At 41.5% G+C, this 72,089-nt stretch overlaps 1 protein-coding gene across 1 annotated transcript; it reads right to left on the bottom strand.

Annotated features, from left to right (window-relative positions):
* Window positions 1–22,118: 22,118 nt before the first annotated feature.
* Window positions 22,119–44,125, bottom strand: BTNL8 (butyrophilin like 8). Its single transcript, XM_070518182.1, is given in 6 exon segments — window positions 22,119–22,444; window positions 25,138–25,162; window positions 25,221–25,261; window positions 25,684–25,902; window positions 36,517–36,661; window positions 44,009–44,125. Coding segments are annotated over 6 exon segments (873 nt in total).
* Between the last annotated feature and the right edge of the window lie 27,964 nt (window positions 44,126–72,089).

Here is a 72,089-nt window from a genome sequence, read left to right as displayed (position 1 = left end):
AAGATTAGCCCTGAGCTAACATCTGCTGCCAGTCCTCCTTTTTTTTTTTTTCGCTGAGGAAGACTGGCCCTGAGCTAACATCCATGCCCATCTTCCTCTACTTTATATGTGGGACGCCTACCACAGCATGGCTTGCCAAGAGGTGCCAAGTCCACACCCGGGATCCGAACTGGCGAATCCCAGGCCGCCAAAGCAGAATGTGCAAACTTAAGCGCTGCACCACTAGGCCGGCCCCATGTAATTTTCTTTTTTGTATTGTCCTTGTCTGGTTTTGGTATCAGGATAATGTTGGCTTCATAGAATGAGTTAGGAGTCTTCCCCTCCTCTTCAATTTTTTGGAAGAGTTTGACAAGAATAGGTATTGTCATCTTTGAATATTCAGTAGAATTCACCAGGGTAGCCATCTGGTCCTGGACTTTTCTATTTTGGGAGACTTTCGATTGCTATTTCAATCCCCTTACTGGTGATTGGTCTATTCAAATTGTGTGTTTCTTCTTGATTCAGTTTTGGAAGGTTGTATGATTCTAAGAAGTATTTATTTCTTCTGGATTATCCCATTTGTTGAAATATAGGTTTTTGTAGTATTGTCTTAGCATCTTTTGTATTTCTGAGGTGTCTGTTGTACTTTCTCCTCTTTCATTTCTGATTTTATTTATTTGTACCTTCTTTCTTTTTTTCTTGGTGAGTCTAGCTAAAGGCTTGTCAATTTTGTTTATCTTTTCAAGAAAGCAGCTTTTCGTTTCATTGATTTTTTTCTATTGTTTTTGTAGTCTCTATTTCATTTATTTCTGCTCTGATTTTTATTATTTTCTCCCTTCTACTGATTTTGTGCTTTGTTTGCTCTTCTTTTTCCAGTTCCTTTAGGTGCACTGTTAAATTGTTTATTTGGGATTTTTGTTGTTTGTTGAGGTAGGCCTTTACTACTATAAACTTCCTTCTTAGAACCACTTTTGCTGTATCCCATAGATTTTGGCATGTCTTATTTTCATTTTCATTTGTCTCCAGGTATTTTTTGATTTCTCCTTTGATTTCTTCATTGACCCAATCATTGTTCAGTAGCATTTTGTTTAATCTCTACATATTTGTGGCTATTTTGACTTTCTTCTTGCAGTTGATTTCTAGTTTCATACCATTGTGGTCAGAAAAGATGCATGGCATTATTTCAGTCTTCTTAAATTTGTTTAGCCTTGTTTTGTGGCTTAATATGTGATCAATCCTGGAAAATAATCCATGTCCATTTGAAAAGAGTCTGTATTCTGTGGTTTTTGGATGGAATGTTCTGTATATATCTTCTAAGTACATCTGATCTAATAGGTTGTTTAAGGCCAGTGTTTCCTTATTATCTTCTCTTGGGATGATCTATCTATTGGTGTAAGTGGAGTCTTGAAGTCCCCTACTATTATTGTGTTACTATTTCTCCTTTTATTTCTGTTAATAATTGCTTTATACTTTAGTCGCTCCTAGCTTGGGTGCATAGATATTTACAAGTGTTATATCCTCTTGTTGGATTGTTCCCTTTATCATTATGTAGTGCCCTTCTTTGTCTTTTGTTACAGTTTTTGTTTTAAAGTCTATTTTGTCTGATAGAAGTATTGCTACTCCAGCTTTCTTTTCACTGCCATTTGCATGGAGTATCTTTTCCATCCCTTCACTTGCAATTTGTGAGTGTCTTTAGGTCTGGAGTGTCTCTCTTGTATGCAGCATATATATAGGTCTTGTTTTTTATCCAACTGGCCACTCTATGCCTTTTGATTGGAGCATTTAGTCCATTGACATTTAAAGTAGCTATTGATAAGAATGTACTTACTGCCATTTTGTTACTTTTTTTCTGAGTGTTTAGTAGTTCTTCTCTCTTCCTTTCTTCTTCTCTTGCTCTCTTCCCTTGTGGTTTTAGGGCTTTCTTTAGTATTGTGTTGGGGTTCCTTTCTCTTGATTATTTGTATTTATTAGAGGTTTCTGGTTTCCCGTTACCATGAGGTTGATATATAATAACCTACATATATAGCAATCTATATTAAGTTAATGGTCTCTTTAGTTTGACCTTTTGATAAAACCTCTATTCTTTTACTTCCTTCCTCCCACATTTTATGTTTTTGATATCATATCTAACTTCTTTTTTTGTGCATGTGTATCTATTACCCTCTTATCATGGAAAAAGATAATTTTAGTTCTTTTGTCTTTTTACCTTCATATCTTCATAGGTGATTGATCTGCTAGATTTATGGTATATTTGCCTTTACCAGTCATTTTATTGCTTTTTATTTTGGTAATCTTTTAATTCCTATTCGTGGTCTTCTCTTTCCCACTTAAATAAGTCCCTTTAGCATTTCTTGTAAGGTTGGTTTCTTGGTGATAATCTACAGTTTTGCTTGTCTAGAACACTCTTTATCTCTCCTTCCATTCTGAATGACAACCTTGCTGGGTAGAGTATTCTTGGCTGTAGGTTTTTTCCTTTCAGCACTTTAAATATATTGTGCCACTCTCTTCTAGCCTGTAAAGCTTCTGCTGAGAAGACAGCTGATGATAGCCTTATGCGGTTTCCTTTGTACCTCACTTGTTGCCTTTCTATTGTAGCTTTTCAGATTCTCTCTTTATCTTTAATTTTTTTCTTTTTTTTTTTTGGTGAGGAAGTTTGGCCCTGAGCTAACATCTGTTCCAATCTTCCTCTACTTTGTATGTGGGATGTTGCCATAGCATGGCTTGATGAGTGGTGTGTAGGTCCATGCCAAGGATCCATAAGGGCAAACCCCAGGCCACCAAAGCAGGGCACATGAACTTAACCACCGTGCCACCAGGCTGGCCCCATATCTTTAATCCTTGCCATTTTAATTATAATCTGTCTTGTCTTGGGCCTCTTTGGGTTTATCTTGTTTGGTGCTCTCTGTGCTTCCTGTACTTGGATGTGTTTCCTTCCTTAGGTTAGGAAAGCTTTCAGCTATTATTTCTTCAAATAGGTTCTCCAGCCCTTTGTCTCTCTCTTCCCCTTCTGGGACATCTATAATACAGATGTTAGTGTGCTTGATATTGTCCCAGAGGTCCTTTAGACTGTCCTTCTTTTTAATTCTTTTTTCTTTTATCTGTTCAGCTTGGGTGATTTTCCCTAGTCTTTTGTCCAGCTCACTGATCCATTCTTCTGTATCATCTACTCTGCTGTTGAGTGCCTCTAGTGAAGTTTTCATTTCCTATATTGTATTCTTCATTTTTGATTGGTTTCCAATTCTTTGTTGACATTCTCTCTGAGTTCATCCATTCTTCTCCCAAGATCAGTGAGCATCCTTATGATATTTTGTTTGAACTCTTTGTCTGGTAGATTATTTCTGTTTCATTTAGTTCTTTTTCTGAAGTTTTGTCCTGTTCCCTTGCTTGGAATGTATTCCTTTGTCTCCTCATTTTGCCTCTTTCTCTGCACTTATATCTATGTATTAGGTATATCAGCTACATCTCCCAACCTTGGAGAGGTGGCCTTATGTAAGAGATGCCTTATGAGGCCCAGTAGTGTGCTTCGCTCTCATCACCAGTTCCAAATGTTCCAAGAGTGTCCCCTGTGTGGGCTATATGTGTCTTTCTGTTGTGGCAGAGTTGTTCTTGCTGCAGGTGCCCAGGGAGACTAGGCTGGCCTAGTTGTTTTAGGCTTTGGAAGGTGGAGTTGATCCCCTCTGTGGCTGTTTGAGAAGCATAAGTCTCCTGCAGCTGACAAGCCCCACTGCTCACAGTTTCACACACCTCACCAACACGGTCCTGCCGCATGCACACTCCCCAACCCACTGAAGCAGACCTAGTCGCCCCACTGCAGAGGCCCCCACACACTCCACCCACTACTCGTGCACAGCCTGACCTGAAGCGGTGGGCCCTCTCACCCACTGAAGAGGTTCCAGGCACCCTGCCTATTCAGGCCCACAAGGGGTTGTTGGTTGGACTGGTCCCTAGGGTGGACTGCCTACCCTTGCTGAACTGGATAAAATCAGTGCTGTAATGAGTGGGGCACAGCCCTGGGCTAACAGGCCAGGGGAAGAACTCCAACAGCGTCTTCCAGCATTTGTGTCAGCACACCTGTACTAGATTACAATAATGGCTGCTGCCAATGTCTCCATCCCTGGGGAGGTCTCACTTCTCACCGAGATGCACCCAGAGCCTACCAGGTGAGTCACTCTTCACCAAAGGACTGTGCACCTTTCTGGTGATTTTAGGTTGCTTTCTGAAATGGGTGGATTTGTGCATGGACCCTTTAAGAGCAGGGTTTTTCCTTATTTCTGATAGCTTTTCTGGGGGTACTCCCAGTTGTTGTTAATAGCCAGCAAAGCCAGGTATTATGACACTTGTCTTGGTTGTGCTGAGTCCAAAGGATGCTTATATAGCAGTAATGCTCCCCCACTCAGAGGCCCCACTCCTCCAGGGAAGGCTGTGTACCTCAGGCTTGCTCCTGGCCAGCCATGAAGCACCACAGCTTGTGAAGGCGGCTTTTTTCCTCTTCAGAAAGGAATTTCTGCCTCTTCCACTTCAGTCAGCACTGTCCCTTGTGGGGGTTCTTTTTATCCAGTTTTCAATTCTTTCTTAGGGGTAATTGTTCCAAGAGTAGTTGTAAATTTTTTGTGTCAGGTGGGAGGAGGTGAGTTCAGAGTCTCCCTATGCTGCCATCTTGACACTGAGTTTCTCCATTTGATTTAAACAGCCAAATTGGCTAATGGCTTCCTTATTGACCAGCACAGCGCTAGAAGTTGCTTCAGACAGTCCTCACAATGCCTCCAGAAGACTCCAGTCTCCAGATTAAAGGTTGTGGTTTTGACTGGCCTGCTACCCATGGCGGGGGAAGCCTGGATTTTCCCTTTAGACAGAAAGGGGAAATATTCATGTCCAAGTTGTGAGGCTTTGCTCAGGGAAAGGTAGTGTGTGGAGGAGGGATCATTGAGAAGCCACCTAAATAATCTTACTCCAAGCGATTTTTAATTTAGATGATGGCTTTTCCTCCATGAGCCTTGTTACACTACAGGCACCTTTTGTTTGGCCTTGTGTCTACACACCCACAACTGCCTTTTCTAACACCTGTCTCTGATATCTACAAATCAGAAGAGAGTATCTAGACCTGTGCTTTCCAATATGGCAGCCACTATTCACATATGGCTATTAAGCACATGACATGTGGCTAGTCTGAACTGAGATGGGCTGTATATGTAAAATCTACATTGTATATCTAAGACTTAGTAGGAAAAGGGAATGTAAAATAGCAATAAATTTTTATGTTGATACATGCTGAAATGATAATATTTTGGCTCTATTGGGTTAAATAAAATTTATCACTAAAATCAATTTCGCCTGTTCCTTCTTATTTTAAATGTTTTTACCAGAAAGTCAGAAATCACATCCATGGCTCACACTACATTTTCCCTGGACAGCCCTACTCTGGAAGGCCAATAGGTGGGCCAGGACATTGTCCTGAGTTTGCTCTTGCTTCAGGGCTCATCTGCCCCCTTGAGGTGATTCAAGTACAGATTAATGTTGAACTATGCCCACAAGGACTTAATTCCAACTCCACTTTTAGTTGTTGAATGTGATCACAAATTATTAAAATAAAAGTCCCACTATAGCTTAATATCAAGCTCATTATGTAACATTTGGGAAAAGAAAGGAAAACTAATCACTTTTAATCCTGTCACCTAGTGACGACCACTGTTAACGTCTTAGTAAACTTCCTCTCTTTTCTATTGCCAATATACAGATGGTTTTTAAGTGCTTGTAATCATATGATATCTGCAATTTTTGTATAGTGCTTTTACAAATAGTAATATACATTATCACTTTTCATGTTGCTTCTCTTTGTGATATTCCATTGAGCTATAATCTCCTTAATTCTTCTGTTGTCAATCATTGAGTTTCTTTCCAATTAAGGATTTTGAAAAAAATAGAATCAATGCTATAAAAAATAGTAGCACTCAAAAACTTTTTACGTTGCTTCCTTAGAATAGTTGTCAAGAAAAGTCAAAAAACATTGGAAGCAATCAGAGTAGAGAACCAGACAAGGATGTAATTCATCACTACCATTATTTCCCACTGTAGCTGGATGAGGAAAAAGAAAGCAGAATATAAACACTGGAAAGCAGGGGCATAATTATCCTATTTGTATATAAAAAGATTTTGTTTCTGGAAAGCCCCAGAGATTCAGCTAAAAAATTAGAATAATAAGAGAATTATGTACAGAGTGTGGTTTCAAAATTAACATATAGAAACCAATAGTTTCCTTATGTACACACCACAATTAGAATAATAGAAGGAAAGATTATATTTACAATTGAGACAAGCAAAAGACCAAACACCCAGGAATTAAGAAGATGCATGCAAGACCTAGATGGAGGAAAGTTACAATGCTCTGGGAGTCACAAAAGATGAACTAAACTTATGGAAAGATTCTTTCCATAAGATGCACCATTTCCATGAATGGAAAGACTCAATATCAGAATGATGTCACACTCTGTAAGTTAATCTATAACTGTAATGATCCCAATAATAAATAGCAACAGAATCTTCTTTGGCCACACACAGTTGATTCTGAAGTTCATGTGGGAAAACAGGCTCTTGACTGTTTCCAGCTAGACAATGCCTGCAAAAATACAAGTGATGGGGGACACTATTAGAGTATATTAATAAGTAAGCAGGTGTAATTCTGAGACATGAAGTCTAAAATAGACCTAAATAGTTATGGATATTTAGTATCTGATAAAGGTAGCATTTCAAATCAGTGGGGAAAAGTTGGTGTAGGGATTAATAAAAATAAGGTTGCATTCAAACCTTAGACCTTATACCAGAATAAACTCCAGATGTATCAAAGACACACTAACCATCCATAACAGTGTTAGAAAAAAAACAACACCAGAGATTTCTTTGATCATATTGGAGTGGGTAAGGTTTCTTTTTCTTCTATAGCACAAAATTCAGAAACCCCAAAAGTAAAGAATAATTACTTAAATACATAAAACTTTTGTGTGGCAAAACCATAAGAAAAGTAAAAAAATGGCTAGCTGGGAAAAAATATTTGTGTCTTAATCAGAAAGGGTAAATTTCCTGACTCACAGAGTTCCTCTGAAACTGATAAGAAAGACCCACAACCCAAAAGAAAAATGGGTTCAGAGAAAAGTACACAAATGACTCAGAGTAAAAGACGCAAAGCCAAACTGCCCAGAGACACCGTTCTTCTTTTATCAGAGTGGCAAGGATCCACAAGTCTGACTACACGGTGTGGGGAGGAGAGGAGGCGCCGGCTCCCCCTGCTGGTGGAGGTGCGGACCTCCCAGCCTCGGGAGGCAGCTGGCAGGATGGAGCAGCGTGGTTCTGCTCTAGAAATTCACCACACTGGTGTAGTCATGCACTTGTGAGATGGCTATGAAAAGGTTATTCACTGCAGCATTTTTAAGTGTAACAGATTGAAGAAAACGCTAAAAGTCCAAAGTAGGGAAGTGATTAAATAAATTATTGTACATCCACACGTATTAGTTCGCTAGGGCTGCTGTCAAAGTCCTACAGACTAGGCAGCTTAAACAACGGAAATTTACTGTCTCTCGCTTCCGGAGGCTAGAAGTCTCCAGGTGTCAGCAGGGTTGAGGGCCGTGAGAGAGAATCTGTTCCATCCTTCTGTCCTACCTTCTGGTGGTTTGATGGAAATCTTTGGAGTTCCTTGGCTTTTAGACACATCACCCCATCTCTGCCTTCATCCCCACACAGCGTTCTCCCTGTGTAGGAGCCTGTGTCCAAATTTTCTATTTTTATAAGGAAACCAGTCAGATTAGGGTCCCAACCTGCTCCAGTATAACCTCATCTTAACTAATTATGTCTCCAATTAACCTATTTCCAAATAAGGTGAGATTCTGAGGTCCTCAGGGTTAGAACTTTAACATATGGATTTTCGAGGGATACAATACAACTCATGACAACATGTGATGGACTGATATTCAGCCATAGAAAGAGGGAGATCTTTAGGAAATGGTGTGGGAAAATCTCTAAGATACAAATAAATCAATGTTGCAAGTTATAATATGCTATACTTTGCATAATAAAGGATAAAAAGAATATTACGTACTTGTGTATGTTCATAAAAATGTTCCTGAAAGTTTGCACCAGAAACCACTAACACCGGCTGTCTGTGGGTCGGTATCGAGTGCTGGAGGAGGGTGAGAAGGAGGATTTTGCAGTGCATATCGTGTTATACTCCTTGCATTTTGACCTATGAGAATGTGCTATGTATTCAAAAAATTAAATCTAAGTATAATACAACCTAAGTGGAATCAGACTGCTAAACTACTCTAAAGAAGGATGATATCAATTTTTGAGGCTCCCAGCCATAAGTACAGAGCCCTGTACATACTTGCCTCCTAGGATTGGATTTTAGCAGGTTTGTTTTTTCTCCACCTTTGCAGGCAAAGAATCATATCCAGTTGTTTAATTTCCCTCCCCGTACAGTGGTCCCTCCAGGGGCCACCTGCCCGCCTCAGATCAGGTATCATCTGCACATCTTCTGTGGAGTTTTTGTTCATTGTAGGAACATGTTCTGTATTAAAGAAATCGCCATTTGAATTTGCCATAAGTTTTACAATTCTCTTTGCTGCTTGCCTCTTAATGTCTAATTAATTTAATGTTTAATGATTTCTCTCCACACACACAAGCTTTAATGGATGTGTAAAATTTGTGTACGGCAGGTGCCACTGTTGAGCTGCAAGATACACAGAGATGAGCCTGGAGAAACCTCAGTTATCAATGGCTCTTAAGGGATAACTCACAATCCTGGGGAAAAGGTCTAGAAGGAAAACAGCAGCCCTCCTACCATTCTCATTTTTGGGCAAAAGTAGATGTGTCTTTTTTTCCAGAAGTCCTGGCTGAAATTTGCATCTGCAATGATAATCAACAATAGTGCGCACTTTTACGGTGCATACTTTGTGCCAGGTACTGTTCTAAGTGCTTTGCATATGTTGATATATTGAATCTTCTCAACAACCCTATGGCTAAGGCACTGTATATGTACCCCCATTCTACAGAGGGGGAGACAGAACAGGTAACCAACTTGCCCAAGACACACAGCTGGGCAGTTTTGAAGCTGAGGTCTTTGATATCTTAGAAATGCTCTGTCCTGAAAAGGTTTTTGGCACCTGCTGGTCCAAGCCCAGCTGCCTGGTCTCCTCCCAGAGATGCCATTCTTCTCCAGTTGTAACTCAGACCACAGGGCACCAAGACCAAGTAGGAGGCTGCTGGGATACCACCCAGGCCTCTGCCAACTTGGCAGCAGGGATTTTTTTTTAAAAAAAAAGAGAGAGAGAATTGGACTTCCTGTTGTACACATGGACTAACTCACAGTTATATAAGACCTTGGGGAAGTTGAACATCCAAGGAGCTATTCGTTTCCCTAATTTGAAGAGCCAGCTCTTGGAAAACGGCACCCTGCTCCAAGGCACTTCTCTTGAATCAGTGTTGGGCTCTGGATTTCTTATGGGACTGGGTAGCTATGTAACCTTAGACTGGTACTTAACTTCCAGGTCTCAGCTTCCTCATCTGCAAAATAGGTAATAATAGTAACTACCTCATAGGGTTGTTGTAAAAATTAAATTAGCATATGTGAATCACTTAGAACAGGGCCTGCCATATAATAAGCACTCTATCAGTATAAACTGCCATTGTTACTGTGGTCACAGTCCTTTAAGCATTGGGTCCCAAGGGGTGTGGATTGTCCCTCTCAATCCCCTGGCGAAGAGAAAGACATTGGAACAGAACCTAAGGACTTGGATTCTTTCCTCTCCCTGGGTATGGCTCTCATGTAGCCCAGAGAAGCACTCAGGGGGCAGGTCAGGAACCATCAGCGAGTGCTCTACAGAAGCCCTGGAAGACTGCACAGGGTCTGTGGGCCTTGACTGTAGCCAGTAGTAGGCTATTCTCCCAATAGTGAAGTCTTGTGAACCATGATGGCTTGGGCTAGGCTGGGCTACGGAAAATTACAGGAAAGGCTCAGGTCCATATTTGCACCTGCATGGTGGGCACTAGGGTCCCTAAAATGGAGGAGATCAGTCTGTACAAAGAACTCTAAGCTGGAGGGGACAGCAATGTAGGCAGACACACAATCTGGTCTGGCCCTGGAGAATACATGGAATACACAAAGACCCAGAGAGGGACATGAGAAAGGGCCAATGGTTAAGTCAGGATGGGCCAATCTAGCCTGCAGTAACAGATAAATGCTCAGTCCCAGTGGCTGAACACAAGAAGGTTTATTTGTTGCTCATGTAAAGTTCAATATTAGTCAGACTTCCTTCCCCCATTTTGCAGCCATTTCATCTGGAACATGCGGACTTCAGGGTTGTTACTGTAGAAGAAAAGAAGGCCAGAAGAGTTCACGGGATGTTTTTTAAGGGGCAAGCCTGGAAGTGCCTTACATCACTGACACCCACATCCCCTTGGCTGGAACCAAGTCACACACCTCCATTCTAACTGCCAAGGAGGCTGGGAAGTGGTGGGGCTTGTGGGTATTCAGTGAGCACTGATAGTCCCGCCATAGTGAGGGAGCCTCGCAAAAGTGAAGAGAGAGGCCCTGTAGCCACACTGACCTCTTGTACCACAAGCTAGCATCATCTAGTGATGTGGTCAGTGCGGCCCCATTTCTTACAGGGGCTGGCAAAACCTATATTCAGGTAAGGTAGGAATCTTTCCTTAAAGTTGAGAGGGTCCTTTCCCCTCCAAGGTCCACTTCTGTTTTCTTCTAATTTATTTTTTTAAATATTTTTGCTCTTTAATCTTTGTATTAGTTATCTGTTGCTGTAGAACAAATTACTGCCCCACGCCCTCAAAAAACTTGGTGGCTTAAAACAACAGACACTTCCTACCTCACAGTTTCTCTTGATTGGGAGTTTGAAAGCATCTTAACTGAGTGGTTCTGACTCAGAGTCTCCCAGGAGATTGTGGTCGAGACGTGGCGCGGGCTGCATCCGTGCGAAGGTGTGCCTGGGCTAGAGGATCTCCTCCCAAGACGGCTCATGCACGGGGCTGTTGGCAAGAGGCTGCATTTCCTCACCATGTGGGCCTCTCCACAGGCCCGCTTGAGTGTCCCCAGGGGCATGGCAGCAAGTGATCTGAGAGAGAGCAAGGTAGCAGCCACAGTGTTTTTATGTCCTAGTCTCTGAGTTTGCACTATGCTATTTGTCAGAAGCGAAGCTTATCTTCCCCACTGATTTGTAGTATTTTATTTTAGCATATAAATTATTACATAGAGAAGGGCTTAGTTGCATTGACCTGTCTGCTATTCTCATTTCCAAGTAGCTTTAATTATTGCAGTGGTCATAAAACTAAGCCAGACCGCAAATTTCCTAGTAGTCTAGCCTTTAGACATACGAGTGATCACAGTAGAGCAGATTAAGTGCACCAATAAAGTGGTAGCATGGTTGTGGGAGGTGAATCGTACAGGCTCCCCAAGAGAGGACGTCGACACCATCTATCCTCATGGGCAGCAGCAACCAGAGAGGTTGAGGCCCTGCCTCGGGCCAGGCATCATCATGCTGAGGGTGAGGTAAGCCAGGTGTGCATGCCTGTGTGTGCATGTGTGTGCATGTGTATGTGTGAGTGCTTTGAAGGGAGAGGTCAACATATAGGACCTGGGGCAGAGGTGGCAGGAAGAATTGCAGCTGGACCCCATCTTTTGCTAGAAATACCAAAGTCTCAGGTCCTGGGGTTTCCTTCAGCAGGTGTGGGGCACCATCTGCTGAAAGTTCTGAATCATGAAAACATCTCATCTGCACCCTCCGAGATGGCCCCGCCCCAGTCCAAGATGGCACAGCACGGGGCACTTAGGCTTCGGGGCTGCTGGAGGCACAGGCATCACCTGTGGGCGCATCCAGTGGGGAGAGTGGAAGCTTCTGATTCAGGCAGGGAGGGGACTTGCTCTGGAACTGAGCAGTTTGCCTCTGGGGTCTGGGCAGAGCCACAGAGCCACCAAGGCTGATGGTCAGTGTCAGGACCTCTGTCCTCCATCTTGAGAAGTTTCAATTTGGCCGTACCTGTGGTCCACAACAAGGCACCCTCCCCCAACCCTGAAAGACACAGAAACAGGAGGAAGGCTACCATTTGGGAATTAAAATATTAAATTTCAGGCATAATAAAGAGAATCAGTTTTGAGAAGACAAGCCAAGAAATTGTCTATACACACGTGATTGAGTTTGTAAATATCCCAAACCCCAAGATGCCAAGAGCGTGGTCTCAGAGAGGCACTCTGGAACACGGTTTCAGTGTGTGAACTGTGGCTGATACTGTTGAATGCCTCCCCAGCAGCCACTCCCATCTCCCTCCCTCCTGGCTAACAGAGCCCCGAGATTATTAAGGGCAGCAATGTGCCCAGAAGAATCAGGATTGGTGTAGGATGGTCAAGCACAGTGATTCCTATTCTCCTTTTTCAGATACTCATTTTCCCAGCTCTCCCTTGCAGCCAAAGAAGGCCAAGTGACCAATTTGGGCCACTGAGGTGTGTGAAGAAGTCTGTTGTGGACTTCGGGAAAGATACTGTTTTAAATTTAAAAAAGGAAACCAGCACAGACTAAAACGGGCTGATACTGCCTGTTCCTTCTTCTTCCCACATAAAGGTCCATGTGATGCCTGGAGCTCCTCTGGCCTTCTTGTAACCATGAAGCAGCACACAGCAGAATCTGAAGGCAACTGGTTGGTAAGGGCAGGGCAGAAGATGGAGTGTGACAGTTAATTGTATGTGGTAACTTGACTGGGCCACAGGTGCCCATATTCGGTCACACGTTATTTTGGGGACATCCGTGAGGGTGCTTCTGGGTGAGATTTGCATTTGATCTGGTAGACGCAGTAGAGCAGACTGCCCCCCCCGATTGGAATAGAACAAAAGCGCTGACCCTCCTCCAAGTAAGAGAGAATTCTTCCTGCCTGATGGCTTTCAAACTAGGACATCAGCTTTTTTTCCTGCCTTTGGACTGGAACTGAATCACTGGCTTTTTCTGGGTCTCGGGCATGCTGACTCACTGCAGACCTTGGGACTTGCTGGCCTCTATAATCGAGTGAGTCAATTCCTTATAATAAATCTCTTTCTCTCTCTAATATATATATATATATACTGGTGGTTCTGCTTCTCTGGAGAATCCTGACTAATGCATGGGGTAAGCCTGGGTCTCCATCAATGCCACTGGTCTGCTGCACCAGTCCTGACTTGCCCCTCGCCATGTTCTTAACACATGACAAAATGAAACGTTTTCATTGTTCAAGCCATTTAGTCACTCTTTCTATTACTTGCCGAAAGCATTCCTTGTCCTGGCTGATGGGCATGAACTCTCTTCCAGTTCTCAACTCCAGTGTACAAAACAATCACCCTGGGGAGATCCACCCTCCAGAAGTTGTTTTAATAGCTCTGGGTGGTACCTAAGACAATATGGGTCACAAGCTTCCTGAGGAATTCTGCTAGCCTCTGAGGAATACTGGACTGCAGAAAACACAGGCAGCAGGCATGTGAGTAAGATGGAAAACACTCATACTGAAAGAGTAGGATAAAAGCCCAATATACTGTAAATGATTTAGCTATTTAAAGAGACACAGAAAAACATTCTCCATCTTGGGGCAAAAAGGCTAGAAAGATATTCTTCAAAGTGTTGAGCAGTTGCTTCTGGGTGGAGGGATTTTGATATTTTTGTTTGTTTGCTTTTCACACCTTTTAGAAACAAAGCCCACCTTACTCTATGTGTGGTTTTGAGAGGAAAACCCACATGTACTTAAAGGAACAGCCTCCTCTTAGTCCTCCTTGCCCATCCTCAGGACCTTCTAACCCCTGATTCAGCTTCCTGGTTCCCAAAGAAAACAGAAGTGAGACGGCTGTGTGACGGCTCAGCCCGATCATGAGATGTCCCGTCGTACCTTAACAAGTGAGCCCTTGTGTTAATCTGTCAGCTGTGAGCTTGGATGACATGAGTCAGACAAGACAGACAAGACTGAGTTCTGCAGTCTAGACCTTAGCTTGTGGCAGGGCCCTGTGGCAGGGCTGGCAGACCCAGAAAGAGAAAATTACACACCAACACCCACATTAACTGTAACCAACCTCTGCTCAACACGTCCTGTGTGTCAAGTGTGGGGATTAGACTTTACAGACCACTTTATTTAATCCCCAGGACAACCCTGCAAGGTAAATGCTGCTGGCACAGAAGCCCAGAGGGGTTGGATCCGTGTGTAACTCTCATTACTAGGAACCCATCAAATGTGCAGACTCTGGTGAAAAGAAGATAAAATGTCCATGGAAATATTAAAGATACAGAAATAGAAAGTGTTGGGAGAACGAGCAGAGGTTTTCAGGGGCAACACCAGAGACTTTGCAGGTACCCGCGGGCTCGCTCGCATCCGAAAGGGAAGGAGCTCGCCCGATAGCTTCCAGAGGGTTTTCTACTCGCCTTGGACTGGTATCCAGTCCTCACAGGCGTCAGGGAGGAACACTTCCCCTCCACCCTCTTAGATTCAGTGCCTGGGGGCGTATGAATTTAACTCGCAAAATATACATTAACAGGACAGAAAGGTACCAAATTTTGTTAAAACTTTGCACGCACGGTAGTTCACAGACAAGAAGTGAAACTGAAAGAAGCGGTTACACACGCATCATACACCCTTCTTAATAAAGGACAGAAATCTCGGGTTTCAAGGCAGACGTTCCGGGGAAGCGACTAGGACACGCGCGCGGACCCGAGGGAAGCCGTCGCTCGGGAGGCGTGCTTCCGCAGACGCGGCAGGCAGCGCGCTCCCCCAGGCCGGCTCTGCCCAGACCGCGGCTCACACCGTCCCTATGCCGAGGGGCAGATGTGGGGGCGGCGGATTCCGTCCCCGTCAGAGGCTGGAAGGGCCACGCAGTGAAGGCGAAATTCTCTTCTACGTGTTGCAACCATTCAAACCATTCTTAAACTTAGGGAAAAAATATCAAAATTCCACCCGGCCCCCCAGAAAGGGCGCGGGCTCGCGCTGCAGGCGGCCTCCCGGGCCGCGCGCCCGCCCCTCCTCCGCAGCCGAGGCGGGGCAGCCCTCTCAACCCTCTTTTCCGGCCGCTCCCCGCACCCGCCGCCCGGCCCTGTACCCTGTACCCCGGTCCCCCAGACGGCCGCGGTCTCGGGCCGGGACTTTGCGCACGCGGAACCAAAGCGGAGGGGCCGCCGGGGCGCGGCGCTCGCGAGGCCCTCGACGCAGTTCCTGTTCTGCTCTGGGAGGCCTGGCGGACCTCATCTCACTGGTTCTGGATGTCCTGCTGCTCTTTGACCCGAAGTTTAGTTCAGGATGTTTCAAAGTTAAACGGGAAACCCGGGACAGCTGTGGACCGTTAGGAATGGACTGGAATTCCTGCAAAATGAGAATAAGTACTTTCTGAGCTCCTCCAGTCTTAGCGTGGAAACGTAAAAGGCTTATAGATATGTAAATCTGCTTCACCGCACAAAGTAACTAGGGTGCCTTGGAGAATGGCTGGTGGAGGAGGGAGTGAGCCTGACTGCCCGGGCTGGGCCAGAGCAAGCCGCGGCCAACCTGAGGCAGCTCCTTTTGGGCAAACTGGTTTGAGCTTAAGTGAGAATTGTAACTGCAATGGACTGAAACGCATCTAATATGTATAAATCCGCAAATTCATAATGGCACTAAGAAATACACAAAACCTCATTTGGTGCTAAGGAAACCCTCATTTTGAAAAACTGGCAAATAAAGAGGGGGAGGGGAATCAAGCCCTTGCCCTGCAGGTGAGTATGTCAACTTAAAAAGCAAGTTTGCCTGTTATTTTATCCCCAAAATGAGTTTATTTGGGACTAGCCAAAACGATTGCAATTCACTAAGCACATGCTGCAGTGAACCACAGACAAACCCAGAGCACAGAGGAGGAGTTGCTTTTACAGGGGGAGAAGGAGGGGCTGTTCTACAGCAAAGTCCGTTGGAGGAGAGTAACAAATCAGGGTGGCAACAGCTTCTCATTGGGTGAGCTCTGGCATTTCTCATTGGCTGACCTGTAGCGCTTCTCATTGGCTGAGCTGTGGCACTTCTCATTGGCTGAGCTGTGGCACTTCTCATTGGCTGAGCTGTGGCATTTCTCATTGGCTGAGCTGCAGTGTTTCTCATTGGCTGGGCTATTGCTGGGTGGAGAGAAATCTTCCTTCAGTAATAAAGTAATTGCGTTTCCTGTGAAAGATGCAAGCCTCTGTCTCTTCCTGTTTGGTGTAATTGAGGATGTGTAATGAGGGTGAAAACTCCCTGGACGGGCCTTCCCGCTCCAAATTAGTTAAGGTTTTTTAAAAATTAATTTCCACGTTTCCACATTTTTCCCTTTTGATCAACATCTTTCTATGAAAGCACTGCTGATCAACAGTCAGGGTCTCTGCACATAGTAGTCTGGTCCGTCGATACCAGGAAGGACCTTTCCTGGTTGTTGTGTCCCACGTTGGAAGGAAGCTGCATAGTGATTGTATTCTCCAGCTGCCAAGGCAACGTGTTGAGTAAAAGGAAGATTAGGAGGGAGAACTCTCAGGCATTTCTTATTGAAACTCAATCATTGTCCGAGGTTGTAAGTGTCGGAAATCGTTTCAAATTGTTGAGCTAACAATTGTTGAGCCCTTATTGGGTGTGCCATTTTTACAGAAGCTCAACAGGCAATAGGTGCAGAACTTCACAACAAGTGTACAGAGTAAGATGAACAACAACGCTGTAAACCCATTTTTCAGGATGGTTGCAAACCAGGAGCCCAGACCAGAAGGTAACCAGCTGAACAAGTCCAAAGACAGTGAATTGTCAGGTGAAACTTGTAGCCAATGTGCTTGCTCTCTAATCATAGGTAATTGGGTTTCTATTTCCCCAGAGGCATCTATCCACAGGAAGTGAATATTTATTGCAACAGGAGGTGTTCACCACTGCACAGATACCGCCTTGCTCAGCAAGTAGATAACCAAGGGCTATACCATTATGCAAAACTACCTTGGCCAGTGAGTTAAGCAACCATTACTGCGCTAAATTGCTTTGGCTGTGGAGTCGGCCAACTCTCTGAGTCACAGAGAGAGTCCTGCTTATAAGCAAGGTACTAGGCTGATTTTTCAAGCAGTTTCTTAAAGCTGTCTGATCATCTCTGAGTCCAAGTACATCTTTCTTAAATATAACATTCTAGTTGAAGCCTTGGTAATCTAGCCAGTATTTCCAATTGTGTTTTGTTACAAGGAGAACAGGCCTTCACGTAACCCATGCAAATACAAGTATTGTCATGAAAAGCATATTTAAGAGTTTCTGAATTCTGGAGGGATAAAGTAGAGAGAGAAAGATAAATTTTCAACTCTTGTTGCAAAGATACACTTTACCAAGTTGCTGTAAGTTATAGATTGCTTAAAGGAGAGAAGAAAAAGTGGTTCTTTACATCTGGAAAACAAAACATCAAAGCAATCAGCTGTCCACTTGAGTTCCAGAAATTCCCACCCAGTTCAGTGTTATGATTTTAAAGTTATCAAAACTTGTATTCCACAGTACTTGTCAAAGTCTTTTCCATGAATCTCTTCGAACATGAAACATATTTGTAAAAGCATCAGAATAAAAACAATAACTGTCTATAACTGACAAAAGACTTTTAAAAAGGCAATGGGTAAATAGAATTGACAAGAAACTTTGAGGATTTTTGTGACATACATTTTAGATAGTAACTAGAATTACAGGAATTTTATACAATTTCTAGAACACTTTTTAGTAACACTCACCCAAACAATATAACCTAAAAAAGCTTATTATGAGTTATCAACCATGCTTATCATGTAATTTGACTTACCAAATAAACCCAATTAGTGTGGCGCCTGAGACAAGAAGGAGGAGGCGGACACGAGGCTTCAGAAGCCATTTTGTTCTCCCTCAGTTTTGTAGTTGTTTTGGCTAATTTAGACAAGCCATCTTGTAGTGAGGCAATTTTAGAGCTTTATGCATATCCAGAAGCCTCAGGGTACCGATAAAAATAGACATACCATTCATTTTCTTAATTTTAGAGCCACAATTTTCCAATTTGGTTTTAAGAAAAGCTAGTTTGGGGAGATTGAAAGTTCTCCATAATGGCCATTGAAATTGCAGACTGCTTTTGGTCTGCTCAGCCCACTTAGTTACAAACGTGCATGTATGAGGTCAGAGTTCTTAAACATAAACCTGGCCAGGGCCCCTGAAGGAAGGTTTCTCTCAGAAAATTTAGATGACTAGGATTCTGTTTCTGAAATTTCCTCTGAAAACACAAGAAAGTTGTTAAAGTCCTGGCCCTGATCCCTGGAGGAATCTAGAAACAAAAGAAAAGTTGCTGGATTCCTATCCTGGATTCCAAAAGTAATCTGAAAACCTAAGAAAAACTCCTGGATTCTCAGTGAGTCCGAGCCCCACGGGGAACTGTGCTCCCTCCGGACAACAACTGAGTGCTCATCAAGGACAGAGCACGGGTTCATGGAAGACACAGTCCCTCCATTGAGAGGACAAAGCCTCTCCAGATCCCGAACAAAGTCTGAGATCTCAGGACACAAAGGGAGCAGAGCTCGAAACCCAAGAGGAGACTCACTGAACCGACAGCAGGGGGCATCTCTTGTCTGCCGTGTCCTTATCTCCAGTCTACTGATCCTCTAAGTTTGTTTTGTTAAAAAGAAACAAAAGGCCCCAAATGGAGCCGCTTATGCTAAGCCCACATCACCAAACCAGGGCTTTATACCTAACCTAATTGCAGTTTCAACCTTCCCCAGAAATGTAATCTTAAATCTGGAATTTTCTGGTCAGCATCAATGAGATAAGCTGCTATGTGGGCCCTTTTCATTCCCCAAAGGAAGGTGAGGTAATCCCTTTCTTCGTGTGCCTATAAAAGCCTTCCATTTTGCACAGGTCCTCAGAGCTCCTCTCTACTTGCTAGATGGGATGCTGACTGACTCATGAATCATTCAGTAAATCCAATTAGATCTTTAAAATTTACTTGGTTGAATTTTGGTTATTTAACAGTTTCCATGCCCTGCCCCTTTTAGGTGCACAATATGCTGTCTGTCTTCTCTGAGATCTTGAGAAGAGAGAATGGGACCCTCTGACACTCCCAAAGATGAGCCCATGAGGATCCTCCACCAGGCTGGGCCCTGTATTCCAAACGACATCTCTAGCGCCTGGGCCAGGCCTGGCACAGAACAAGTGCTCAATCAATATTCCATGGGTAATGTAGAGTATGGAAAATAAATTAGTATGAAATATATGAACAGTAATTCTCTTGGCACAAAGTGTAATATATGAACAAATCATTAGCTAACATCACCAAGATGATTCACATTACTGCATCTTTAACCTTTGCTAACGACCCTGAGGTGGGAATCCTTGCCCCTGCTTAACAGGTGAGGAGCCTAAGAGGTTGTTCCTTATAAAAGGTCATTTAGCTACGGAGAGTTGGGGCAAATTAAATCCACTGTCAGCCTTCTTCCCTCCCTATCTCAGGGTCGTGGTTGCCACATGGATGGGCCAAGCTCCCCTCACCTAGAAGCCATCACTGCTGGCTGCTGCTGCAGGCTCTGGAGCTGGAGAGAAACCTTAGCATCTTTAAGGAGACTATGAGCTGTGATTCCCTTTGGGCATCACTCCTGGAGAGGGAAGGTGAGGTCCCTTGTGGGCAGGATCTAGGTTGTCTGTGTCTGGGGGTGGGGGTCTCTGAGAACGGGCTTCTGTTTCTGATCCCTGGGGTGCTGCACAGGTGACATAGAGGCACATTTTTCACCTCTTACTTTTCACACCAAAAGTGGGGCCTCAATAAGCCTTCAAAGTGATGGGTCAGGCTACAAATGAGGGACTGGTCATTTGTACTGAAGAAGGACATGGCCCCACCTTTGTAGTCCATGAAGACCCCCACTCATTTAGGGGGGCTGCCTGAAGAAAGGCTGATTCTATGGGGATTCAATGTGAAACACGAGTGTTTTCTCCACAGTCTGAGGACCCAGTACCCATTGTTGAGAGAAAAAGTCACATTCTCTGCCCTCCTGTCCATGTTGTCCCAGCACATTCCCAAACACTGGCTTTACTGTGTCCCATGTCCTCCTCCCAGCAATGTTTCCCTGCTTGGAAATCCTGAGAAACCACTTCTTCCTTGTAAATCTCTTCTTCCAATCAGGACACCTTCTGGGGAGTATTTCTATGGGTTACAGCTTCAGATAAGAAGGGGGCTAGCCATGTCTGGGTCCAGAGTCACCTCCACGGGGGTGTGGTATGGGAGAGAGAGCATGAGTTACTGAGGAGGGACCTGGGCTGGGCCCAGAGGTCACCCCCTCCTACTGCAGACTGGCTCAGGGCAGGTCAAGTGAGGTCGCAGAGTCAGAATACCCACCAGACACTGCCCATCCCCTCTCTCATCTCCACTGCAGCCCTGGGGCCTCAACAAGGCCTGGAGATGCCTAACCGTGAGGTCATAACGCCTGTATATTGCCCCAGCCTACCACTGTCCCTCCACATAAGCCCCTGTTTGACTTTGTGAGACTAGAGTGACCTCACTATCCATCTTCCTCTCACCCTCACTTCCTGCCCAACTTCACCTCCTTCCCCTTCAGCCCAGACCCCTGGCCATAATACCCTCAATTCCCTGGATCTTTGCCTGGGACCTGGTCTTGGCTGGCACAGGCCCTGCCCTCTCCCTTCTTGATCCTATATCTGTTACTGGTGAGCTCCCTCTCCCATGTCCACCCAAGGCTCTGTCCCACTGTCACCCCCACAGCGGTTGGTACCTATATGTTTCTGAGCCTCTCTTGATTCTGAAAACAAGCAAACAGAGGAGGCAGATCAGTGCTCACATGGAGAGCAGGAGGTAGGGAAAGGGGAGACAAAGGGTGGCTGCCCTTTTTTGATGTCATGGACCCACCAGATCTGATGAAGGCCATGGGCATTCTCTACAAAATGCACCTCCCCCGGTATCTGCAGCAGTTTCAAGGTCTCCATCACAAGCTTGTCTCTGCAGAGACCCATGGCCTGCAGGTTGTAAGAATCATAAACTAGAACCTTGTAAGGAAGAGATAAATTGGGGTGGGGAGCAGCTTCTCTCACCTGCCACTCTATGCTTCTTTATCCAGTCTGACACCAAAAATACAAAAGATCTGAAATCACAGAACAGGGGCCCATAGGACAGTGTGGGACAAAGTCTCTGCGTGTGATAACACGTACCCAATTTTTCCTGGAGTGCATGACTCAAAAAAAAAAAAATCAGTGCTATATACAGCCCTGATAAAGGCATCAGGACAGAGGGAAGCTGAGGGAGATAGTCCATGGGTTCTTCCCCATCCTGGGTCCACATACCCTGAGAGAGCTCATAAAATTTACAGTTCTTCTCTTTAGGAAATGTACCAATGGGCAAGATTTGCAGACAATTTATAGGGATTTCCATCAATGCGTTTCAATGCCCATCCTAAACCCCCTATGTATGTGCAGATGAATTCATTAGTCTATGGGGAGAGGAAAACAGCTGCCTTTGTTGGCCTGCCCATGCTTCCTGTCCAGTCTAGAGTCAAGATAGTGCACAGTGGCTCAAATCATGAAGAAGAGGGACCCAGGAGAACTGTGTGGAAGTACAGAACATGACAAGACACTCAATTCTGCCCAGATTTCCCCTGAAATAGAAACACAGTATCCGGTAGTAGACACAGGAGTGTGTAAGGTACAAACACAGCTGTGGCTCTTTGCTCAGGGAGATGAGCTGTGGGTGAAGGATGGGGGCTCTTCTGAAACTCTCCTTTGCGCCCCCACCCCACCACTGTACTGTCTCTATTTGGGGTAAAACGAGAGTTCAGGAATGTTCACACTGAAGGGAGGGACTGGCATCTAGGATCTTGTGGAGGTGGAGATGGAGGTTATGTGGGAGAAGGGAAGATGAGATGGGAGAGACTGGGAGGGAAGGTGGGATCATGGCACACATTCTCAAGGGGGCAGTATCACCCCCAAGGTGGAGAAAATGGTTCTTGAGGTAAAAACTTAATGAGGCTGAATATTATTTTATCTTGTCTTCACTTTTATTTCCTCTTTCATAAAGTCTTTTTAACTACTCTGAAACTTTTTTACTGCTGTTTTGATGTGGTCTTAGAAATTTATATGAGGTCTACAGGTATTGAAAATTCTTCTTTCCCTAATTCTGGGTTCTACAGAAAGGGCCTGTGGGGCTGACATTTCCCACGGGAACCATTGTGGGTCAGCCTGGAGAGGGCGAGGACTGTGGTCCCTGTGGTCCAGGGGATGGGCCCTGGAGCAGGGGCTGGAAGAACAGACCCAGAGGTGGGAGGGAGCATCCCTGACCCCAGCCCAGTTGGGTGTGTGAATAAGCCACGGGGCCGTGCTTGTCTCTCTCACTTAGCCTGGTCTTTGGGGAAGGAAATTCTCAGACAAATGACACCAACACACAGGACAGAGCAGAGTAATCCCAGTAAAATAGATGGCAGGCGCCAGGCTGAGGGCTGGAAAAATGTCTCTGAAAAACAGTCCACAGACCCCTCAGTGATTGCTGACTAGAAAGGCAGTTTGATTCTCAGTTAAGAAGTCATCTGATATCCCAAGATTAAAAAGGTATTTTTCTATAATTTCTCCTACACGTTTAAAATGTTATGTTTCTTTGTAAGTCTTACTCTATCTGGATTTATTTTTGTATGTAAAATGAGGTAGATGTTCAATTTCATTTTCTTTTACACAGCTGTGCCAGCATTGTTTATTTGCTCCACACACTCTTGCATGCAATGTCACCTCTGTCACATCAAGTTTCTGCTCGGGTGTCGATTTTGTTTCCTGGCTCTTCATTTTGTGCCGTTGTCCACTTGTCCGTCTTGGTTCCCATAATTTTGGCTGGCTTCATCATCACAGCTCTGGGCTATGTCTTCATATATACTAACCTAAGCTTCTCAGTTTCTTGTTTTGCTGTGTCTTGGCAATTATTGGCCATTTGCTCAGCCACATAAATTTGGGATTGACTTGTCTAGTTCTAAGAAAACTCTATTGAGATTTTCAATAGTATTATATTGAACATATAGATCAATTATGGGATAAGTGATATTTTAAAAATATGGTACCTTCTTACCTGAAAGAAGTTACATCTCTGCTCTTATTTTAGTTGTTGTTAGTGTCTTTTAATAAAGTCTTATATATCTTCATAAGAGTTTGTAAAAGTTTTATTGAATTTTTTCCTAGGTTTTTTTTTTATCATTATACATGGTATGTTGGTCTTTTTGTGGCATATAGTTATGCAATTTATTTTCTTTATTAATCTTATGAACATGAATTGAAATAATTCATCTGTGAATTCCTCTAGATTTTCAGTGTATGCCATCATATACTCTGAACAAGGAGGACATTCTATTTCTTCCTTTCTAAAAGTCGTAATTCTTTTATCAGCTTCTTCCCTTGTTGCGTGGCTGGTACTTCAGCACGGTGCTGAACAGCAATATTTAAGGTTGTCATCCTTATTCACTTATTGAGTATAAATGGCACACCATTATGTATGATGTTTGATATAGGTATTTTTAGATACTTTTTAAAAATAGTTTTCCTCTATTTCTGGATTCACAAGAGTTTTAATAATGAATGGATGTTGAAATTTATCTAAGCTTTGTTTACATCTATTGAGAACATGATAATTTTTCTCCTTTGATTAGTTAAGGTAGGAATTACATTAATATAAATTCCAATGTTGACCTTGCCTTTCATTCCAGGATAAGTTCAATTTGGTCATGATGTATTAGATTTTTTTTTATATCCTTTTGGTTTGAGTTTCCAAAAATTCTGAAAAGACTTTTATAGTTTTGTTTCTGAATAAAGTTGGTCAATACTTTTCCCTTTTCAAACTGACCTTGTTTGGTTTGGCATCAAAATTATGTTAACCTAACAAAATGACTGTAATATTTCATCTCATTCTGTTTGCTGGAAGACTTGCTGTGTGACTGAAATTTCCTGTTTTCTTGAATTCTTGGTGGATTTTGTGTATAAAACAATAAAGCTCTGATGTTGTCTTTGTGGGAAGACTTTTAAATACTCATTGAATTTCTTTCAAACATATGAGAGTGTTAAAGTATTTTTTATTATCATCACTTCATTATATTGTGGTTGGAGAGTATTGTCTGAATGATGCTAATTCCACGAAACTTTCTGAAAACCATCATATGTGTCAGTGTTTGGTGAAATTTTGTAAATATTTCACATGTGCTTCAAAATAATGATTTTTGGTGACCAAGTCCTCTAGGAATATCTATTATATCAAGGTTGCTAATTCATAGAAAATATTCTATATTGTTGCTAATTTTGTCTACTTATTTAATCAGTTTTAGAACTCATAGTATTTCAACTTCTCCTTATACTTTTACTGATATTTACTTTATATATGTTGAGATATACTACTATAAGGTGCATATATATTTAAAATTTTTTATAATTTTCTAGTGAATAAACGTTTTATGTTTATGAAATAACTATCCTAATAAGGACGTTTTTCTTAAAACTTTTTTTTCCTCTGTTAACACTAATATATTTGTTATGGTGCTCCTTTGGTTAACATTTGTCTATTATGCCTTTTCACTTTTCAATTGAATTTTAATCGAATTTTCAATGAATACCTCATAGGGTTACATTTTTCTCTCATTAATTGCAGTAGTTGAGATGTTTTTAATCCAGTCTGACATTCTCTGTCTTTTAACTGACAAATTGTCTTTTTACGTTGATTCTGATTACTGACATACTTGGATTTACATTACTTGTCCTATTATTTTTCAATCTTTCCTGAAATTATTTACATATTTATTCTGTTCTGTTTCCCAGAGTAACGTTTGAGTACGTATTTAGTAGTATGTTTTCTATAAAATGAGTAAACATTTTTTTGTTTTTGTTCCTGCAGTTGGTGTTCTTCAATTTTGCATGTGTTGACTTTGGAGGGTTGCACCATGAAGACAATCATGTGGTGAAGGAAGCACTTAATTCTTTTCCTCTGGAATGTTAAACAATTCTGTTTCCACCTAATCAAATGTTTATGATTTTATTTTTTATAGCTCATTGACCTTTGAATTTCAAAACTAATCATTAAACTGAGCAATCCTACACAACGATCCTGAGACAGAGGCTCCCATCCTCCCTCTAGGTGACCCAAGCTTCCACCCCACCCGTGCCCCTCCTCCGCGCACTCACCTCCTATCCGTATCCTGGATCCCACCTCTCAACCTTAGTCGGGGAGCTGGCTGTGTTAGCGTCTACAAACATAGGTTCTTTACCCGCCACACAAGAGGGGCCAAATTAAAACTGAAACACCAGGCTATGGCAAGGGAAGAGTTTTTGTTTTGAATGATTCCAGTCAGGAGACAAGAGTGAGCCCTCAAATTTGTCTTGTTTTATCTCGTTTCCCCGAAAGAGGGGAGGCAAGGGGTTTTAAAGGTTTTTGAGGAATGGGGCTCTTGTGTGTGTGTGTGTGTGTGTGTGTGGTGGGGAGTCAGTGGCCTTGGTGGTCTGAGCTTTCCTACCAGCCTGTGTTTGGCCTTGGGAGGCTGCTTGCAGGAAGGAGGAGGGGATGATAAGGAAGACAGGTGGGCGACCTTGGCTGTCTGTCTCCATGGCAGATGGTGGATTCTGGAGCAAAGGAGCCAGGGAGCCAGCAGGGAAAGAGTGCTTTGGTTTTAACCCCATACACACTGGGTCTAATGTAGGGGAGCTGATATCAAGGCTGGCATCAGATGGAGCATGATGTGCTCCCAGCATTTTCTTGGACTGTAAAGGAGGTCTCCCCAGCAAACAGGCTGTGTCTGTCTGTATTCGCCTTTGAGTCTGAGAGCAAATCATGTCCCTGTGGACCTTTCCACTTGACTGTGCGCTGAGGGAACCAACGTGAGGACTTGCAGGGTAGATGGATGCCTCCATCAACATATCCCATGACAGAAGTGAGAGGAGCTGAGCCCAGCGCTGGGGAGAAAACAGGGAAGGAAGGAAAGCAAGCTTGTATCCAAGGCCACAAGTGTTCTCAGCCAGATTTGTGAAGCTATAGACATAACACTCCCTGCACTCCATGTCTCCTCATTCTCTCTCTTACAGGCACCTATACAGTTATACGACTGCTATAAGCCCTTCCATGGTCTTTGTTCAGTTAACATGCATTTAACAACTGCTATATACCTGGATATTCCTAAGCACTAAATATGATGTGAATAAGACAGAACCCCTTCTAATGAGGAACTTTTCAAGAGCTCAGCTGAGGTAGAGAGAGACCTGAACTTTCAGCCATCAGAGTAGCTAATTAAACAAACAATGAGCCAAAATCAAACAGTGAAGTCTTTAATCATTCACTGTCTTAGTATATGCACATGCTGCCTCCTCCCTGCTCCATTTCCTCCAATTAAATGGCATGCTAGCCTAGGGCCAAGAATATCCTTGCAGGGGTGGGGATTATGTCACTGTTGACAGAGCCCTGAATAAGACTCCAGCAGTTTCATGGACTCTGAGGTCAGGAGGAGGATGAGGGGGTAAGGCTACTTGTGGAAAATTGCAGTGCACAGAGTTAGAGTAGGGACAAGTGTCTTCAAGTTTTCCCCCTCCTCTCCCAAACTCTGCCCAAGGCCTCAGGTAAAGAGACCTAGGAATGAAGGCACCTCAGCCAGGAATGCAGATATGTGGAAGAGCATGAAGAGCCAGGGGTGCTGGAGCCTTGCCTACAGCTAACTCTCCAGAGATGACAATGAGCTGGCTGTGCACCAAGGCTGGTGTGGAAGAGCCATGAGGCCTGTCAAGTAAAGCCTTTTTGATTGCCTATGGTCAGGCCTTAAAAATCACAGGTGGGATTTTCCTCAGGAACCAGACTCTCAGAACTCACTGACTAAACAGGGAGACAACTGTAAACAAACACGTTTCCTTGTGAAAACTGCAAATATGGGAGCATGGTCAAGTTAGCACAGAGGAGAGAGTGACTGTCAGGGAAGCCACACCTTCCTGGAGGTGACATTGCACCCTGCTGTGTCAGATAAATGAAGGTTTTGTAGGTGGACAAGATGAGAAGAGGGAGAAGCATGCCAGACCGAAGGTCAGGTAGACACCATGGTGCAGAAAGAAGACATGTCATGATGTGTTTAAGGACCTACGCTATGGACTGAATGTTTTTGTCCCCGCAAACTTTGTGTGTTGAAGAACTAACCTCCAGTGTTATGATAATGGAGGTGGAGCTTCTGGTAGATAATTAGGTCATGAGAGTAGAGCCCTCATGATGGGATTATGCCCTTATGTGAAGAGATGAGAAAAAGCTCTCTTCCCCTCTCTCCACCATCTGAGGACACAGAGAGAAGGCAACTGCCTGTGAGGAGGCAGGCTCTCAGCAGAAACCGAACTGGCCAGCACCTTGATGTTGGACTTCCCAGCCTCCAGAACTGTGAGCAATAAATTTCAGTTGTTTGATCCACCCAGTCTACGACATCTTGCTATAGCAGCCCCAGCTGACTAAGATGACCGTGAGAGTTTAGTATTTCTTTTTTTTTTTTTTAAAGATTTTATTTTTTTCCTGTTTCTCCCCAAAGCCCCCCGGTACATAGTTGTATATTCTTCGTTGTGGGTCCTTCTAGTTGTGGCATGTGGGACGCTGCCTCAGCGTGGTTTGATGAGCAGTGCCATGTCCGCGCCCAGGATTCGAACCAACGAAACACTGGGCCGCCTGCAGCGGAGCGCGCGAACTTAACCACTCGGCCACGGGGCCAGCCCCAAGAGAGTTTAGTATTTCTGCACTGTGATGTGCAAGAAAGGATGTGTGTGAGATGAGGTCTGAGAAAGTGCAGAGGCAGACCATCGAGTGAATGCATTAATCCAAGGAATGTGGACCATTGCCATGTAGACTCTGAGGGCAGTGTAGCCCTGGAGGGCTATTAACTGGCTTCCAGCAGGTGAGTTATAGCCAAACTTGCATCTTAGAGAGCCTCCCAGGCAGCAACAGAGTAACCAGGAGGCAACCACTGAAGTTACTCAGGTGAGAGACGAGAAGGGTGAGAGAAGAGAAAGGGTATCAGAAAGTGAGAACCAGTAGCAGAAGCTATTTGGGAGTTTCATTCAAAAGGATCAAGTGAGGGGCCAACCCCATGACCAAGTGGTTAAGTTCGTGCTCTGCTTTGGCAGCCAAGAGTTTCACCGGTTGGGATCCTGGGCACGGACATGGCACTGCTCGTCAGGCCATGCTGACGTGGCGTCCCACATAGCATGGCCAGAGGCACTCACAGCTAGAATATACAATTACGTACTGGGGAGTGGGGGGTGGGGCTTTGGGAAGAAGAAGAAGAAGAAGGAAAAAAAAGATTGGCAACAGTTGTTAGCTCCGGTGCCAATCTTTGGGGCAAACAAAGGATTAAGTGGAGGCTGAAGAATGTTTAACCTGACCTCCAATTTTATGACTTGAGAGACAAAGGAGCACATCCCCGACATGGGTGATCTCAATTTGATGATTTGTTTTCGCCCATCTTCCCACTCCAAACAGAACTTTCCCTCCACATGCTGCACTCTGATATTCCCCAAGGTCTAGACCAGTGCACAAAGACCAATAAATGATTATTGAGTGAATAAATGAAAGCAAGATTGATGGTGTAAGCACTAAGAAAGGGGGTTCAAGTAAGATGGTGTAGACTTATCTCTACCTGCTCCTCTCACTAAGTAAAAGGATAAACCCTAGAAATAGCACGAGGCAACCACAAGAGAACTTGAAATGTGGAAAGAGAAAGGTGGACTCCTAAGGACCCAAGACCGGAAGAACAACACAACAGCAGAGCATCTTATAGTCCACCCTGTGCCTAGGAAAAGAAGGTGGCACAGGTGGGCTCACTCCTCTCCCAGATCACTGATAACACCAGATGGGCCCAGAGGTACCTGCAAAAGGATTGAGCAGGAACCCCACTGACAAGAGGCCATGGGAATAGCTCCCGTCCCTTTGGACCGGAGACTCCCTTCCCTCACCCAGACACACGAGGGAGTCTGCCCTTGGGAAGCACCTTCTACTCAAACAGGCAACACCAGGACAAATTAGTGGGATCCTCAGCATCACCAAGTAGACTAAGCAGACCAAAATGGTACAGCAAAGGCTCTGAAAATTATCTTGTCCCTGGAAACACAACTGGCAAAAGTAGACCAGAGACCTGAGTGCTAAGCTTAAGGTGATTGCCTACTAAAATAGAAGCCTTAAATAGGATCCAAGTCTTAACATAAAAGCCAAAATGTCTGGGTTTCAACCAAAAATTAGCTATCATACAAAGAACCAGGAAAATCTTATCTTAAAGGATAAAAGACAATTGACTTAAGCCAACACCGAGATAAACCAGATGTTGGGGTTATCTCATAAAAGCTTGTTAGCTGTCGTAAAAATGCTTCAGCAAATGACTACAATTTCTCTTGAAACAAATGAAAAAATAGAATATCTCATCAAAATGAATTTATTTTAAAAAAGGATCAAATGGAAATTATACAAGGAAAAATACAATAGCAAATAAAAAACTTACTGGATGTGCTTAATACTAGAGTTGAGGTGACGGAAGATAGAATTAGTGAACTGGGGATAAGTCAATAGAATTTACCGAATCAAAACAACAGAAAGAAAACAATTTTTTAAAAAAGACTACACCTCTCAGGGACCTTAAAAAAATAGCCAACATTTGTATCATCAAAATCCCAGAAAGAGAGGAGAGAGATCGTGCAGCTGAAAAAGTATTTGAAAAAAATGATGACTGATAAACTCCCAAATTTAATGAAAAGCATGAAACAACAGTTTTGAAAAGCTGAGCAAACGCCAAGTGGGACAACCCAAAGAAATTCACTCTTAGAAATAGAAAAACTAAGCTTCTGAAAACTAAGATGAAGAAAAAATCATGAAAGCAACCAGAGAGAAAGGATGTACTGTACATACAGGAACATCGATTCGAATGACAGCAGATTTCTCTGAAGAAACATTAAAGGCCAGAAAGAAGTGGCACAATATCTTTTAAGTGATAAAAGGGCTGTCAACAGGAAATCCTATATCTGGGAAAACTCCTTCAGAAATGAAGGAGAAATCAAGACATTTCCAGATGAAGGAAAACTAGAGAATTTGTTGCTTGCCAACCTAGCCTTAGCCAGCCCTGGTGGTCTGGTGGTTAAGATTTGGTGCTCTCATCACTGCAACCTGAGTCCATTTCTTGTTCAGGGAACCACACCACCATCCGTCGGTTGTCATATTGTGGTGGCTGTGTGTTGCTGTGATGCTGAAAGCTATGCCACTGGTATTTCAAACACCAGCAGGGTCACTCATGATAGGCAAGTTTCAGTGTAGCTTCCAGACTGGGACAGACTAGGAAGAAGGACCTAGCCAGCCACTTCTGAAAAAACTGACCATGAAAACCCTATGTATAGCAGTAAAGCATTGTCTGATATAGTGCCAGAAGGTGAAAGGATGGTGCAAAAAGACTGGCCGGGGTTCTATTCTGCTGTACAGGGTCACTAGGAGTCAGAATTGACTTGATGGCACTAACAACAAAACCTAGCCTTAAAGAAGGGCTAAGAAAATTCTTCAAACAAAGAAAATGATAAAAGAAAAAATTTTAGAACATCAGGAAGGAAGAACACGCGAAGAGCAAAAATAAAATAGACTATTCTCATAAGTTTTGAAAATTCACTTGACGGTTGAAACAAGTTATAGCACTACCTGACATGGTGCTCAAAGCAGTGTTATTTTAACAGTGGAGAGGGAAAAGGGACCTGAGTGAGATTTCCAAATTTTTCTTAAAGTGGTAAAGTGTTGATACCAGTAGACTGTGATCAAATATTTATGTATATTGTAATATCCAGAGTAACTGCTAAGAAAACTATACAAAGTGATATGCTCCAAACATTACAAATCAGTCAAGATAGGATCCTAACAAAAAATGTTCTAGTAACCCACAGAGGTCAAAAAGAGAGAAACAAATGAAGGGAAAACAGAGGGAAAGAGCAGAAATAAATGGCATGCTTAAGCCCTAAATCTCAATAATTACTTAAATGCTACTGGTCTAAATAAATGAATTAATAAATCAATTAAATGTTGGAAATTGGCAGAATTAGGTTAGAAAATAGCCCAAGTCTATGCTGTCTATAAAAAACTCATACCAAATACAATGACATAGGTAGGTTAAAAGTAAAAGAATGGAAAAATATATCCTATTGTGTTCACCCCCCAGAAGCAGGATGGACCATCCCCTCCAGCCTTGCTCAAAATTTGGTACAGATGTCAAGACCAATGACATCATACGTGCATCAAGAAGGTATGATAAAGGTTACTACTCACATCATGAGGCTTTCTGGGGAGACAGAGCAGGCTCCCCAGCAGATCTGAAAATGGCATGAGAGCAAAGATAGGAGACTGGTTTGCTTTTTACTGTGGTTAGAGGGGCAGGTTGAGGTATAGTTTCCTTCACATGTGGGTCAAGGATTCTGGGATTTGAACTCCTTGCTGAAACCAAATGAAGGCGTGTCAGGGATATTTTTATCAGCTCACCCAGATGTGGGCAAAACAGGAAGGGAGTGGAGTATGGATTGAAAGCTGTCAGCGTTAAAGTATCAAAAAATGGAGTCAGACTCTTTATTACATATACCATGCAAACGTTAGTTTAAATAAAGCAGGCGTAGCTATATTAATACCAAATAAAGTACATCTCAGAACAAAGAACATGACAAGAGACAAAGATAGACATTCCATAATGATAAGAGGAGGAACACACTAAGAAGACATAACAATCCTAAATATGTGTGCATCTGACAACAGAATATTCATGAAAACAAATCCACAATTTTAATTGGAAATTTCAACACCTCACTCTCAGCGACTGATAGAATTACTAGACAGAAAATCAGCCAGAAAACAGGGTATCCGAACACCACAATCGACCAACAGGATCTAAATGACATTTATAGAATACTCTTTCCAACAACAGTGGAACACATATTCAAGTGCCAACGACCAACATTCACCAAGATAGATCATATCTTGGCCTGTAAACGAATACCAACAAATTTGAAATAAGTGAAATCATACAGAATATGAAACTTTCCCAGACAAACAAATCTGAGGGAGTTCATCACCACTAGACCTGCCTTATAAGAAATGCTGAAAGGAGTTCATGCTGAAATGAAAAGATGCTAATCAGCAACATGAAAACATACAGAAGTATACAACACACTGATAAAAAAAATACAGAGTCAGATTTAGAAAACTCCAATTCTGCAACAGGATGCTGTGTTACCCACTTAACTAGAGTATAAAGGTTAAGGGAAACGAGTATTAAAAATAACTACAGCTAATATAATTTGTTAATGAATAAATAATCTAAAAAGAGGTAAACTGTGACATCAAAAGTACAAAAGGGGAGGAGTAAAAGAGTGGATCTTTGTAGGCAATTGAAGTTAAGTTGCTATCAGCTTAAAATGGACTGTTTTATCTATGAGATGTTTTATGTAAGCCTCATGGTAATCACAAAGCAAAAACGCAGAAGATTCACAAAAGACGAAAAGAGGGGAATCAGCGCATATCACCATGGAAAATCTCCAGTTCACAAAGAGAAGAAGCAAGAGAGAGAAAAAGAAAAACTGGAAGTATGAAACAGCCGGAAAGCAATTAATAAGATGGCATTAGTTAGTCTTTGCATATCAATAATTACTCTACATGTAAATGGATTGAAATCACCAATCAAAAGGCACAGATTAATTGGATGGCTGATAAAACAAGGCTCAACTATATGCTGCCTACAGGAGACTCACTTCTTCTTTAAGAACACGCATAGGCTCAAATTGAAGACATGGAAAAAGATATTTCATGCAAGTGGAAACCAAAAGAAAGTAAGGATAGTTATATTTATAGCAGAAAAAATAGACTATAAGCCACTCAAAGCTATCTATAGATTCAATTCGATCTCTATCAAAATTCCAATGATATTTTTCACAGAAATAGAAAAAACAATCCTAAATTTGTGTGTAGCCAAAAATGCCCTGAATAGCCGAAGCAATCGTGAATAAGAACAAAGCCAGAGGAATCATACTTCCTGATTTCAAACTGTACTACAAAGCTATAGTAATTAAAATAGCATGGTCCTTGCATAAAAAGAGACACATAGACCAATGGAATTGAATCAAGAGCCCAGAAATAACCCTCCTGCATATACAGTCAACTAATATTTGACAAGGGGGCCAAGAACGCTCTATGGGGAAAGGAGAGTCTCTTCAACAAATGGTGTTGGGAAACTGTATAACCACACAGAGAAAAATGAAATTTGACCCCTATCTTACCACTCACAAAAATTAACTTGAAATGGATTAAAGACTTAAATACTTACCTGATACAGTAAAACTCCTAGAAAAAACATAGGGAAGAAGCTCCTTGACAGTGGCGTTGGCAATGATTTTTAAATAGACACCAAAAGTACAAGGAACCAAAGTGAAAATCAACACGTTGGACTACATTAGACTAAGAAGCTTCTGCACAGCAAAAGAAACCATCAACAAAATAGAAAAGACAACCTACTGAAGGGGAGAAAATGTTTGCAAATTGTATATCAGATAAGGGAGTAATATCCAAAATATACAAAGAACTCATACAACTCAACAGCAAAAAAATATAGACAATCAGATTAAAAAATAGGCAGAGGAACTGAGTGGATATTTTTCCAAATAAGACATCCAAATGGCCAACAGATACATTGAAAGATGCTCAACATCACTAATCATCAGGGAAACACAAATCAAAACCACAATGAGATCACCTCACACTTGTTAAAATGGCTATTATCAAGAAGATAAGAGACAACAAGTGTCGGTGAGGATGTGGAGAAAAGGGAACCCTCATACACTGTTGGTGAATGTGTAAATTGGTTCAGCCACTGTGGAAAACAGTACGGAAGTTGCTCAAAAAATTAAAAATAAAACTACCATATGGTCCAGCAATTCCACTTCTGGTTATATATCCAAAAGAAATAAAAACAGGATATTGAAGCGATAAATGCATTCCTGTGTTTATTGCACCATTATTCACAATAACCAAGATATAGAAATAACCCATGTGTCCATCAACAGGTGAATGGGCAAAAAAGATGTGGTACATATATACAATGGAATATTATTCAGCCATGAGAAAAAAGGAAATCCTGCCCTGTGTGACAACATGGATGGATCTTAAGGACAATACGCTAAGTGAGAGAAGTTATACAGAGAAAGACAAATACTGTGTGGTGTCTCATATGTGGGATCTCAAAAAAACTGAACTCAAACAGAGAGTGGAATGGTGGTTAGCAGGGGTTGCGGGGTGGGGGAATGGGAGAAGTTGTTTAAGGGCACATACTGGCAACTAGTAGTAAATAAGTCTTGGAGATCTAATACACAGTACAATGATTATAGACAACAAAACTGTACTATAAACATTAAATTTACTAAGAGGCTAGATCTTAATTGTTCCTACCACAAAAAGAAATGTTAATTATTTGACACAATAGAGGTGTTAGCTAATGCTACAATAGCAATCATATTGCAATATAAATGTATCAAATCAATATGTTGTATACCTTGAACTTACACAATGTTATATGTCAATTATATCACAATAGAAAATTATTTGACCATAAAAAAGAAAATGAGGTAGATACATATATACACACACACACAATAGAATATTATTCAGCCATAAGAAGGAAATTCTACCATTTGCAACAACATTAATGAAACTTGAGGACATTATGCTAAGTAGGATAGTCAGACAGAGAAAGAAAAATACTTTATGGTATCACCTATCTGTGGAACCTAAAAAAGCCAAACTCATAAAAACAGACAGTAGAATGGTGTTTATCACGGCCTGGAGAGTGGGTAAATGGGAAGAAGTTATCTAAGGGTACAAACTTGCAATTGGTAGATAAATAAGTATTGTAGATCTAACGCACAGCGTAGTGATTATAGACAACTATACTGTAGTATAAACTTCAAAGTTGCCACAAGACTACATCATAATTGTTCCCACCACAAATAAGCAATGATAATTATGTGACATGATAGAGGTGTTAGCTAATTCTGCAGTGGCAATCATATTGCAATATATAAATATATTAAATCAACGTTTTACATCTTAAATGTACAATGTTATATGTCAAATATATTTCAATAAATTAAAATTTTTTTTTAAAAAAACAATCAAACAAGGAAATTTTAAAAAAAGGGCAAAAGATCTGACAGATGGTTTGCCAGAGAAGATTTACCGATGTCAAATAAGCATGTGAAAGGATGCTCTATGTTATATGTCATTAATGAATTGTAAATTGAAACAACAATAAGATGCCACTACATACCTATTAGAGTAGCTAAAATCCTAAACACAGACAACACCAAATGCTGGTGAGGATGTGGAGCAGCGGGAACTCTCGTTCATTGCTGGTGGGAATGCAAAACGGTATAGCCAATTTGGAAGAGAGCCTGGCAGCTTCTTACAAAACCAAATATACTCTCACCATACAATCCAGCAATTACACTACTTAGTATTTGCCCAAATGAATTTAAATATACGTCTGCACAAAATCCTGCACGGGAATGTTTATAGCCAAAACGTGCAAACGACCAAGAGGTCCTTCAACAGGTAAATGGATAAACAAGCTGATATATCCATACGATAGAATATTATTTGTTGATAAAAAGAAATGAGCTATCAAGATAAGAAAAGACATACAGGAAACTTAAATGCATATTGGCAAGTGAAAGAAACCAATCCGAAAAGGCTACACACTGTATGGTTCCAAGTATATCAATTCTGGAAAAGGCAAAACTATGAGACAGGAAAAAGATCAGTGGCTGCCAGGGGGTTAGTGGGGAGGGAAGAATCGGTCAATTTTTTTTGTAAACCCAAAACTCCTCAAAAAAAAATAAAGGCTAAAAAAACTCCCTCAACATACTCTGATCATACAATCCAGCAATTGTGCTCTTGGGCATTTATCCTAGAGAAATGAAAACTTATCTCTATACAGAGACCATGGAAGCCTTATTTGTAAAAGCAAAAAACTGGCAACAATCTAAACATCCTTCAGTGGGGGAATGACCAAACAAACTTGGTCCATCCCTACCATGGAACACTATTCAGCAATAAAAAGGAACAAATTATTGATACAGGCAGCCCAAGGGCATGATGTTGAGGGGAAAAGCCAATATCGAAAGGTCATATAGTGTATAATTCTATTATGTAACATTTGAGAAATGACAAAATTATGAAAATGGTGAAGAGATTAGCAGCTGCCAGGGACTGGGGAGGTTGGTGGGTAAGGAGAGTCAACGTGACTAGAATTCTCCTTCAGCAGCGGGAGGTCTTTGTGGTGATGAGATAGATCTATATCTTGATATTGCAGTGTTACATAAATCTACACATGTGATAAAATAAGATAGAACTATACACAACACAGAACAGTGTAGGATCTTGCCTTCTAGCGAAATGACCTAAGATTTGTAAAGAAACTCCTTCTTCAACAAACTGTTTATAAAGTCCCAGATGGTTCTAAGAGACAATTAAGTTATGAGTTCTCCGAAATAAGCAACTGATCTGACACCTGCAGCCCCAGATGGCCGCCTGGTCATTAACCTGGGATCTGAACCAGCAGCCATACAGGCCAGCATCCAAGGGAGTGACTTCCTCCAGCCTCAGGGAAACATGACCTTCTGCAATGGAGTTCTTCACCAACTCAGAGAGGCCAGGTAAGTTTTCAGAGGCATGAGAGGCACTTTCTGAATGCAGACCCCCCGACTAGAGGAGATTCTACCCCCACATTCTCTCCTCTGTCCAGCTGCTTTACTAAAAACTCACAACAGCCCCTTTTCCATCTTCTTTGCTAAAAATTACAGATGACCCCTTTTCTAATGACCCAGGAGGGAGATATGTAGTAATGAAATCTCCAGTTGGGGCAGTTTGTTTCCCTTGGGCACAGATTCTGTTCCGTAACTGTGTTGTGGCTGCAGTGGAGAACGTCTCTGCGCGTAAGTGAAGCGTTTACTTGTGCTTCCTTGTTTGACTCATCTACTTGAACGGCTAATTCTGAAAGCCGCACGATGACACTGTGGCAAGGAGGCTGGCAGTTTTCATCTCAGAGTCTCACTCTGTAGGGCATTCATGCTCTGATGTGTCCTTTCCACGGAGTGTATCTTACACACTTGTGTAGTACTTTTCTTTTTTTCACTTTATAATTTTGACCTTGAATCCTGCTTCATCCAATGCTTTCTGAACATGTCTTACCTTCAGTTTGTTTTATTTTTCTGGGTATAATTTTGACCTCACCCTCATTTTGAAAATGTCTTCACCATCTTGTTTCAAGTGTGATAATCGTTTTCTGTGAGTTTCCCCTAAAGGACTCTCAGTTCCCTGGGGAGAAGCCCTGTCTGTTTTGCTTAGCCTGGCCTGCCCCTTGTCCAGCACCGTGCCCGGCACAGAGCTAGGTTCTGGAAACAATGAAGACTCTTTGAATAACAAGCACCACATTTTCCCCCACTAGCTCATTTGTCTAACGATCACTTTAGTAATTTTCCTGCTGTAAATCACACTTACTATTTTGTCATGATTAGATTTCTTCCTAAGAGAGATCAAAAAGCCCACTCCCTTTGGCCTCTAGTTACACGGCTCTTTGATTGGGAAGATCTCTTGATAAATTCACATGCATTCATTTATGATATGTGCATATACGTGTGGGGGTATGTATGTACATCATAGGAAAGTGCATCATGCGTGAATTTTCAAATAGTTGAATACTTCTATTCTAGCAACAGTTATTTCTTACTTGAAATACATTTTATAAATCTTTCAGAAATATATTTCACTTATGCATTTTGAAGGAGTGTCTCATGAAATGAAATGTGGTTTTGCAGCAGGATCTCTATCCAACGGCTGACCTGGCCTAGCAGACCCCAAGCCCTGCCCCTCACCCCACCCCTGAGTCCTCCTGCAGTGGGAGGGCATCGCCCCTGCCTGCTGGCAGTGCCTCCTGGGAACCTGGCCTCTGCCTCCCTGCTGCGGGCTTCCTGTGCCCTTTGGAACCTGCTCAGTCAAGTGACGGGAAAGCCAGAAGTGCTGAAATGTTGACAATCCTGGAGGCACATCTCACCAGTGGGTGCAAGAGGCAGAGGATGTTGGGGTGATTCTGAGCTGCTCAGAAGGTCCCAGTAGGACTGAGTCCCACTTGCCCACAGCAATAATCAGCTCATTAGCACACCTTTTATGGTTTTCCTCCTTTCTGGCTTCACTCTCCCCACTCCCTCACTTTTGTTCCCAGAATCACCTCCTAAACAAGCCACCTGCAGACGGGCCTTGTCCCTGGTCTGCTTTGGGGCCTCAGCCTAGGTCAGCCTGGCTGCTATTGGTGCTGCCGTCAGGGCTGGTGGGGGGCTCTCGAGCTAAGGGAACATGGTCTGGAGTCTCTCTGTTCCCCTGTCCAGCCCTCGCGTTGTCATTTTCCTTGCCCCTTTCCACCCTTTTGACTCTTCCTTCCCCCGGGGACCAGTGAGGAAATGCTGCTGTTGAGCACATACTCTGTGCCGACAGAGCTCTGTGCTCCACGCTTTGTATACATGAGTCGTGGAATCCTCACAACAGCCCTGTGAGGACATCATCTCCACGTCATGATGAACAAACTGACACTTAGAGAAGTTATGGGCCACAAAGCTCATAAGCAGAGGACATGGGCTTTTTAAAACACAAAATCTTTCTGCTCTGAGATGATTTCCCTGATGCTCTGCTCCCTCTCCAGAAAACAGACAGCAGTCAAAGAAGCGCCTCAGAAAATGAAGGAGAATTCATTTAAAAGAGTTTCTCTTCCGAGCAACACGTATGGATTTTGTTGTGTGAAGACAGCATGTGTTGTGAAGCCCTTATTTCCTGCTTCTTAGCTTTGTTTAGCAGACAGGTGGCAAGATGGAACCGGCACAGGGAGAAGGTGAAGACAGTTAACTGAACCTTTTACAGCCGGACACCGACGACTCAGAGACCTGTGTTCTGCTCTAAGCAGCAGCCTTCTCTGTAAATTTTTTTCAATTACTCGACGTCCCATATGCTAGGCTTTGTGTAGTTGGTAACTGACAGAAGTGAATTTCTGCCCAGGATAAGCCAGAATCCAACTTATCCTTACTTAAAAATCAAAATACCTTCTCCCACCCTGTCACATACTACAGGGGTTTCCAACTCAGCATGTCCACAGCTGGGCACACTGTCTGCTCCCCAAATGTCCTTAACTGGGTCTCCTTCCACCCAGGCACCCAAGTCAGAAACCAGGGTCCTCTACTCCTGATCTCCCCACCAAACCCCACAGCCCACCTGGGACAGACAGCTTATTCACTAGAACATCCTTAGTGTATCCCTTCTCCACTCCTGTGGCTTCTTTCAGCACCCCGCTCCCAATATTTGTGGACTAGTATCATAGTTTCCACAGTACCTGAGTCCTTTGTGCTGCCCCGTCTCTTCCACACTCTGACGTTGGTAGATGCCAGGCTTTCACTAGGAGATGCGGGGGAATGCAAACAACAAAGATGCCCCCATCCCATTGCACTACAATCAGTGGGGCTACAAAATTCAAATTGAGACAGAGAGCAGTCAGCCTGAAAGGTTTACCTGACCCCAGCTTGAGGAGACTGAGAGCCAAAGTGAGCAGGAGGGCCATGCATGTGTCCTGTGGATCAGTCTCACTCCATGGAAACAGATGACAGCAGGGACGGGTGAACGGGTGAGTTAGAGAGAAGAGGAATCAGCACAGCTCTCTAGGCGAGGAGCCATGGAGAGGCTGAGCGTGAGCTGTCAGGTAACTGCACTGTTCTTCTTAGAGTCTCCCTGACATGGACGTGGCTGTATGTGCTAGGAGAGTGGGGAGTCTGGACTTTGAACCATTGCACTTACCGCCAGGCCATAAGCATCTGTCTCAGACCCAGAAAGCAAATACAGAAAGTGAGGGTAGGGCTGACTGGGAAGGGATTTTATCCTGGGTCAAGACTGTGCCCTGGGTGGGTGGCACGGGAACATCACATGCAGGGATATTTTTGTCCAGTCTGGGCAGGCGGAGCTGTATAGGGGTGAGGATCTAGCCCTGAAAGAGAAGTCATCCCAGCACAGGGTAGTGGGGTGTCCAGGCAAACATGCCATGCTCTATGAGGAACTAAGAGCAGCTGAGACTCACATTTCCTGACACAGAGGTAATTCTGCTTCTAATCATGAAGCCAGATGGTGAAGAACAAGACAAGGCTTTGGTCTGCAAGGATCCAAAGAATTGGGAAAGGTACCAGCGCAGGTTCAGGCACGGGGGAAAGGCAAAGACCCCTTCACTTGATCATTCCGTAGGTACGCTAAGCCCAGGCCCCCACAATGAGAGACTCTGCACTTTTTTCAAGTCCATAGAAATTCACAGAGTGACCACTCACTATATCAGAACGCAGGTTCCCACAGACACCACCACGGAGAACACATGCTCTGACCATAATGTAACTAAGGCTCAAAGTAAATGAAAAACATAGGAAACTCTATACACTTAGAAATTGTTAACAACACAATTTAAATAACACCTGTCAAAAAGTAATCATAATAAAAGCTAGAAAGAATTTAGAATAGAACAAAAATGAAAGTACTACATTTAGGCTAAACTCCAAAACACTGACAACACCAAATGACAGTGAAGATGTGGAAAAACATTCTCATTCATTGCTGGTGGGGATGCAAAGTGGCACAGCCACTTGTGTGTTTTATTGAATGATAGTTCACATGCGATTGCATATGTTAGTTTCAGGTGTATGACATAGTGATTTGATACTTTTATACAGTACAAAATGATCACCATGATACATCTAGTTACTATTTGTCACCATACAAAGATATGTTTGTTTTTTAGGTTCCACACATAAATGAAATCATATGGTATTTGTCTTTCTCTGTCTGACTTATTTCAGTTAACATAATATCCTCTATGTCCATCCGTCTTGTCGCAAATGGCAAGGTTTCATTCTTTTTTTATGCCTGAGTAATATTCCATTGTGTGTGTATATATATATATATATATATATATATACACACTACATCTTTATCCATTCATCTGTTGATGGACACTTAGGTTGCTTCCATGTCTTATCTATTGTAAATAAAGTTGCAGTGAGCATAGGCGTGCATATATCTTTTTGAATTAGTGTCTTCATTTTCTTCAGATAAATACCCAGAAGTGGAATTGCTGAATCATCATTTGTAATTTTTTGAGGAGCTTCCATACTGTTTTCCACAGTGGCTGCACCAATTTACATTCCCAACTGTGCACAAGTGTTCCCTTTTCTCCACATTCTTGTTAACAATTGTTATTTCTTATCTTTTTGACAATAGCCATTCTGGCAGGTGTGACGTGAAATATTAATAGGTTTTGATTTGTATTTCCCTGATGATTAGTGGTGCTCAGCATCTTTTCATGTGCCTGTTGGCCATCTGTATGTCTTCTCCGGAAAAATGTCTATTCAGATCCTCTGCCCATTTATTAATCGAATTGTTTTTTTGATATTGAGTTGTATGAGTTCTTCATATATTTTGGATATCAACTTCCTATCGAATCTATCTTTTGCCAATATTTCCTTCTGTTCAGCAGATTACTTTTTTGTTTTGTTGATGGTTTCCTTCACTGTGCAAAAGCTTTTTAGTTTGAAGTAGTCCTATTTGTTTATTTTTTATTTTGTTGTCTTTGCCTGAGGAGACATATCCAAAAAAACGTTGCTAAGACCAATGCCAAAGAGCTTATTAGCTATGTTTTCTTCTAGGAATTTTATGGCTTCACGTCTTTCATTTAAATCTTTATTCTATTTTGAACTTATTTTTGTATATGGTGAAAGATTTTGTATGGTGTATATGGTGTACAGTTTTATTCTTTTGCATGTGGCTGTCCAGTTTTCTCAACACCATTTATTGAAGAGAATGTCTTTTCCCATTATATATTCTTGCCTCCTTTGTCATAGATTAATTTACCATATAAGCATACGTTTATTTCTGGGATCTTTTGTGGTTCCATACAAATTTTGGGATTATTTGTTCTAGTTCTGTGAAAAATATCATTGGTATTTTGATGGGGATTGCATTGACTCTGTAGATTGCTTCAGGTTGTATAGACATTTTAACAATATTAATTCTTCCAATCCATGAGCACGGTATATCTTTCCATTTATTTGTGTTGTCTTCAATTTCTTTCATCCATGTCTTATAGTTTTCAGAGTACAGGTCTTCCATATCCTTGGTTAAATTTATGCCTAGGTATCTTATTCTTTTTGATGCAATTGTGAATGGAATTGTTTTCTTAATTTCTCTTTCTGATAATTTATTATTAGTGTACAGAAATGAAACAGATTTCTGTATATTAACTTTGTAACCTGCAACTTTACTGAATTCATTTATTAGTTCTAGTAGTGTTTTTGTTCTTTTTTCTCAGGAATCCATTGGCTATTTGGGGTCTTTTGTTGTTCCATATAAATTTTAGGATTCTTTCTTCTATTTCTGTAAAAAATGTTGTTGGGACTTTGATAGGGATTGCGTTGAATCTATAGATTGCTTTAGGAAGTATGGACATTTTAACGATGTTAATTCTTCCAATCAAAGAGCACGGAATATCTTTCCATTTCTTTGTGTCTTCTTCGATTTCTTTCAACAATGTTTTATAGTTTTCAGGGTACAGAATTTCACCTCTTTGGTTAAGTTTATTCCTAGGTATTTTATTCTTTTTGTTGCAATTGTAAATGGGATTGTATTCTTAATTTCTCTTTCTGCTACTTCGTTGTTAGTGTATAGAAATACAACCTATTTTTTTACATTGATTTTGTATCCCGCAACTTGACTGTATTCCTTTATTGTTTCTTAAGGTTTTTTAGTGGATTCTTTAGGGTTTTCTAGATATAAGATCATCTCGTCTGCAAAGAGTGACAGTTTCATTTCTTCTTTTCCAGTGTGGATCCCTTTTATCTGTTTTTCTTGCCTGATTGCTCTGGCTAGGACTTCCAATACTATGTTAAATAAGAGTGGTGACAGTGGGTATCCTTGTCTGGTTCCTGTTCTTAAAGGGATAGCTTTCAGTTTTTCTTCGTTGAAAATGATAGTTGCTGTGGGTTTGTCATATATGGCCTTTGTTATGTTGAGGTATTTTCCTTCTATACCCATTTTATTTAGAGTTTTTATCATAAATGGATGCTGTATCTTGTCAAATGCTTTCTCTGCATCTATTGAGATGATCATGTCGTTTTTTTTCTTCATTTTGTTAATGTGTTGTATCACGTTGATAGATTTACGGATGTTGAACCATCCCTGCATCCCTGGAATGAAACCCACTTGATCATGATGTATGATCTTTTTAATGTATTGTTGTATTCGATTTGCTAGTATTTTGTTGAGGATTTTTGCATCGATGTTCATCAGTGATATTGGCCTGTAATTTTCTTTTTTTGTGTTGTCCTTGTCTGGTTTTGGTATCAGGATAATGTTGGCTTCGTAGAATGAGTTAGGAAGCCTCCAATCCTCTTCAATTTTTTGGAAGAGTTTGAGAAGGATAGGTATTAAGTCTTCTTTGAATATTTGGTAGAATTCACCAGGGAAGCTGTCTGGTCCTGGACTTTTATTTTGGGGGAGGTTTTTGATTGCTGTTTCGATCTCCTTACTGGTGATCAGTCTATTCAAATCTTCTACTTCTTCTTGGTCCAGTTTTGGGAGGTTGTATGTTGCTAAGAATTTATCCACTTCTTCTAGATTATCCAATTTGTTGGCATATAGCTTTTCATAGTATTCTCTTATTTCTGAAGTATTTCTAAGGTGTCCATTGTAATCTCTCCTCTTTCATTTCTGACTTTATTTGAGCCTTCTCTCTTTTTTTCTTGGTGAGTCTCGCTAAGGGTTTGTCGATTTTGTTTATATTCTCAAAGAACCAGCTCTTGGTTTCATTATTTTTTTCTATTTTTTTTTAGTCTCTGTTTCGTTTATTTCTGCTCTGATTTTTGTTACTTCCTTCCTTTTGCTGATTTTGGGCTTTGTTTGTTGTTCTTTTTCCAGTACCTTTAGATGCGCTTTTAGATTGCCTATTTCGGATTTTTCTTGTTTGTTGAGGTCGCCCTGAATTGCTATAAACTTCCCCTTAGAAACATTTTTGCTGTATCCCTCAGATTTTGGCATGTCGTATTTTCATTTTCACTTGTCTCCAGGAATTTTTTGATTTCTCCTTTGACTTCTTCATTGACCCAGTCGTTGTTGAGTAGCATTTTTATTAATCTCCACATTTTTGTGGCTTTTCTGGTTTTCTTCCTGTAGTTGATTTCTAGTTTCATACCTTTGTGGTCAGAAAAGATGCATGGCATTATTTCGATCTTCTTAAATTTATTGAGACTTGTTTTGTGGCCTAATATGTGATCAGTCCTGGAGGATGTTCCATGTGCATTTGAAAAGAATGTGTATTCTGCGGTTTTTGGATGGAATGCTCTGTATATATCTGCTAAGTCCATCTGGTCTAATGTGTCCTTTAAGGCCAGCGTTTCCTTATTGATCTTCTGTTTGGATGATCTATCCATTGGTGTAAGTGGAGTGTTAAAGTCCCCTACTATTATTGTGTTACTGTCTATTTCTCCTTTTATGTCTGTTAATAGTTGCTTTATATATTTAGGTGCTCCTATGTTGGGTGCTTAGATATTTACAAGTGTTATATTTTCTTGTTGGATTGTTCCCTTTATCATTATGTAGTGCCCGTCTTTGTCTCTTGTTACAGTTTTTGTTTTAAAGTCTATTTTGTCTGATATAAGTATTGCTACCCCCACTTTCTTTTCTTTGCCATTTGCATGGAATATCTTTTTCCATCCTTTCACTTTCAGTTTGTGAGTGTCTGTAGGTCTGAAGTGTGTCTCTTGTATGCAGCATATACATGGGTCTTGGTTTTTTATCCAATTGGCCACCCTATGGCATTTGATTGGAGCATTTATTCCATTGACATTTAAAGTAGCTATTGATAAATATGTATTTATTGCCATTTTGTTACTTTTTCTTTCTGGGTGTTTTGGTAGTTGTTCTCTGTTCCTGTCTTTTTCTCTTGCTCTCTTCCCTTGGGGTTTGATGGCTATCTCTAGTAATATGTTTGATTTCTTTTGTCTTACTTTCTTGTTTGCTTATTATATATTTCTGATTTGTGATTACCATGAGGATCCTATTTAATATTCTATGTATATAACAGTTGAGTTGTATATGTATATATCGAGTTGATAGACTCTTTAGCTTGACCTCTTTCTAAAAGCTCAACTTTTTCATTCCCCTCCTCCCACATTTTATGTTTTTCAAATCATATATAGTCTCTTGTTTAGTGGGTGTCTCTCCATTACCTCTTATCATTGAAATAGGCTTCTCTAGCTGGGGCAGCCTTAATCCTCATCACAAACACTAGTTTGGCTTCTGGCAGCATAAGGCTATATCCTTAGGATGATCCTAGCCCCGTGAGAAAGCCCAATCCTGCTGGGAGAATTTGTTGTTGGTTCTAGCCAACACCTGATAATGGGCCCTCGACCTCCCTTTCTTAGCACATTTACTAAAAAAGGCTTACAGTTGTAAATCCTGCCTATGTAACTTTAAGGTATATATGTATCTCCTCTAACTCAAGAGTGTCTTTCCTTAGAAATGTAATCATTAGGAAGGATGGGGCCTCTGTCTCCCAGTCTCCATGAGAGGACAGAATCATAACTTTGATAGTTGCCAGCCAGCAGACCCAGTTGGCCTAATGTCATTTACACCAACCAATCCTTTGTAATTTTTCACTTCTCTGACTTGCCCCCCTTGCTCATTCTCCCTTTGAAAATGCCCAAACATCTCTGCACAAGTCGGAATGGATTTCTTTCCCCTACTGTCAGTAGTTAACTGAATATAATCTGTTTTGCCACTTTAACTAATGTCCAACTGTGTTTATTTTTGACAAGAGCCTCTAAAAAATTTTAAGAAGAGGAAGTAATGTGAGTGGCTTTGCATGTGGGAGAATCACTTTGTCAGTGATATGTAAGTAACGTGTGTTTTATGAGAAAGCCAGGAGAAGAGAACCTACAACAAACATCCTAGTAAATAACACTGAAGAATAGCCCACTGCGGTCAGACAAGGTGGGGTGGCCCCTAGCATTGTATTTCACTGTGCAGAGGAGCTTGAAGCTAGCCCACAAGCAGGAAAAGGAAATAAATGGATAACAACTAGAAATTTAAAAAATAATACAGTCATTATTTTCAGATGATACTTTGAGTGTAAAAAATCCAAAAGAATGAACAGATAAACTATACAAGTTAATAGGAATTTTTAGCAAAATTTCTGGATACAGAATATGTAAAAGTAATATATAAAATACATGTCAGTATCCAAAAATAAAAGTTTAAAAAGTTATAATTTATATAAACATGAAAAAATACCGAGTGCCCAGAGATAATATAACAAAAACCATACAAAAATTTTACAGGGGAAATTATAATACTTTATTAAAAGTTCTTAAAGAAGACCTAAATAGACAGAGAAACCTACCTTGGTGATGGTTTGTAAGATGGAAGATTAAAAATTGTAAACATCAATTCTTGCCAAATTAATGTGTATTTTCATTGTAATTTCAATCAAATCATAACTAGTTTTGTTTTTGAAATTTGGATGGCTAATTCTAAAGTTTATATGAAATGTAAAGAGAAAAGAATAGTCAAGACTATTCTATTTAATAATTAAGACAGTTATTATTTAGTAATAATCCAAGAAGACATACCAAATCAAGACGTCTTATAAAACTATTGTAATAAGACATTGCGGTGTTGGCACAGAATTTACCAAATAGAACAATGGCCCAAAAGAGAGTTCAGAAACAGATCCATATTTGGACACCATATATACTAGAAATGGTATGGAAAGGATTATTTTTTCAATCAACGCCGCCAGAATAATTGGTTTAGTACATGGGAGCTTAAATGGTCCCACTACATCACACTATACATACAAATCAATTCTAGGTGATTTAATTACCTAATGTTAAAGACTAGATTATAAATCTTATAAGAAAGTCCTGAACTTACAATGGTTTGACTTATGATTTTTTGACTTTACATTGGTGCGAAAGCAATATGCGCTAAGTAGAAACCATGCTTCGAATTTTTAATTTTGCTCCGTCCTGGGCTGGTGATGTGTGGAACAATCCTCTTGGGTGATGCTGGGCAGCGGCAGCGAGCGCAGCTCCCAGTCAGCCGCGACCACGAGGATGAACAACCAACACACTGACAGCCGTCCTGACCCACACGGCCGTGCTGTTCCACTTTCAAAATAGTGTTCAATAAATTGCACAAGACATTCAACACTTTATAATAAATATGAAACAGGCTTTGTGTTAGATGATTTTGCCCAACTGCAGGCTAAGGTAAGTGTTCTGAGCACATTTCAGGTAGGCTAGGCTAAGCTAGGATGGTCAGTAGGTTTGGCATAGTAAATGCATTTTTGCCTTATGATATTTTCAGCCTCCAGCACATTTACGAGACATAACCCCTTCTGAAGGTGAGAAAGATCTGTATAGGATAAATTAGAGAATATCTTCAAGATAGGGAGGGATTTCTTTAATAAGAAAAGAAAAGCACTAACCATAACAAAATGAATAAATTTGACCATATTGAAATTAAGAACGCTGTTCGACAAAGACACTATAAAAACAGCAGGACTACAAAGCTCAGAGGGAGGTGACATTAACAGCACATTATCCACAAATGATTCACGTGCAGACTATGTAGAACCTCTCCCAGACAATAAGGAAAAGACAGATGACCCAAGAGAAAAAGAGGCTAAAACAAAGGAAGCAAATGAGGAAATCCCAATTTCCGTTGAGGTTTTTGGATTACAGATTATTTGGGAGTACATCGTTTAATTTTGAAATATATGAGGATCTTCCAGATGTGATTCTGTTGTTCGTCTCTATTTTGATTCTGTTTTGGCCAGAGAACACACTTAGTACATTTGTTATTTTAAATTTGTTAAGGTTTGTTGATGGCCCAGCATATTGGTTCCGTGTGCACTTGAGAAGAATGTGTATTCTGCTGTTGGTATGTGGATTTTCTATAAATGCCACTCAGGTCAACCAATAATGTTGTTCAAGTCTTCTACAACTTTGCAAATTTTCTGTCTGACAGAGAAGTGTTGCAGTCTCCTAGTAGAAATGTGGATTTGTCTATTTCTCCTTTCAGTTCTATCAGTTTTGTTTCATTTTTTTTTTTTTTTTTGAAGCTCTGATGTTCAGAGCATACATGTTTGGAATTGTTATGTCTTGGAAAATTGAACTTTTTCTCCTTTGCAGGTCCTTCTTTATCCTTGATAATTTTCCTTATTCTTAAGTTTACTTTGTCTCATATTAACACAGGGACTCCAGCTTTCTTTTGATTAGTGGTTATGTGTATATCTTTTTTCTTCCTGTTACTTTTGAACTACATATTTAATTAAATTTAAAGCAGGTTTCTTATAAATAGCACTTAATTAGATTTTTTTTAATCCAATCTGACAATCTTTTAAATTTGGTATATATATTTAGACCACTTACATTAAATGTAGTGATTGATATGATTGAATTTAGGTCTACCACTTTATTATTTATTTTCTCTTAATTTCCTCTGTTTTTTCCCTCTTTCTTTCCCTCTATTGGATTATTTGAATATTTTTCATTTTGCATTTAAATTTATCTATTGGCTTCATAGTGGCTTCTCTGGGGATTACAATATACTTACCTAAATTTTCACACATATTAGAGTTAATATTTTACCACTTCAAGTAAAGTGAAGAAAGCTTACAAACACAGAAGTGCCTTTGCGCTCCCCCTTTATGTTACAGTTGTCATATGTATCACAGTCATGCACATCGATCGCCCTACCATTCAGAATTACAATGTTTGCTCTCAACTGTCAGGCATATTTAAAAGAACTCAATGAAAGAAAATAGCCTATTCTATTTACCTAGATATTTACCATTTCTACAGCTCTTCCTTCGTTCCTAATGTTCCCTTCAGCCCAGAGAACTTCCTTTAGCATTATTTTAGAGCCCGTGTGCTGGCGACAAGTCCTCTTAGTTTTCCTGCCTCTGAGAGTGTCTTTATTTCTGTCTTTATTCCCCATTCCTGAAGGATATTTTTGCTGCATATAGAATTTTGAGTTTTCATGTTTTTTCCTTCAGCAGTTTAAAGATATTTTCCACTCTCTTCTGGCTTCCACAGTTTCTAACAGGAAATCTGGTCATTCAAATCCTCGTTTTCTCTTGCTGCTTCCAAGACTTTTTCTTGTCTTTAGAATATTGAATTCCCACAGTTGTTCCACTTAAGGACTAAATACAATGTGTAGATTAAGAAGGAAGAACAACTCCTGTATCCTGTTGTTAGAAAAGAGAAAAAGAACATTATAAAAGGGTGAGATGCCTATAACTGGGAGAAATCTGTGCTGGCTTGACAGCAGAGGGAAGGGATTGGCTGAGGGGCTGAAATTTTAGGGATGCAGTGGAGAATATTAAATTCATCCCCTTCAAGCACATTTCTGTGATCACTTCAATCCTCGCTAAAACATATTTTAGCTGACAGAGTTTTGTCAAATTCTCTGAGACCCTGAGGTAACTGTGAAATCCCTCAGGTGCCCTGCTGCACCTGGGGATAAGCCGAGGCCCATTTCTGTGTCCCACGTAATTCCATCTCCCCTTTCTACCCTCCCTTCTCCCTGAAGTCCTGCATCCCAGGCTCTCATTCCTACTCTCTGTCTGACCCAGTCAGGGATGCTCAGCACAGGCTGTCTGGGGAGAAGGAAGAGCTCGGGGAACTCAAGGTCCTCAGACAGCGGATGCGTCCAGTCACTCATGTAGCTCGTCGCCTGCAGGAAGGGCTACCGTCCTGGATTTCAGCCCATGAATGATCTGTTTTTACTTCACAGAAATTCCAGGAAGACGCCTAGTAAGTGTCTTATAATGTTCAGAGTCTTCCACACACTTTTCTCTATGTACCCTAGTTCCTCCCGTCGGTCATCTACTTCTCTGTGGGCTGGTTTTGTTTTTGTTTTATTATTAGACTTGAGAAGAAGGTACAGACAGGCAGGTGGGTGAGGTGATTTCTCTCTTCACTGTTTTTCCCCCACTGATGATCCTAGTCCCTGTGTTCTTATAATGTAAAGTCCGTGTGAGGACAACATGGGCTTCAAGAAGCCTAAGAACCCCTGAAACTGTCTGCAAAAGGTTAGGTGAGTGCGCAATTTTCATCGGCATTCGTAGTTCCACTGTTGACTAGAGTCAGAAGTCACCAGAAGGATTAGCAATGCTGGCTTCTTCCCTCTCCTGGCCTTATGCTCTCCATCTGAGCACTGGCTTGCCTGCCTTCTCTGCTTGTCTTCAGAATGGAGAGAACCTCAGCAACACACAGGTACCAACGCCTGAGGGATGAAGGAGCAGAACCCGGGTGTGGGACAGGAAGTGACAGACACCGCACTGCAGGGTAACATGGGCCCCCCCAGCCTGCAGATGACCAATCTGTGAGGCCGCCATCCACTGCAGGGGGCAGCTCCTCCTGGACCCTTTTCTTGGCCCAGCTGTAGGAGGGAGAGAGGGCAAAGGCTGGGTCAGCCAGAGTGGAGATCGCAGACAAAGTTCAAGGGAATCAAAGGCACTAGTGGACAAGTGTCACAAAAGAGAAAACTCTGAAACAAATCCAAGACTAAATGGAAACCTGATATAAACAGAAGGGACATTTCAAATATGCGATAGTGTGTAAAGGAAATTTAATTCTAAAGAAGATGTTGGCACAGTTATTAGCTTAGAAGAAAATAAAATAGAACGTTTACCTCATTTTATAAACAAAAATAAAATCCAGACAGAGCAAGTCTTATGAAGAAGTACAATGTTTTAAACATGTAGGAGAAATTATGGAAAAGTATCCTCTGCATTTTAAAGTATGAGAGGATTCCTTAACTGAGAATCAAATTGCCTTCTCTGTTCAGCAATCACCGAGGAGTCTTTGGACTGTTTTTCAGAGATGTTTTTCTAGCCCTCATCCTGATGCCTGGCTTTCATTTTACTGGAGTTTACTCTGCTTTGTCCTAGGTGGTAATATCAAGGGTCTGAGAATTTCCTTCCCCAAAGACCAAGCTAAGTGAGAGAGACAAGCACGGCCCCATGGCTTATTCACACACCCAACTGGGCTGGGGTCAGGGATGCTCCCTCCCACCTCTGGGTCTGTTCTTCCAGCCGCTGCTCCAGGGCCCATCCCCTGGACCACAGGGACCACAGTCCTCGCCCTCTCCAGGCTGACCCACAATGGCTCCCGTGGGAAATGTCAGCCCCACCAGGCCCATCCTATCTCACAGAGGGCCCTGAATTAGGGGAAGCTCAATCTTTAGTACTTTTGGGGCTGTACAAATTTCTAAGGAGATCACCAAGACTCCAGTAAAAAAGTCTTAGTGTAGTTGAAAATACTTCATAACAGAGGAAATAAAAGTGAAGACAACAAGATAAAACAATATTCAGTCACAATAGGAGTGCTCACCCCAAGAAATAATTTTCTCCTCCTTGGAGGTCATACTGTCCCTTGATCATGTGCCATAATCCCACCTCCCCTCCTAGTCGCCTTCTCCCACATAACCTCCATCTCCACCTCCACAGGATCCTAGATGTCGTCCCTCCCTTCACAGTGAACATTCCTGAACTCTTGTTTTACCCAAAATAGAGACCCTCAGTACAGGGTGGATGAGTGGGGCACAAAGGAGAGTTCCAAGAGAGCCCCTGTCCTTCACCCAGAGCTCATGCTCCTGAGGAAGGAGCTTTGGTTGTGTTTGTACCTTACACACTCCTCTGTGTCAACCGCTGGATATTGTGTTTCTGTTTCAGGCAAAATCTGGGCAGAATTGGATAAGTGTCTTATGCTCTGAGCTTCCACACCCAGTTCTCCTGCGCCCCTCCTGCTGCACAGTTCGGTTCATCTGTGTGCTGTCTTGGCCGCAGACTGGACAGGAAGCATGGGCAGGATGGCGAGGACAACGGCTCCCCACTCCTCATCCATTAACTAATGATCCCCAGGTACGTAGATGGTTTCAGATGGGCATCAGGGTCCCGAAATCCCCTAAAACTGTCTATAAATTTTGCCCATTGGCACATTTTGTGGGGAGAGGAACTAAAGATTTCCGAGGTTGTGTGGACCCAGAGTAGGGAAAACCTGTGGGGCATCTTCCTCTGCCTCCTGACTGGCCTGATGCTTCGAGCCTTTTCCAGGCTTGTATTAGCCATGGAATACTCGACTTTTTGTGTCATGGAAATTTTATGAAAACTGGATAAGAGTGTTATCCAGAGTTTTTCTCTCAGATTCTCCCCTGGGACCCTGCTCTGTGATGTGAGCCTCTTCTGTGTTTTTGCTTTCAAACTGGAGAAGGAAGCATGGAGAGGCAGGTGAGAGAAGCTAATCCCCCACAAACCACCATATCTGTCCCTTACAAGCCCCTAGTTTATGATTTCTTAGAGTCAGAGGTCCTTGGGTCCTTGTAAAGGTAGGCTTGTGATGGAGACCCTGAAATTGTTTGAAGATACCAGGGGAGGTGCATTTTGTAGAGAATTTCCATGGCCTTCATTGGATCCGGTAGGTCCGTGACACCCCAAAACGGCAACCACCCTTGGTGTCCCATCTCCCTGCCTCTTGCTCTCCATGTGAGCACTGACTCATTCATTCTGTCTGCTTATTTTCAGAATTAAGAGAGGGCCAGAACACACAGATACTAACACCTGAGTGAGACGAGAATGGACAGACCTGTGGGTGGGCGAGGAAGATGAAGCTGATCGGTGACAGATATGGGCCTGCTGAGGGACACTGAGGCACGCCAGACTGCAGCGAACCTGCTCCACCCTAGGGGACCACTCCTCCAGACACACATCTCAGCCCAGGTGTAGGAGAGGAGAGGGCAGGGCCTGGTCAGCTAGGGTGAGGGTCACAGGGTAAGCTCCAGGGAATTGAGGGCACAAGTGAGTGGCCAAGCGGCTGGAATGAGGGGTAAGGAAGTGAAGTTGGGCAGGACTGAAGGTGGGAGGAAGCAGGATAGAGGAGATGATCAAGGTCTCACAACGTCAAATAGTGGGTTCACATGGAAGGACAGTGGTAGGGTTGGAATGATATACAGGAGGTATGCACTCACAGCTGTGCATCTGTGGGCATTGATGAGGCCCCAGGGTTGCACTGGAGATGAGGGAGGGTCCAGGGGGACACTGTCTGATCTAGACTCTAGCTCTGGGACCTCACTTGACCCTGCCCTGAGCCAGTCTGCTGTAGCAGGGGGTGACCTCTGGGCCCAGCCCACGTCCCTCCTCAGTACTCACACTCTCTCCCACACTGCACCCCAGTGGAGGTGACTCTGGACCCAGACAATGGCTCGCCTCCAGCTCTGCATTTCTGATCTGAAAGCTGTAACCTATAGGAACACTCCCAAGGAGGTGCCCTCCTCAAAGAAGAGATTTCAGAGGAAGTGTGTGGTGGCTTCTCAGGGTTTCTGGGCAGGGAAGCATCACTGGGAGGTGGACATGGGACACAATGAAATGTGGTTCTTGGGCTAGGACAACGTGAACAGGAGGGAGAAGTATCTGACTTTATCTCCCAACAATGGGTACTGGGTCCTGGGACTCTGGAGAAAACATCAGTGTTTTTCATCCATGTAATCAAATTCTCTCCAAGAATACCTGCTACACTAGTGGGGGTCTTCCTGGACTATGAGGGTAGGGCCATCTCTTTCTTCAGTATAAGCGATCACTCCCTCATTTATGCCCTGACACATCAGTTTGAAGGATTATTGAGACCTTACAGCCTGTATCAGGAGGAGGATGAGGAATATGTGAATCTCACAGTCATCTGCCCAGGCTCCCCAAGATCCAACTGTCCCTACACCCCCAGACACAGACAACCTAGAGCCATCCCTACAGTAGCCACACCCTTCCTCTCCACCAGTAAGAGGAAATCACACCTCACATTCCCCTTTAGGTGTTCTCTCAGCTCCCCGAGCCCTGCAGCAGCCAACAATGATGGCTTCCAGATGAGGGGAGAGTCACGCTGCACTGTGGTGGGGAGGGAAGAAGGCTGACAGTGGATTTAGTTTGCACCAACTCTATGCAGCCAAGTGAGCTTTGATAAGTAAGAGCCTCTCAGGCTCCTTTTAACAGGGACAGGGATTCCCGCCTCAGGGGTTGGAGTAAAGATTTAGGAGACAAGGAATGTTTTTTTTGATGAAGATTAGCCCTGAGCTACCATCTGTTGCCAATCCTCCCCTTTTTGCTAGGGAAGACTGGTCCTGAGCTAACATCCGTGCCCATCTTCCTCTATTTTATATGTGGGACACCGCCACAACATGGCTTGATGAGTGGTGCGTAGGTCCGCACCTGGGATCCAAGCCAGTGAACCCTGGGCCGCTGAAGCGGAGTGTGTGAACTTAACCACTGCACCATCAGGCCAGCCCCAGCAATAAATATTTTAGAACATTTCCATCATCCCAGTAATGTTTGCACAACTTAGTAAATTTACTAAAAAACCCTTGACTTGTATACTTGAAATGGATGAATTATGTATGATATGTAAAATATACCTCAGTAAAATTACCTATTTTAGAAAAAATAAAAAAGAGAGACAACGCAAATCAAGCTATGTCTTGTAATGGCCTGGTGTTAGCTAATGATGTGTTCTTCATATTACACTTTTTCCAGGCCAAACTCTCTTTTTATATCCCATGTTAGTTCAGTTTTCCATTCTCCACATTACCCGTGGGGTATTCATTGAGCACCTGCTCTGTCTTGGCCAAAGAATTAAAGAGTAGGAGGAGGAGCCAGCCCTGATGGCCTAGTGGTCAAAGTTTGGCATGCTCCACTTTGGCGGTCCGGGTTTGGTTCCCGGGCATGGAACCACACCACTCGCCTGTCAGTAGCCATGCCTTGGCAGCTGCTCACATAGAAGAGCTGGAAGTACTTACAACTATACACAGCTATCTACTGGAGCTTTAGGGGGAGAAGAATAAACAAAGGAGGAGGATTGGCACAGATGTTTGTGTAGGGTTAATCTTTCCTTGCAAAAAAAAAAAGAAGAAAGAAAAAATAAAGAGTAGGAATTACAATTCCTTCTCTAAGTCCAGCATTACCCTGATACCAAAACCAGACAAGGACATACAATAATAGGAGAAAACAAAAATTACAGACCCATATCCCTCATGAACATAGATGCAAAATTTCTAAAAAAGTTTTAGCAAATTGAATCTAATGATATATTCAAAGCTAATACATCACTACCAAAGGCAATTAATTTGTGGATTGTAGACTTGGTTTAATAATCAAATTTCAACCAGGAAAATTTACCACATTCACAAACTAGAGGAGACACAGAACACTTTGGATGGATTTTAAGGGCATTGTATTAAGTGAAAAATATCAATCCCAAAAGATTTCATACTGTATGATTCCATTTTATAGAACATCCTCAAAATGACAAAATTACAGAGATGGAGAACAGATGAGTGGCTGCCAGGCTTGGGGAAGGGGAGGGAGGGAGGAGTATAATGGGCAACATGCACGCGATAGACAGTATCTTGATTACGGGGGGTGGTTGTATGAATCGAGAAATGTAATAAAATTGCATGCAGCTCACATGCACACACATATGCAAATGAGTGCATGTAAAAAACTGGTAAAATATGAATTAGGCATGTAATCTAGTAACAGTATTGTCCCAATGTCAGTTTCCTAGTTGTGATATTGTACCGTAGTTGTCTAAGTTGTCACCCCTGGACAGGCTGGTGAGGGGTACTCAGGACTCAACTATTTTGCAACTTTCTGTGAGTCCACAATTATTTCAAAATAAAAAAACTCTTTTAAAAAAACAACTTTAAATATACAATTATCTCAAAATAAAAAGTTTAGTGAAGAAAGCAATCCAGCTGGGCCGCAGTTCATTATGTATTGCAGTCGAGATAAGGAAATGGTAAACAGAATTTCAAAGATTCAACTAGTGTTAGCCCACATCAAATAATGAAAAGAAGGCTTTTAAAAAATCTCTGTAGCTTCAAATATCAGAACAATTATTTTCAACTAATCTAACCTGCATGATGCCATTCACTGCATTATCCAAAGTAAAGGAGGATTAACATCATGAACAAGAAACCTTGTATGAGCAAGTGAAAAAGTTATTGTTGACGTAATGTGGTAGTTAGATAAGAAACGATGAGCACCAATGTAACAAAGATCTCCCTCCAACATCTCAACCACCATAAGCTTTTCACAATAAAGATGGTTCAAGTAAACCAAAGCAGCCACGCACAGGACTGCAGGCCCCAGTGGCTGTGACTCGAGCTCAGGAAGGTGTCAGGGTTCAACCACCGCAGACCTGGGCTATGGGACGCTCTGGAGACACTGCCTCCCGGGGCAGCTTTCTGAGCTTTCCTGCCTCAGGACAGTGGTGGGGATCAGCACTGTAGGTCCTGAGTCAGGAGCGAGGCCTGTGCACTGTGCCTGGGGAGGAGGCATGTCTCCTGAGGACCCTCAAGGAGAGGAAGCAGAGGGGGTTGGAGAGGATGGACTGAGTCCGGGGGGCTAGAGGGAGCAGGGGGCCTTGGAGCACTTGGTGAATGGCAGAGGTGAGAGCTGGTTCCCTGTGTGTCCTGAAGGGAGTAAGAAGTGGCAGAGGACGGTCATGAGGGATATGTGGTGGGCTGGGTCATGTGGTTTGCTTGTTGTCTAGAAACAAAATGGTCAGCTCAGAGGACACCATGGAAGGAGATGTCAGAAACTCGCCTCCTGGAAAGAAAGGAGAAAGAGAGCCATGGAGGGGCTGGACAACCAGGGAGGGCCTGGCTGTGTACATGCACACAGCTACTCACCCACACATAGAGGGTGTGTGTGAGAGAGAAGGAGAAAGAGAGATTGAACTCGTGAGCACCTATGTGGTTTAATCTCTCTTTTTATGGCCCAAAAACAGCTGAATTACTCACATACAACCTGACTTTATATCTGAGATCTGGTCAGAACCAAAAAGCCCCTTATATTTAAAATATATATATTCTCATCAAAGTAAAGAAGGCTCATGTTTGAAGAGTAAAATTAGACAAAAAACATTGTAATAAAAAGCAGCAGTCCCCTGACCTCCCTCCCTTCTTGCTTTCTTCCCTACCCACCCAGTCTTGTTGCCTGAGGGAGAACTTTGTGACTTTTGGTTTTGGTTTTTCTGTAGTTACTTCCTGAAGTTGGAATTATGTCTTTCTATCACCATCCGCCTCTACCGACTCCCTGCGCTGAGGGATCAGGAGTAACTTTCACACCACCCCCTACCTCCTTAGCCCCTCTTCCCATATTACTGTTACAATCCCATTGCCTCCTGTGATCACATCTACATTTTTGAACAATCATCTTTCAACTAAGAAAGTAAAAGAAAATCTTCAGAAATGAAGGGAATCGGATAAATTATGCTACCAAAGGACATTTACAGAGATAAAATACTGGACGATATTTCAAGCAAAATGATCCCAAAAAAGAGAAAGTGGATGAGACATGTACACAAGAAGCAGTGATGAGCCACAAAATTGCCAAAAATGATGACTGTTACGATACCAGCTGCTAATACACCTGTGATTTTTTATGTTATTTCTAGAAAATACTTCGTAAAATAGAGGCAAGAAAAATTGTATGTAAAAGCATCTGAAACAAAACATCCAGATGATTTCCACCAAACCTGGGAGTTTGGAGGGAAGAGTAGAAAGAAAGGAAGAGAAGTGAAAGCCAACTCAACATTCTGACTCATTCAGAAGCGACCAGCTGTTCTCATCACTGAGAAAAATGTCCATTTATAAATTTCTAAGGGGGATTTCAAACGGATTAGGTTATGGAACTTTGAAACCACTAGAGGGGGCACAAAGAAAGAAAACTATGATCTGCCTCGTCAGGAAAGAAAACAAAAGAAAAACAAAGCACGTTTCAAAGGAACATAAAATAAGAGAAGAATAGTAGAAGCAAGTCAGTAACCCCCAGAAGTGCGACAAATTGCATTCTCCTATTAAGAGACAGAGACTTTATCCTGTGACAGAAAAATATCTACGCCTCTTACAATAGATTATAATAATGATGAAAGGAGCAAACGCCATTAACCCTACACCAGACACCGTTCTAAATGCTTTATGCAGAGACACTTATTTAGAGCAACTTATTGAGGGATATATCTAAAACAAGATAACACAGCAAGTTTGTAACAAACGGATGGACCATCAAACACACAAAAAGCATTCTTCTAAGTAATTCCTTCCTTATCAAGGAAAATGAAAGTGAAATGACAGGCTGCTTGGAAATAAGCAATAGTGAATAAGCCTTACACAGGACCGGCTCCAGGGTTACACAGTGAATAAAGATGAGTCTCAACGAACTTGTTAGAAAACACAGGAGATACAAGGGAAATGAGGCCATAGACATGTCACTCAAATACCAAAACAGGATAATAAAATGACTCCTAAAAAAGTAGGAGGAAAAGTCTAAAGTACAAAAGCAGGTATCAAATAAATAGGGAAATAGGTAGCCTTGTTAAAAAAAATAACAGTTTTTTCTTTCAAAAGGTCAAAAACTAAACTATTTTTAGCGAGACTTCAAAGGAAATAAGGAAGGAAGGGAGGAAGAGAAGGAGGAACACATAAATGATATCAGAAACAATAAGAGGAATATACCAACAGATAAAGAGGCTAAAAATTATGAGATTATCATGCATAGTTGAAATCAACAATTATGAACAATATACGAAAATATAAATTAAATGAATAATTCCCAGGAAAATATAAATGGCCAAAATTGGCATGTTTGTCTATTTAGGCAGAGAACCTGAATAGAATATATTTTTATAGTAGTTGTACATTTATTCCTCCCAAAGCGCTTGTCCAGATGGTTCTCTAAGTTACTCTATCAAACAAACATTTCTGTGACATACAAAAAATTTCTTATCAGAGAAGATGGAAAGCTTACTGCTTACTCCTTCTCGGATGGCTGCACAATCTTTATTCCAAACTGGATAAAGATAACACTGAGGGGGAGAAAAAGAAAGATAAATGAAAGAAAATTATATACTTACCTCATTCACGAATGGAGGAGAAAAACGCAAAATTAAATATTAGTATACAAACAGAGCAGAATATTAAAAGAGTAATATACCATGGCTAAGTAGAATTTATTCTAGGAATACAAGAAGGGTTCAGCATTGGGAATTCTATTAATGAAGCTCATTTCGCTATGGGCAAAAATTATTAACTATCAAATTAATAGATGTTTAACAAGCAATTGATAAATTTAACAACCATTCCATATTTTTAAACTCCACTCAGTAACCTAGGAATAGAAGGAAAATCCTGGGTAGTGTATCTATTACAAAACATGTAGCAGACACCAGTTAACATTAAACACCAACAGGGTTCACTTTAAAATCCAGAATAACACAAGGACATCTGATATCAACACTATTATTTAGCACTGTTCTTGAGAACCCCAACAATGCAATTTTTAAAGCCATAAATATTGAAATAGAAAAGAAAAAATTCATTTCTTGCAGATGATAAAATTGTTTGCCTAGAAAACCCAACAGAATAAACTGAAAAACTATTTGAACTGGTAACAGAGCTTTAAAGGGTGATCAAGTACAAGATATAAACAACAGGGCAATGATTTTTCCCAGACACCAGCAGTAAGGAATTATAAAACTCTTTAAAATCCTTTTTGTAATAGCACGCAATCTATGAAATAAAATCCAGGGAAAAAATCTTAACAATTAATGTAGCTGAATAAGAAAACTAAAAGACTATATTGAACGAAAAAAGTGGACCATATTCTTGGATGGGACACTAATATGTTATAAGATGTCAGTTATTCTAATCCAAATCCCAAGATTTTTTTTTTTAAAAAATAGAGGAGATGATTCTGAAGTTCACATGGAGGAGGCAATATGCAAATATAGCTCAAACACTTTAGAAAAGGAAGTATAATCAGAAGTGAGATGCCCTTCGGATATCAAATTGTCACTAAAACAGTGTGTTACTGATATGGGAAGAGATATGGATCAACAGAACAGAACGGACCCAAAAATATAGGGAAATGTAGTAAGTATAAAGATGCCACTTCAACCAGGGAGAACAGGAGTTTATCTAACAGGTGATATGATATTTCCTTCCCATGGGAAACTTTATGTTCTCCCACCACACACACACACACGCACGCACACACACACACACACACTCCTGATGAATATAAATGAAACAAAGCCTATAGAATTATTAGAAGAAGATCCTAGAAATATTTGTATCGTATGTTTGTTATTTAAAATTGTATTTATATCCAAAATATGGAACAGATACCAGAAGCTATAAAATAAATTATTAGCATATTTATCTACATTAAAATTTTCATCTCTCTAAGATGAAAGATACCACCAACCAATTCTCATTCTACATGGCTCTGGATGTAAGGAGAGGATGCTGGCTACTTCTTTACTGCAAAGGAATTCTTCTGAGGTGGGAGTGCCAGTGCTGAGGCCTTTGAGCAGCACTCTACAGTCACCCCTGAAATGCCTGTTGACCTCAGAGACTTCAGGCTGGTTGGGCAGTGGAAGGGTGTGTGCAGCCCTTGCAGCCTCTGACATCCCCCAGGACCCGGCTAAAGATGAGCGCAGCAGCTCAGAGAGCAGCGTGCTTCACCTTCTCTCTCAATGTGTGTGTGCTTTTCCCCTGTATGACAAAAGCACAATGGTGGGTGCTGTGCCATCTGACAGGCACAGGACTTTCAGTCTGAGTTCCTTGGAGAACAAGAAAGGAAAGTATATAATGAGGAAGGCTCATGGGGCAGTGTTTTGGGCTGGAGTGGACGTTGATGAGAAAGTATCGAATCCATTCTCTCTGCCCCTGAGCAGACCGAAAACATTCTCCCTAATGATTGTTCCCTTTGTGTGTCAACCCATGTGACCGACCTTTGCCGGGAGGAATCCACTGGTGCCTGAGATATGCTGAGGGCCACAGAATCACATAAAGACATTTGAAAATGTGCCTCATGAGACATTTTCACAAGTCTAAACCATAGGTAGCAACTTGAAGAGTGAGAAGGAAGAGATTGTACACAGAGAGATGGAGTTCACCCGTGAAGACATTGGAAGAAGGAGTTTTGTGAGGACCTTGGGGAAGGAGAGCATGGCCTGGCAGAGAGAAGAAGTGGGCAGGACACCACATGCAAAAGCATCGGGGTGGATGTGAAGGCTGCATGTGCTGGGCTGGTGACGATTAAGGGCCAAGAATTAAAAGAGAGAAGGCTGGAGAGCTAGGATGGTCGCTCAGAGGGGGGATGGCGGTGACACAAGTTCCTGTGTGGACTCTGAGGATGAAGGAAACATTTTATTTTCAAACTCAGGAGAGGAGGTGACTCCTCACCCTCCCAAGCCCAACTTTGTGCTCATGACTTTATCTTAAGACCCCCTTACTGCTGTTTCTTTTGCCATCCTTCCTTGGCAGAAGAGAAGGACTAATCCATCTACTTGTGAGTTGGGCATGACTTTCATTCCATTTCCTCTGGTGCTCCATGCTGTGTGTGAGAATAGCCTTTGTGTTGAGGAAGGGAATCTCCTGCTCTCTGCCCCGGAATTCCCTCAGACCATGTCATGGTGAAGGCTGGTGTCCGCCAAGCAGAGCTGGCCTAACTGACGTGACAGAGAGGCTAAAGTGAGGTAGGTTCTCCACTGTCCAAGGGCAGGTATGGGTCCTTCTGGTCCCACTTACAGCCCACCAGGAGTCCAGTGCTTACTCTCTTTTTGGGTACAGAACTTTGTGCGTTTCCTGAGCCCTTGGACTGGAGGTGCCCCTATGCAGCTGGTGAGATGGCCATGGGGCCCTGACCCTGCTGGATGAGCACCCTGATGGCAGGTAGTGCTAGGTGGGGTGTCCCTCCCTCGTCCCAGCAGGGCTGTGCTTGGGGTCACAGAATGGACTCTGCCTGCTGCCTTTGCATTCCTGCTGTGACAGTCTCACCTCTCTAGATGGCATGGAGGACCCAAGGGCAAGAGCAATGAAAAGCCATTGACTAAAATAATAAGAATAATAAGTTTTGGGGCTGGCCCCGTGGCCGAGTGGTTAAGTTCATGCGTTCCGCTGCAGCAGCCCAGGGTTTCGCCAATTCGGATCCTGGGCACGGACATGGCACCGCTCATCAGGCCACACTGAGGTGGCGTCCCACATGCCACAACTCGAAGGACCCACAACTAGAATATACAGCTATGTACCAGGGGGCTTTGGAGAGTAAAAGGAAAAATAAAATCTTTTTTTAAAAAAAAAGAATGATAAGTTTTCACATACTGAGGTATATGAGGAAGTCATTCTATTTTAAATCTGATTTCAGCCTAAAACTTGTTTGTCCCAGAGCAGCCTGACTTGTGGCCCACCGAACATGATTTGTATATATGCTTCAAACATTTTCTCAAAGCAAAGAATGCCCTCTTTAAAGATGGGGATGTAATATCTCCCTCTCTCTCATGACAATACCAGTACTTCTTTGAAGAGAAGCTTTTCTTCCCAGAGAACTAAGGCCAAGCTGACGTGCTGTGTATGTGCTAAACTGCAGGAAATCTCTCCTTGTGACTTTGGGAAAAAATTGTATTCCTGTCACGTCTGATGTATGTTCTTTGTGCTGGAATGTTAAATAATCGTGCAGTGAACCACGCTTCCCCAGAATGCTTTTTTCCCTGGCAAAGGGAGCACTTCTGGACTGTTGCTCACATTAGGCTCAATAAATATCACTCTATCTTTCTTATCCATAGATTGGTTATCGATTATTTGCTCGAGATTTCTTGGCATAGTCAGCAGGATTTCGGATAAACCCACCTGAGACCACCTGGATTTACTTTGAACCGGTGCTTGGTACCAGCATGGGCCCATTGAGTGCCTCTGGATTCACTGCACTCTTCAAGTGCCCTGGTGAGTTCTCCTGAAATCCAGACTTCCTTGTTTAAGTTGATCATCCTGATGTTTATTTGAGCTGTTTCAGGTCTTAAGACTAGGTGTCTTAAGGGGGTACTGGTACTTATCCTAGGTAAGAGAAACCTAGGGGGACATACCCTAGGTAAGAGGACCCTAGGGGAACATTTCCTAGGCAAGAGGGCCTAGGGAACTTCGAAGTGAACTGGGTTTTGGCTGTCCTTTTAATTTGGCTTTATGAAAAGGCTCGTAAAGTCTGAACAAACTGTCTGATAGCAAAATGAGAGACTGAACTCCTTCAGCTCCAAAGAGAAGGGGCACCAGCTCCTTCCAGCCATAAGGCATTCTCAGGCAACTGAGAACCTAGTGGAAATGTCTGAGGTCAACTCTGACAATGAGTGGCAGTCCCACAGGAAATTCCATCATAATCATTCACTTTAAATAATTAAAGGCTTGTTCAGGGATGTGCAGATGAGAATTGGTCATCCAGTGCTCTAAGCCCCCACCAGTGTTTTAGACTACTGACAGGAGAAACCGAGACATGTAAGAGAGTGTTTGTGGCTTGAAGGAAGTGGCAATCACAAGCAGCACAATTCTGACCCACTGTACTGTCCTTAGAAATTGTTCAGACTTTATAATAAAACAAAACCAAAAGGAAATAGGAAGTTGTGCTTCTAAAGCCAACCAGCACTTGGACAGGCAGCCACCCACTGGAATTCTGGCTAGCTTCATGTACAATATGCACAGAACTGTTACTTGCAAGTGCTTGTTTGACAAAATATAACTTGAGTCTCAAGTGGCAAAAATGGGGAGTTAATTTGCTTGCATGCGCACTTGGAAAAAGCCAGCTATAAAATTAAATGACCAATGGGAAGCCTGTTTTAGTTGATATTTTGAAGCTTATAAATGAAATCAGGAATCCCTTATTTCCTCTTTAAAAATAATAATTTCAAATTAAATGAGAAACATGCCAAATTGGAGAATGATAGCTGCATCAGCAACCACACTAGCAAAAATGAAACCAAACCTGCTGCTCCTTTCTCCTCTCTCACTGAGCTCCCCTACTTCAACTCCCCCAAAATCCCTGATCTAAAACTAAGCAAATGGTGGGGCTGGCCTGGTTGCACAGTGATTAAGTTTGTGTGCTCTGCTTTGGCAGCCTGGGGTTCATGGGTTCGGATCCCAGGCGTGGACCTACACACCACTCATCAAGCCATGCTGTGGTGGCATCCCACATACAAAATAGAGGAAGATTGGCATGGATGTTAGCTCAGGGACAATCTTCCTAACAAAAAATAAAAATAAGCAAGTGGTAATGGGTAAACTTTTGAGATAATTTGCATAATTGCAAATGGCCATTCAGGGGAAACTTTGTTTCAGGTAAGTCCACCTTAAGGGTCACCTTCAAAAGAGAGGATTCAAAATCTCTTAGAGACAATTGAATGCATTCTTTGGTTGATATACATAAGCTTCTAAAAAACAAAATTACTTCAAAAACAGCTATAAAAAGGATCCTTACAGCGAAAAAGAAAAAAAATCTTTAATAAAAATCTTTAGCCATCTGAGTAGGTAAACTTAACTTAGTCCGTCTGCTAGAAACACAATTTGGATCCAACTAGTCTTTTGAGTTTTGTAACTGAAACATGGCTAAAATTTTTAAAGATCTCTGTTTGTGTCTATCTGTATATCTAGGTATGTATGTCTCTCTCTCTATTAACTATACTGCCGCATGGTATAATTTCTAAAAGAGCTCTATTTTATTGTCTTAAAGTAAGCACTAACATAAATTATTTCTAAGTGTACTAGAAACTAACCCAAATGCCTTTTAAGTTAACATGATATAATATAATCTTTGGTAAATGAAAGTATGTTGATTTGATTGAGATAAACATGCTTTCAGAGTTATCAGCGTGGATATGATACAGACATGTTATCCTTGTTACAAAATTTGTTAGCAAAAAACAATAACAGAGTCACAGCTGATTTTGTCTAATGTCTCATGAAGTTTTTGTAGGCAATCTAAATGTAATTATGGGGAACAAGTAAACTAAATAATGTGAAAAAGGTAGAAGTTTTTGAGTGAACTTTTTAACAACAATTATGTGTTATGGTATATGTACTTAACTTCAAAACCTTTTGATAACTTGAAACCTTAGGGTGTCAATAAGTTAAAAGATAAAAATTTATTAATTATCTAGGTCATGTCCACATAAGGTAAAATGCTAGAATTACTCAACATAGATTTATCTATCTTTGGCTTCTGATTTCAGAGAAACTGGAAAAATATTTGGGCTTATTAATAAACAGGTTTTGTGCCATGCTGAGAAATTTTCTATGAGAAAGAACATGCTTCTAGACAATCTGTATACAAGGAAAGTAGGATGCATGTTTTCAGCAAAGAAGGTATAAGGACTGGAGATACTTTTGTTTTGTTAAGAAAGGTAAATTTGTCCTAAAGTACTAGGAAGGAAAAAAGAAGTCATGGGCAAATTCCTAACGTAAAAGAAAGTAATATGTTTGTGGAAGAAAAACCCTGAGGAAAGTTCTGTGCATGGTCAAGTTGGCTGAGATTGAAATGAATTTAATTAAGTTTTAATATCAAAAGTAAGCTGGTACAAAAATTAGCATTTGCTTTTCTTTCTCTTAAAAGGATACTTTTCTTGGATTTTTAGTCTGCTCTTGATGAAGAGATTGTGAAAGGTTTTTCTTCACTTTTAACTTCATCTTCAGAGATTCATGACAAGGACTCTGACATTTATTTCAGAATGCAAGTTCCTGATAAACTTTCAGATCCTAAAACTGAATTTGGTAAAAAATTACAGAACTCTAACAAAGAAACTGATGACTTCATAAAACTGCTAGCAAAAGAGCAATTGAGGGGGTTTCTAGGACTGATCAGATACTGAAGGAAGTTGGGTACCTAACTTTTCACTCATTTATCAACCTTTATAAATATTGCTTAAGTCTCACCAGTCTGATTTGATTGAATGGACACCAGAAGGAGAAAAAGCTGTAAAAACCTTAAAGTCCATCTTGGTTCAGGTCCCAGCTTTAGGTTACCTTAATTTCAACTTGCCATTTTTTCTCTTTGTACACGAAGATAAAGGAAATGCTTTAGGTGTATTAACTCAAGAACATGGAGATCAACATCAAACCATAGATATTATAGTCAGCAATTAGACTTGGTAGCAAAAGGAGTGCCACCATGTATGAGGGCTATTTCAGCAACAGCTCTCTTGTGTAGGCTATTGAAGAAATGGTGACTGGGTCTCCTTTAACTATTTACGTCCCACACACAATTGAATCTCTTCTAAATTCTCACCACACTCAGCACTACTCTGTAAGCCAATTAATCTCTTACAAAGTTCTGTTGCTTTCTGCACCTTATTATTGCATCACCTTAGCCTGATGTAATAATCTTAACCCTGCAACTTTGCTTCCAGCACCACAGAAGGAGAATTACCATGATGCATTGATAACGCTGATCTAATTTGATTTAAAGATGGATCACACTTAAAGGATGAGCAAGGACATTACTGGGCTTGATATGCAACATCGTCCTCAGTGGACATAATTGAGAGTTGTTATTTGCCAGAAGAAAAGTCAGCACAGCAAGCTGAATTGCTTTAACTCTAGTTTGTCAGTTGGCTAAAGACCAGGTGGCAAATACTTATGCTGAGAGCCACTATGCTTTTTTTTTTTAAAGATTGGCACCTGAGCTAACAACTGTTGCCAATCTTCTTTTTTTTCCTGCTTTTTCTCCCCAAATTCACCCAGTGCCTAGTTGTATATTTTTAGTTGTGGGTCCTTCTAGTTGTGGCATGTGGGACGTTGCCTCAACATGGCCTAGTGAGCAGTGCCATGTCCACACCTAGGATCCGAACCAGCAAAATCCTGGGCCGCCGAAGTGGAGCGCGCAAACTTAACCACTCGGCCATGGGGCCAACCCCATCACTACGCTTTTGGAGTAGCACACGACTTTGGAATCCTATGGAAACAGTGGGGAGGGGTTAACCCCTTCAGAGAAACCTATAAAAAATGGAAAACAAGTTGCAGAATTATTAAATGCTGTACCACTACCAAAACAATTGACAGTTATTAAAATACCAGGGTATTCCAAATCTGACACTTTGAAAACTAAAGAAAATCAATGTGCTGATATAGCTGCTAAGCAGGCAGCTTTAAAAACTTACCCTGTTCAGCCTCAAGAATGCCCACTGCTCTCTGTCAACCCTGCTAACCCAGTGAAAGATTTCCCTACATAGGCACAAAAAGTCACCACAGAAGAAGAGAAATAGATATGGCAACAAAAAGGGGGAATTTTTGACCCAGCACACAAATGCAGTTTGGACCCAATAAAAAACAAAAAATAAAAATAAAAACAAAATATAAAAAATTGTTTTAAAATCTTTTGATATTTTTGACTAGCTTCCCCAACATTCAAATCCTAAATTAAGTCTTTCTTTTGACATAGAAGTAACTTTGAGAATTTCCACTGGATCCCTGGGACTTCTCAAGGAATGTGTTCTCTCTTCCTATAAAAAAGAGATACCAAACTAATTAGGCTTGGTATGTTAAATTACATGGGAAGGATTGTCAAATAAGTGATACTAAGCCTCTTTTGTGAATATCCTTGCATGTGTATATGTTATTAATATAAGTGTTTTAGAAATTATATGAAATTTTTGAAAAAATTCTAATATGTCCTGGTATAATATTATCACTTGCAATTCTAGTCATTATCTTAACCCTTCTACCTTGCTTCCAGCACCATAGGAGGAAAATGACCATGACTGCATTTTATTACCTAACCTGGTTTACAGATGGGTCTTACTTAAAGGGTGAGCAAGGACATTACTGGGCTGGATATGCAATAACATCCTCAAGGAACATAATTGAGAGTCCTTATTTACCAGAAAGAAAATCAGGACAGCAAGCCAAATTAATTGCTTTAACTTGAGCTTGTCAATTGTCTAAAGATCAGCTGGAAAATATGTATAAAGCTGAAGATGCCACTGCAAAGCAAGCAGCTTTGAAGGCATGTCCTGCCCAGCCTTGAGGATGTCTGATACTTCCTATTAACTCTGCTAACCCAGTGAAAGATTTCCTCCTACTGGCTCAAGAAACTGCCATGGAAGAAGAGAAACAAATAAGGCAACAAATAGGGGGAATTTTTGACACACCACACAGAGGTGGTTCAAGACTGATAAAAAAACCTGTAGTGCCTGTTGGAGCACAATTGCCACTACTCCAACAAGCACATCATTTAACCCATTGGGCACCTGAAAAGATGATTTCATGAGGGAAACAATATTTTTGGAAACTTTCTCCCACAGTGGTTCATAAAGAACATGCTTGTTGTACTATGTGTCCTAAATATAATTCCAGGTAAACACTTCATGAATTGCAAGGTCACTTTTCCGCTCCTAAGGGACCCTTTGAGGTATGGCAATTGGACTTTGTTCAAATGCCACCATCTCAAGGATATAAATATATCTTGGTAATGATTTGTATGTTTTCACATTGTGTTAAGGCCTTTCCTTGCAAAAGAGCAACTGCTTTAACAGAAGGTAAACTGTTTTTGGAAAGCATAATTCCTGTTTAGGGAAATCCTTCCAAGTTACACAATGACCTGGGAACTCATTTCACTGGACAAGTAAGTAAATCTATCTGTGGCATTTGGCCAATAACACAGCACTTTCACGGTACTTCTCATCCCTAGTCCTCAAGATTAGTGGAAAGAACTAACGGCACTATCAAAACAACTGGCAAAACGTTCAGAAGCATTTAATCTCTCATAGCCAAAAGCTCTTCCATAGTACTTCTCATTCTTAGATCTACACCTTTTGGTAAACATTGGCTGTCTCCTTTTGAAATAATAACAAGATGGCCTATGCAATTAGATGAAGGAATGTATAAACCAACTTTGCTCAAAGGAGATATCTTGCATTATTGTAAACGTCTTATTAAGACATTGAAAAGAATGAAAAATTGGTAGCAGATTGTTTTCATAGTGAGCTCCTGGAAAATGAAGACCTTAGGGATCATGGACTACGACCTGGAGATTTTATTTATTGAAAGAGACAAAGACAATTAAGACAAAGACAATTAAAATCTCTTTGCAACCTCACTGGAAAAGACCATACCAGGTACTCTTAACCAACTCATGTGCTGCAAAATTAAAAGACATAAACTCATGGATTCACATTTATCATTTAAAAAAGGCTCCTCTTCCTGATTGTATTTCAACTCCTGTTACTGACACTCAGCTTCAACTGACTAAGACAAGCACTACCAAACAAGGATGAGAAGAAGCTGACATCTGTTATAAACATCTGTCCCCAGACCCTGGACCAGGCTTGTATTCCCAGCCTTACATCTCCTCATTTAAACCCTTGTAATGCTTAAGCTGTGTACCCATTTACAAGATCTTTTAATTAACTACCAGAATGTCATTTAAGGTTTTTCTGAAACTATGGCTGTTTATTCAATCCACGTCTGAATGAGCCTCTAGTGGCATATCTTCTTACAATGGACTCATTCTTTTGCTTCACATAATAAACAATGCAATTGTTGGTATGTGGCCAACTTCCCCTTTCTAGTACATTTTGGTTACCTTGGTGGGTTCCCCCTTTCATGGTACAGGTTGGAAAGCTCTAAAACAATTTATTATGTTAGAGAGGTCTAGTTCCAATGTTCACAATTCATCTGGTATACTAATTATGATCCCCAAACCTGACCAACACTATTAATGGTGCAGAACATGGTTATTCCTTTTCTGTTGCTCAAACTATTCAATTATTCCAACAATTTGCCACTAAACAAAAGAAATTGGATTCTACAACAAGAAGTATGAGAGGTGGAATGAACTGGTATGGATTTGTTTGGCTCACTCCTAGTTATGAGTCTTTAAGAACATCAACACCTTTATGCTAGGAACAGAAAAACCATTACAAACAAAACTTACCTAAGTGTACCTGAAACATGGGATGGATACCCCCAGAGTCATACCAAAATATTATCATTCTTAAAGAAACTGATTGGTTTGGAACAGACTGGTCTCAAAGGCTAAGCATTTATTGGGTGGCACCTAGTGGAACTCAATGGTTATATGGAACAAAGCTTTTGCCTTGGCTACTGCCTGGATGGCTAGGATGCTGCATTTTGGGTTCCTTTGGATGTAGGGAAGGATTCATCCTAAGTTAACAACTGTTACCAATCTTCCTCTTCCATTGGTATGATCAACCAGCAGCTATATTGGTTCCCTCCATGGGATAGAAGATGTCATGTCACATTTAGAAGCCCTGACTAAATTTACTAACAGGCCCTTAACTATAGTTGAACAGCAATAGCTTTATTGAACACTGAGATGTCTTTAATGAGAAAGGCTGTCCGAAACAGAATGGCCTTAGATATTCTAAGTGCATCCCAAGGTGGTGCATATGCTATAATTCAGACTGAATGTTGTGTTTTGATACCTGATAAATTTTCCAATGTGTTATCTCTGTTAAAACACATGAAAAAAAAAAAAACAGGTGAATGTCCTAAGCAATCCTTCACCAAGTCTCGATTTGTTAAGTTAGCTGCCTTCAGATAATGGTTCCCTTCTGTGGTCCAGGTTACAATTCTTATTTTAGTTACTTCTTGGAATTATTTTATTAATCATAATATTCAAGCTAATTACAGTTTTCTTTACTCAATGTTGTAAGACTGATATGCAAGCTAGAGTAATGATCACTCAATAACTTGAGATGGTCAATCATTCTTAGAATTCTGAACAAGCCTCTTTTTCTGATAAGGATTATGCTTAAGACTTTTCTTCTGAACTGAACAGTTTGTTATCACTACTGCCATATCTGCTCTATAGTTGTTAACTGTTTAAGTAATGATCACAAAATCTTGTTGAAGCACACGTACAATGTTTGTGAGGCAATCAAAACTTACTGACCTCCGGAATGCTTCCCCTATCAGCATTTACCTCTATGTCTGCTCACTAAGCTCAGCTATTTCCCCTCCAACATGGATAACTGGGCAAATCAATAAAATAAAAGTCCAGCTCTGAGGGGCATGATGGACCCAGGGCAGGTAGCTACTACCCTGACACCAAAGTACAATAACTTAATAAGTGCTTTCTATCGAAAAATTATTGATCAAAATGGGACAAATGATGAAAACAGTAAGAACAATGTTTTCACATATTGAAGTATATGGGGAAGCCATTCTGGTTTAAACCTGATTTGGACTTAAAAGATTTTCCCAGAGAAGCTTGATTTATGTCCCACCAAACATGCCTTGTACATCTACTTAAAACATTTTCCCAAAGCAAAGAATGCCCTCTTTAAAGATGGGGATGTAATATCTCCCTCTCTCTCATGCCGATACCAGTTCTTCTTTGAAGAGAAGCTTTTCTTCCCAGAGAACTAAGAGCACGTTGACCCGCTGTGTATGTGCAAAACTGGGGCAAAACATCTTGTGACTTTCTGGGAAACAAATGTATTCCTGTCATGCTTGATGTATGTTCTTTTTCTGAAACAGGATATAGTCATGCTGTAAACCAAGCTTCTCCAGAATGCTTTCTTCCCTGAGGGAGGGAGGGCTTCCACGTTAGTCCCTACATTAGGCTCGATAAATATCACCCTATCTTTCTTAGCTATAGATTGGTTACTGATTATTTGTGTCAAAACCAGGATTAACATTTCCAAATAGCCCCTCAGTACAGCTGCCATTTTTATTCTCTAGCCCAAATCAATTCAGATTCTTTGAACTTCCAAATGGCTCTTGGCTGCCCAGGACAACATTCCACTTCCCTGTGTGGCATGAAAGGTCCTTTGTAATTGGGTCGCATCTATTTTTTTCCAACCTTCCCTTCCGCTGGTAAGTTCCACAAACTCTCCCAGCAAGCCCATAGACTTTTCATGCCCCCCTACAGCTACCCCTCTCCCTCCACCCAGAATGTCTGTCCCCTCCCCTCACCCTTCTGCTTCCCTGATCCTGTCCTTTGTTCAGTGTCCATTTTAAGTTTAATCTGTCCCTGAGCCCTCCTCTGTCTCCCTAGCCCCAGGGACCTGCACCGACCACTTGAGCTCACCACATAGCTCCCTGACTGTCCTAGGACATCTTTATGTATGCATAAGCCTGGGATGTATGCACCAGCCTGCCT

The sequence above is a fragment of the Equus asinus genome, chromosome 9 (assembly GCF_041296235.1).
Source record: "Equus asinus isolate D_3611 breed Donkey chromosome 9, EquAss-T2T_v2, whole genome shotgun sequence".
Lineage (NCBI taxonomy): Eukaryota > Metazoa > Chordata > Mammalia > Perissodactyla > Equidae > Equus > Equus asinus.
This window is presented reverse-complemented; position numbering and strand designations above follow the sequence as displayed.